The sequence below is a fragment of the Cryptomeria japonica genome, chromosome 4 (genome assembly GCF_030272615.1).
Source record: "Cryptomeria japonica chromosome 4, Sugi_1.0, whole genome shotgun sequence".
NCBI classification, from domain to species: domain Eukaryota; kingdom Viridiplantae; phylum Streptophyta; class Pinopsida; order Cupressales; family Cupressaceae; genus Cryptomeria; species Cryptomeria japonica.
In genome coordinates, this window is record NC_081408.1 from 372,587,486 (window position 1) to 372,659,574 (window position 72,089).

The window sequence follows — 72,089 nt, forward strand, 5'->3', positions numbered from 1 at the left end:
TCTTCCATGTTTTTGTGCATCATGACATAAAAGATTGTAGTTACAGCTCTGTGATAAGTAGCACCCGCATTCTTTAAGTCAAAGGGCATCACATTCCAACAGAAAGTTTCTCATGCATAGGTGAATGTTGTTTTCTCTTGATCCTCAAGTGCAATTTTGATCTGATTGTATCTAGAAAAACCATCTATCAGAGAGTACATTTCATAGCCATCAGTCATGTCCACTATCATGTCTATGTTAGGCAGTGGAAAATCATCTTTTGGACATGCTTTGTTTATGTCTCTGAAATCTGTGCAAACACGTATTGATTTGTCAAGTTTGGAAACAGGTACAATATTAGATATCCACTCGGCATAATCAATTGCTCTGATGAAGCCTGCTTTTAGTAGTTTTTCTAGCTCAACCTTAACAAGTAATGCAACATGAGGATGCATTTTTCGGAGCTTTTGCTTGACAGGTTTAAACCCAGGAGTGATAGAAAGATGATGCATTATGAGGTCAAGATCCAGACCCGGCATATCAGCATATGTCAATGCAAAATTGATCTTTTTCTCTGTGCATAAATTAGCAAATTCTTTCAATTCTTCTATTGATAGGGATTGAGCTACATGTATTATATGTTGAGTTTCTTTTGTTTTGATGTTCACCGGTTGTGTAGGTTTAATCACTGATGATTGCTCTTGAAAGTGATCAGGCAAAAGATCAAGTATCTCACCTTCAGGTGCCTCAGAGAGGCTTTCACCATAAGGTACATCTTTTATTTTTACTATTTTCAATTCTGACACCGCCACAGTGTGGTTTTCGCCATTAGAACACTTATTTTTCTTTTTTTGATTTTTGAGACTAAGATACTTGACATTTGCTTTTGTCATGTTCTCACTTTGTTCACTGGTGGAAGAGTTTGTGTGTTCAACTGCATTAAGATAATGTGCTAATGTATAGTTGTTGGCAAAAGTAGGTATAGCTATGGGTTGATCTTTTAAATTATGGTCAATAAGCTCAGGATGTACCAGGGATAAGGATTCAACGGGTTCAAGGTGATTCACAGTATTGTCATCACCTTGTTCAATAATCACTTGTAGGTGGCATACCTGTTGACATAGCTCTGTTAATCTTTGTCTTCTTTCCCATTCAGCTTCCTCGGGACTGATGACCGGTCATGCTTGTCTACCCTCCAGTTCTTCATTTGTATTCTCATATCTAATTTGCTTTATCTCAGTAGATAGAGATACAGTAGGTGAGGAATTTTCGCGTGCTTTTTCTTCTTTCAGTTGTTGCTCATAATCTTCTTGTCTTTTTACTCTAATTTCCTCTATTTCTCATTGCAGCTTCAAGCATATTATCTCTTGTGCTTCATCTATGATGTCATTAGGTCCTTCAGAAGTTTCTTTGGTAGATGCATCTGATAGAGGCGTTGGACCCCATTCATACTCATTCGAGTTTGTTTATGAATCCTCTTCTTACAATCTTCCTGTATATGTGACAGGAATGTTTAAGGGTACAAACATTTCTTTAAATCCTTCTACCTCTTCTCTCATGTCTTCTAGGATTTCTACTTCTTGTAGTGTTACTGCTAATACATTTGGAACTTGATTACAAGTTGCTTCTTCTCTCTTGATTACATTGCAATATTCAGATTGGGAACGTTCAAGCATGTTGATCACGTTATCATTGTTGGTACAGGTGTAATTGACTTTGGCACCTATGTTAGATTTTGAGGAATCGCCCTGCTCATAAGTAGGTAAGGTATCTTTGAAAGCTTTGTGATCAGCATTAGTTGCATGGTTTCCAACAATAATTTTGCCACCATCGATAAGGTCTTGAATCTCGTGTTTGAGTTTCAAGCAGTTATTTGTTGTATGACCCTTGTTTCGATGATATTCACAGTAATCATTTTCCCTCCACCATTTGGGTTTGACTTCGGGATCATTTGGTTTGGAGTTGTCAGGTAATGTGATCAATTCATTTGCCAATAGAGTCTTAAGAACCGATTCATAGGATTTTCCTAGAGGAGTAAAATCACATTTAGGCTTTGAAATCCAAGGCTTCTCTTTAAACCACTCTTGATTTCTTAGGAGGGTTTTCTATAATACTTTCAACTGCTTTGAGGGCTTGTGTGTTGCTAATCAAATTGAATACTGTTGGTTTTGATTTTGGTTTAATAGTATCAAACACTCCATCATTAACAACATTTTTGTTATTATCTTTGTCGTATTTCCAGTATTTGTTCTTCTCTTTGGAACTAGAGCCTTGTTGTGTTTCTTTATAAAGTGATATATATCCTTTTCTTACAAGCACATCTTCCATTTTGAGAGCATTGTCCACCATCTTGTTGAATGATGGGTATACTTGCATTTGGATATCATATTTCAACTTAAGAATCAGATTATTAACAAAGATGTCCATCATCTCAGAATCAAGAATGGGTCGTGAATATCTAGAGAACATCTTTCTCCAACGTTGAAGGAAAAGGAGAAAAGGTTATCCTGTCTTCTGTTTGGTATTACAGAGCTCGATCATGGTGACTGGATGACGAATGTTATAGGAGTATTGTTGAACAAACAAATTGACCAGCTCCTCAAAATATTTAATTCCCACATACAAACTTGAAAACCACTCCATGGATTGTCCTCCTAGACTTCTTGGAAAGAGATGCATGAGATATGTTTGTTTGTGCATGAACTCCATACATAAAGCACAGAATTCTCGGACATGGTCTTGAGAATCCGAGTTACCGTCATATTTTTCAAACTTGGCAGTTTCCACTCTTGAAGGAAATGGAGGCATGTAAAGGTTCTTGTCAAATGGGAACGGGCAAATCGTGTCCAAAGAATATTGCGTAGATGATTTGTCCTTGTTTTTCATTTCCTTGATTTTAGTTTGCAATGCTTGCAACTGTTTGTTTACCAACATTAATGGAGTATCTTTTTCTTTAGTGATAAGGCTTTCGATGTTGTAATCAATGGGAAGTTTAGCGCCTTGTTTTGCCAACTCTAGAAAATGCTCTTCTTTTTCTCTAGCCATGATCATTTTCATCATTTTTCATAAATCCTTATCCTTTTGACAGCTATTTATAACAACTTCGGTAGGTTCAAAAAATTCAGACTCGCTAGATGAGGAATCACCATCAGTAGCATGGGTGCTAACATTATCATAAGTATTGTGTTTAGTAGCTTCTCTTTCTTGCTTTTCTCCAGACATGGTGGGAGATAAGGGTTGATCGAAAATTGGTACACTTGACGACGAAGGTTTGTCAAAGATGGGATCTTCTATAAAGAATGGATTAGTTTGTAATAAAAAGGATTGTCCCTTACCTTTCTTACGAAAACTTCTAGTTTTAACAGGCATTTATAATTGACGTGACCAAGAGCTAGGAGTGATACAAAAGTCAAGATTAAATCAGAGCTAGTTGTTCCTTTGAGGTGATGATTGAATAAAGTGATTGAGACCAAGTCTGGTTTCGGGAATGATCTATCTTCTATAAGACGTGATCTAAGCAGATTAAGTTGATCATATTGATGTAGGATTGATTGAACTAGCTAAGATATAATCAACAAAATTGTGTAACACAACAGTAGGGGTACACTATCAAGATTGTTTATGCTCAGGATGAAAAAGACCAGATATGCACTCACTGTAGACTGATTAGGCAAGTATGACAAGTCTGAAAAAGCACGCAAAAAGATAGGCTTTTGGACTAATAGAAAACATAGGCTCGTACGACAAAATAATATGACCCAAACGACAGTTTAAGGAGTCTCAGATGACAAAGACAGTTTCTCGTACGAGTAGTTGTTCAAACTCGCACGACAGTTTAGACTTGGTTAGACAGCAAAGTGACATTAGTAATAGAGACTCGTACGACAGTTTAGTGTTGCTCAGATGACAATTTGCGGCAAGTAGTATGACAAACTGGCAATGATGACTCTCTAAAGTTGTGACGCATACGACAATTTACTATTAACCAGACGATAACTTTCAGAGAACAAGACAACAAACTAGAAGGCTCGTACGACACAGGACTGGACAGGGACGAGTTTCTGACAGGGATAGAGTTTTGACCACTGAATTTTTTATGTTTTTTGTTTTTTTCTAGTTTCAAAGTTTCAGTTTCTATTTCCAGGACAAAGACACAGCAAACACAGAGGGTGTAAAGTGACTTCAAGCACAGCACGCTAACCCTAAGGAAGTTGGCTGAGAGAGAAAACCTTTGCTTGCAGACTCAAGTACACACCCAATAGCTAATCAGAATACGGTCGTTGAGTCTCACACAATGGATTCTCAACGCCATATTGACCGACTCCAAACGCTAATGGGGGCACAGTATGGCACGTATCTTGGGAGAGTTACTATCTCTCTTGCACAAAGATTATCTCCCTTTCGGAGGTGAACCGGGTAGCTTCTATCTTAGAGTTCTTAGTAAGGACTTATGTTCGAAATTACCCCTTGAAGTCGTGCAAGCGCGATTGAGGCCTATATCCCAACAAGGTGTCGAAATAAGATGTAGTCATGCAAGCGTGATTGAAACCACAAGGCCCTACAAAATGCCCGATATGAGAGATTTCAAATAATCTCATCCTCCGAGACTCTAATCCCGTAAAGCCTATTTATTATAGTGAGTCGAAATGCTTAGGTCTAGCTATACTCACTTGGGTCGTTCTCACAGGGTGATTACTTTTTTCTCACTATGACAGGCCCGCTAAAGGAACACAAATCTCAAAACTAGAAAAAACTTCAAGGGCCTAGATTTTTTATTGTATGTGCAGACAAGAGCATACTCTCCTACCTTTTAGATTTTTCTCAAACACAAAAAATAGATTTGTTCATTTACCATATTGCAATTTAAGTGTGTAGAAATGAATTAAAAAATACACAATGTTCAGTTGATTCTTCTCAGGCAACCTGCAGAAACAACGAATCAGTAGTCATATTATTTTTGAGCGACAGGCATGTTCTTCGACAAACGTTCTGCAAAAATTGGTTAGGCTGTGAAAAAAAAATCTTTCAGGCAGACAGAAAACAAGCCATGGTTAGCATTAGTACCATCAAATTCAATGAGAAAACCCTAGAAATCACTCTGCCTTTTAATACGAGAAATCAAAATGTCGTACGAGTATTCTCACCAAACAGTATGACTATTCCCCGCAGACCATACAATATTACTTGCAAAGTCGTACGAGAAAACAGATTGAGCTTTCTCACAGAGCCGTACGATATGTTACAAATTATCGTGCTATGCCTAACAAAAACTCATACGAGTTTTAGCAAGAATTGTACGAACAAAATCTGAAAAATAAAAAGAGCTGATCTGCAAGGCCGAAAAATTGTAATCTTCTACCCCACGGTGGGTGCCAAAAATGTGTGTGAAAAATGACAATCTGCAAGTTGTAAGGCACAAACACTTCAATAAATCATTGCATGCATGGTTAGACAAATATAATCATGAATATAAAAAACCATAACAAATCGACCTATTGCCTTGGAAAAGATGCGAGTATAGACTTGCTCTCAGATTTGTCTAAGCAATACCAATGACTAGACTACACCAAGATGAAGTGTTTAATCTATATGAGCACAAAATTGAGCTAAATGGATGCAAGATTAAGCTATAAATGATTAAACTAAATATGCAAAAAGCTAAGATGCAATAATCTCAAAGCACAATATTCTCAATGACTAGAGCAAAAAGTGCATAATAACAATAAATCTTCAGGGTGTCCTGAATGAGAGATGAAAGGTTGAATTTATAGAGAATCCAAAGAGAGACCAACGGTCAAGATTGATTAATGATGAGCGATTGAGATTCCTCAAGAGAAAGCACAATCTAGGTGAATTGAAATAATTGGATTCTTTGATTCAGTTTGAGAGAAGATTAGATTGAGTTAATCTTGAGATAAATTCCAATTAAAGCTTGATTGAATGCATTGAGATTAGAAGTATGAGTTTGCATTGGAATTAAAATTAGTTGATTCCATGCACTTGAGATAAAATTAGTTGATTCCATGCGCATTACTCTTATTTGCTCAAGATCTTTATTTAGAAAAAGCCTCTTCATTGCAACTAAACTTCTTTTCTCAAGATTTGCTTTTGAGTTTTATTTTTAGAGAAAATAATTTATTCAATTTAATTGTTTTTCTTGCTTTTCTGAGATTTCTCAAGTTGTCTCAATTTTAGAAAAAGAGAAATCTCAAGTTGATTTATTTTCTCAATTAATTCCTTTTTGAAAATTAATTCCTTTTGTAAATTAATTCCTTTTTTTGAAGATTTAAATGGCAAATTGATTTATTAATTAAAAGGTGCTAGGATATTTAATTAAATAAATAGCATAATTGATTAAAATGATTTACTTGGAATGATTAATAAATTAAATAAACATTTAATTAATATAGAATGATTTATTTGCCATGTGACATTGATGATTGAGGAATTAATTAATTAGGTGTTCCAAGTTGATTTAATTGTCTTTGGTTAGGACCTTGATGATGTAGTCGAGATTAGGGACCCATGGTTTAGGTGACCATTTTTAGAGCGCAAAATTTATCTCTCAGCTACGTATTTGCATAATAAACTTTTATCGGCAATTAAATTGTTGAGTGCCAAGTATTTGTAAAATGTCAATAACCTATCTCCATTTATGACCACTGTTCGTGATTATTTCTGTAATCAATTTTTATAGATGCTGCTGTTCTAAACCCTTCAAATCAGATTTATCGATTGATTTTATTTCCAAATTGTCAACAAAATTCATTTTTAATGTATTTTAATTTATTTAAACAGTGTAAAAAAACACGCTTTTTACAAAATAGAAATAGATTTTTGTGTTACATTTGGTTTTAAAAAATAGCAGTAGACAAATTTACCTCACATGCTTACACATTTTTTCACTTCATCTCTCCCATGCATCCATCATTATTGAAGAAAGTGGCCAAGTATCTTTTTCCTTACTCCAGGCATTCCTCGTCTGTGATCCTAAACACCCTAGCGTACAAGATTTGAAGGATGTGTTGGGTGATGTAAAAGGTCTGTTAACAAACATGCCCCTTCCGTAACCATGTTGAGCACGCAAACCTCTGTTTTTATCTTCAAATGTTTAAAGAAAACTCCCTCTGACCTCCACTTCCTTAGTAATATTTAATGCTGGCATAAATGGTATTCCTTATCTGAAATACATATGATTATATACGCCATTTAATTCACCGTACCATCCACATATCTATTAATCAATACGGAAAATTGAAGTCGTCAAACTGAATTTTAAACCCACTACCAGCTTATTGTTCATTGGTTTAGATATGTTTTTAACATGAGTTGAAAACAAACAGAATCGATTGGGGTATCACATAATACAATTTGAACGGAACTATAATATCACTTTTAAAAGGTAATTGAGGAATTCTGCTTCACTCTGAACTCGTGTTGAGCTCAGAACAATCTATTTCCTAGTCTGGTGAAAATGCCAAATGGAGGCAAAGAGGAATTATGCTTCACTCCAAATTCATGTTAAGCTCATAACAGTCAATTTTTTATCCAGTCTGGCGCAACTGCCAGAGATCTGAATTTACCATTTTGGAAGGCATTTTAAAATGCCAAGTATTTTATTTTCAAAAGCATTATGGTTGAATTTCCGAACATGACAGAGCATTCATTTTGCCAGACAAAGCACGATGAGAAATCTGAAAGAATGTTAAGAGGCAGCTTCAATTTGGCGAATAAAAAATGCATGTCGCTAAGAGAACATTCAGGCATAACAAGTCCTAGAGCCATTCAAAGATCAAGGCCTATGCTGTTCATTTAAGGTATGAGCTTCTCATCTATCAAATTAACTTGAGCATATTTTCAGGGAATAAGGCACTCTTCTTGTACCCCTTCTATACAACCTTTTTATAATAAGAAACTTTAAATAAGACATTAAGACCCTAAATAAGGCTTGAATTATTACAACCTCCATTGCGTTTTAGACAGATGTGAAGGTCAACAAAGAGAATTTGAGATCCACAAAGCACAAAATCTATGCTAACTACCATATAGATTATAGGTTGATATAAGATTATATCTTTTCCCTATTAGAATATGGAAGGAAATTAATAGACTACAATTCTCGCTTGTAGAAGCAGAAACTTGTAACCAAGAAGCTTATAATATTGCTATCAAGGAAAAAAGCATATTTATTTGGTCAAATCACATGTAATGTATAATAATTCTAGTGCTTGGGAAGAATATCAATCCAAAATGGAACAAAAGGGCGAACTCGGAGACCTATGAATAACAGTAGATGCTGGTAAACAAAATTGAAAAACCGTTGCACATAGCAATTAAAAAAAAGAAGCACCAGTATCAAATAACATTTCCCTCAACATGACACAGTTGGAAGCTGAGGCAACCAAGGCTCTTAAAAATTTGAACTAGTCTTCTGCTGTCTTTTTTGTGGTGTTTGGTTTTTTGCTGGTTTTTTGCTGCTATTACTTCAAATGTTTATATCAGTATACAGCTTTTTGTAATCTGATATGTTAAAGGGTTTCGGGTCCCTTCAAAACCTGTTTGTTCCTTGATCAAAAACATTTCCAAGACAACACCTCATAATGTAAATAATAAAGGGTGGGATGAAAGAAAAAAAAATCGCAAGGAAGCAATTTACAAAATTGCAACACAGAAGGCACAGAAGGCACATAAGCCCCACGTGATCAAAACATTTATTTATAACAGCATCTGAGGTATTCCATTTTGTGAAAGCCTAGTATCATTACTTCTACTTTAGTCATATCACAACTAATGCAACAAAAACCTGCTAAATTATATTATTCAGAAAGAAGCTAAGAATCATGAATCTGAAAACAATATAGAGGCTCAAGAATAGCTTGCAAAGCTTATGACCTCAGTTTATGCTCTGGACTGGTAGCTACCTATCTATGTAAGGAAGCCATTGAATCAATGGGGCTCAGATATAAATCAGAGAAATCTAAGTTATGAGATGACATACCATAAATTTGAACATATATGATATCTTTCTAGCAATGCAAAGATACTGCCTTGTTAATAGCAGAAAACAGGTCAATCCGGCTTCTAGTTCCACACCTAGGAAAAGATCAACTTTCCATTCGACTTTTTCTGTAATATGAAGCATTTAAAACAACAAAAATACTGAACTTTAATATGACAACCCAAAAATATTGCTAAGAATATATCAGGTTAAAATTGACAGCAGAATGTACAGAACTTGGGTTTTAGGCCCATGTGAGAATTCAGCTAAAACCTTACAAAGAAAAAGAAGCATCTGCAGGATAATAAATAAAGTTGAAAAGTTCTAACCAACACGTGGCCCAAATACTATAGTAAATTTGCATTTTTACAGTTAACTTGCTAATCCCTCTTTTTACAGAGTTACTCAATCCAATCACAGTAGGATGTCAAATACACTCTTCCATGACAAACTTGCCTGAAAGAAGACAATTAGGACTGTCTCCAATCATTTTTGAATGAAACAATGCCTTCTACACAACTCTGTTGTGGTTTAAATATGTGAATCGTGTCATCATACAAACTACAGAATGTACAACATGGTACAAGCAGAACTATTTTACTGTAGGCATGTACACTAGCTTGTACCTTCCAGTTTTCAATTGTCAAGACAATGTAAGGACAATAGTACTATAGAAAAACCATGGCCCAGTTAAAAAGACTGGAACAGGTTTATAATTAACCTCCTCATCTGTACAATTCCCCATGTATGTATATTGTTGAATTTATGACAAATATGATGGTTGAGTTCCAATACGCCTCTCTGCAGCATGGCATTACACCAGTTAAGAAAATATCTTGAATTATAACATGGATAAGGTTTAACATATGTCTATCTTGCTTTACCTCCAGCTGCAACAAGCTTCTCAACTCGAGCGACGATATGTTTTCCATATGTATATTTTTTTAATGCATTCAAATGCACCTTGATCCTAGAAAGGATTAATTCCCGCTGTTGATCATCACAAGTCTCTAGAACCTTTTGTACAACATAATTTGCAAACTGATCTTTCATCATTGCCTGCATAAATTTTCTACGTCAGACAAACGGCAATGAATTCTTAAGAAAGATATTTACGAATGTGCAGTTTGATAATGTGTAAAAACTTATGAACACTAGCATAGCATAGAGGGAAGCATTCTAATTGCTGGTAAAAGAAATCCAAATCATGCCTCAATTCTGCATGACACTCTCCTGTGATATGAAAACATTATATAACAATAACACGGGAACAGCACTACCCTCATTTTATACAATGTTGTGTAATTTGTACAATTATAGGTTGATTTAACACTTTACAATATCCAAAAAATATATACAGTATCCGACCTGGGTGGAAAATTAGTGTTTTTTGGGCATGTGTATCTGCCTACGCAGATATATTATGCTCAAAAATACAAATAATAAGAACAGTGATACTCGTAATTGCAAAAAAACGAAATAGAATATTTAAATACCTCATATTTATATTTTGCAAAAATGAAAATACTCTCGTCTCAAAATGTCATTACACAATGAAAATTCAAATTATAATCAATATTTAATATTTCATATTCTTCATCAAATATTGGTAACATTATAAGAACATGCAGGTAAATTGATAAATAGGACTTCCAACTTCTTTTTAGTTATTTTTACCTTTAAAATACTATCAAATATTGCAATTATCAGACTACGATAAAATTGACCAATATTTGGTCATATAGACATATACCACAATAGTGCTAGGATTCTGAGTTAAATCCTTACTAAGGTTATGAAGCTTGTTACTGCCTAACCAAATTCTACTCTGTTTCTCATTACTCGTGCATCAATCATAATACATATTCTCCGTGCATTTCATTGTTGTAACTACGACTTCATTCTACCTAAACACTTGCTCTCAATTAGTAAAAACATAATTAATTCCTTCATAAATTACATTTATGGTAACTAGTGGATGTTAATATCTACAATCTAGTCATTAACGCAAACTAAGAGTCTTGCATCAGCATTCATATTAATGCAATTGTGTGTGGCGTGTCTTCAATGTTTATATATTGAAGCAACAAGTTTTACTGCTACCAAGGAAGTCAATGCAGATTTAGTTTTATTCATATCAGGCCTCTAAAGGTGCTCTTCAATAATACCAAGATGTAGAAGTACAACTACAGCTGAACATATAACAAGAAGTATAAGAAAACCGGACAGAACCACATCATAAGAATAATACTATGCTAGGAATACCGATCTGCAAAGGCTTCCCTGTTCAGGAATAAAGCAAACATTTGGTGCCTGCTTGTAACAGTCCCCACTATATGCTCATTGCCAATCCAATATTTTCATTTCAGAGGCTACAAAAATCTTGTCTCTAGCTCAAGAATCTAGTGGCTCTGAAACCCTAATATTTTTAGATCTACTTTTTGTTTACTATGAATGAATTAAAAAATGGTTTTTTTTGTTTGAAAAAAAATGCTTTTTGGGCAGCCCGGGCTGCAGGTTTTTAAGATCTACTTTCTGTTTACTATGAATGATTTAAAAAATAATTTTTTCTGTTTAAAAAAATGCTTTTTGGGCAGCCCGGGCTGCAGGTATGCCTGGGTACACCCTGAGTTTGCCCAGGGTACAGCCCAGGTACCAGAGCAGTACCCTGGACAAACCCAGGGATGTGCCAGGACCACAACCGAGCCGAACCCACAGAGAACCCAATATGCACCTGGGCAGTACCTCGATGAACCCAGGGAGTACCAGGACCTGACCAGGACAATAACCGAGGCCTGCAGGGAAGAACCCAATAACATAGTTAAATACATGCCCTAAAAATCCCCAAATACCGAAAAATGGACCCTAAGACACAATTGTAGAATGAGAAATGTGACTAGAGACTGAAAAACGTCCATTTTTTTGCCCCAAGTATTTTGCTGAGTTTTCCCCAAGTTTTGCTGAAGCTTTTCCTGAACTTTAATATTTGGGGTCCGCAAGTCCAAGTTTACAAATTATGGTCTTTATGACTACTGGTAGCACAGGTAATAAAAAAGTTCCAGCTAAGATTGTGGGTAGAACTTGTGCTAATCAATCATGAACCCTGTTGTAAACTGTAATAATTATGTTTTTTTTTTAATTTAAGCTGTCAAAACTCAAGGCTCAAACATGCCAAAGATTTCTTGCCAACCAGTTCTTACGTACTAGTCGATATTGCTGCCCTGACCACTAAGGGAGCTACCAAAGGTACACCACAATTTGCCCTGACTACTATATACTTGCACAACAGTCACATTCACATGTGATCTCAATGACTCACAGAATTTTCCAAGTAGCTCAAGTACACTAAATTGATTCACTATGTGCAAGCAAGGCTATGTATATTGTCTAGACTCTATTGACACTAGCAAGCTATTGTTAGATACTAGGTGGTGAATCGTTAGAGGTGTTAACCGGTCTCCCATATGAGGCCTGTGATGGCTATAAACATCCACAAAAATAAAGTCCATTTTGATTGATCACAAATGAGATGAGAAAGAAGCAATTTGTATAGAGCACATTGAGACAATTTCTAAAGGTTTAATTTTTACTAAAGACTATTGAGAAAAAAATCTAATTTAGATCATGTCAGAAACCATTTAAATCTCACTTAGAACTTTGGAACAGCATGTAGGAATTCAAAACATCAAATTAAAATAAGCATGCACATATGATTAACACATAACACTGGATGTACATGGAGAAACCCTTTTGGAAAAAAAAATCCCACCATCATAGAGAGGACAAATCTGTATTTACAATTAATCCAATATATGTGTTAAATCAGTACTTTCAACCTTCTCCCTTCAATCTGATAGCATTCCAGTAGCATAACAGTGCTCAACTTGCAAAAGACCCATGATGCAACTATCGACTGCATCCTGTTTATAAAGGATTGGAGAGATGAAACCACAAGTGGATTTACCAAAAGTAGAACCAATTACCATAAAAACTATAGGCAAAATCCAATGCCCACATGTAGACAAATATTCAATGCAACATAAATAGCAGCAATCATACAAGTATCTCTGACCACTCACAACAGTGGCACCCTTCCTCAAAAATTACGCTCCAAAATAGGGTTCACTATGCATGAATGATCCACCCAGTAATGCAAAAATGACCAGTCTCTCACCTAGCACCTAGGAATGGTAAAGTGCATTAAATGACCTACAAGCATTTCATAAATCATAAATGTCACCATTGAAAGTACACCCACTCTTGATGCCACTACAACTATTATTCCAAGTTACAAAAAGAATTAATAAAATAATGGTATCTCTTGACCACCTAAATGGCCATCCAAGTACCCGTTCCCAAAGATGTCGGATATCCAACATTAGTACATAGGTTTTGCAAGATTAATATCACCTTGATTCCCACATAAGACTGATTTCCTAGTGAACTAATACACTTAATTTTTGCAAAGTAACATAATTTTCAACATTTCATTTCACCATATCCCAAAGTTATTTTGCAAATAATTGATTAATAAATTCAGGCAGTTGGCCAATGTGTACACAAAATTTTGGTAGCAACATTCTAGACATAGCATTGGTGTTAACCAGAATATCCGCTACTTTTCCTCAGTGCAAAAGATCCGATATACGTCTCCATTTATCTTTCATAGGGCAATTTGACCCATGAACATCTTCTCTCCCTCTACTCTTAGAGCTAGTGTTGTACTCATGCAATTTTAAACTATTGATATGTATTTTAACAAGGATGTTGCAAAATAAGAATGATGAGGATTGATCATTTTGTTAAAGATCTAAATATTTTTGGAGACATCCCGGATCTCTCTTTCAAATTTCATCTCAAAGTACTCTGATACCAAAATGGAAAATTCAGCATTTAAACCATTTCTAATTACAATCATATTACAAACTGTGCTAACTGCATTTTATTGTCCTTCATTTGATTAGATATTATCAATTGACAACAACGTAGCGCCAACGCCACAATAGAGTACATCATCATTTAAGTATGTTACTGTGCTTTTGCTTATAACCCATCTCAAAAGAAAATGAGATGACAATTTGTCAAATGAACACATTTTCCACCTCAAACTAATCAATTAATTTTTCCCTTGTCATTATACTACAAGGATAATTTTTTGCTGTAATAAAGATTCTGCCAACCGAAAGCTTAAATTTTATGGACTCTAATTGATCTCATTGGTAAAATAAATGAATAGATCCTCTCATAATGTAAATGAACTTGTATACGAGCCATGATACTAGGTTCAAATTCAAATTCATTTGGGAGATCAAAAAAATGGGTAAAATTTCTATAACAACTCAGAAATCCGAACTGAGTTGAGGAAATCCAACTAATCCAGAAAATCTAGAGCAAAACAGTTTTGAACCAAATCCAGCCAGATTTGGTGACTATGATATTAGCCTATTTCCCTAAACATAATTCATGACAAACTTTGATATATCACACTTATTTTCAACTTTCAATGAATGGATTCAACCATTCATATGCCTATTTACCCAGTCTCATGAAGCATCCACCAAGATTATAAAGCTTCAGATTAGATTCCATGTGTAGATAACTCTATGTTAACTTGAGAAATGAAAATTCTAGTAAGTATCATTAATGTAATCACAAATACAGAAATATCCTCATCATAAGCCTGTTTGTTAAGAAGAAACATTTAATTGTTGTAAAAAATCAAAACTCAAAGCAAACCGTATTTTCAAGAGGACTTCAAATTTGGAGCATAAACAATGGGAAGATAAGAGTAATTGAACCATAAACCTATGCTATCAAAATCAAAATCAAATCTAGTCAAAAAAGGCTAGGAACAAACATATAGAAAAGAAAGGGCCTAGAAAAGTTCACGGTTATAAGAAAGGAATATGAAATTAACATAGACCTGGATTGAACAAAACTAAAACAATACATATCGATAAATATATAGAATGAGCACATACCTGCAGAGGCTCATTTTCATCTGTTGAGCCAAGCATCTCGCTTATCAAAATTTGTCGCTCAATGGGACCTCCAAATACCAAACATTTCTCCACAACATTTGAAGCAAACTTTTGCTGGCTCATTTGAACTATCTGTCCTGCTAGTTTCTTTATTACAGAACCCCGCTCGTTTGGTTTGCCATGTTCAAGTACATGCTAAACATGAAAATACAAACACCCGATCATTACAAAACATACAAGTTGACAATAAATCAACATATGGCTTTAATAGAAACTGTAGCATCCTATGTTTAAGTTTCATTCCCATGTGGGCAAACAAGGGAGCTCTCTCGAAACATTAGGCAAAGAACATTCAAAGAAAATATAGAAGAGCTTTGGAATATAATATTTTTGAGCAAAGAACCTTGAAGAGAGCAGTATTTAGACCAGATAAAGGAAAGGAGCTTGACATTAAAAAGTGGATTGTAATGCCTAGAGTAGGTATGAGGTATTTGGGAATGTCAACTCGCTGATCTTCCCTCATACATGCATGAATCAGAATTATGCAACAAACACTTACCAGTAATGGAAAGAAAGAAATAATCATCCTAAAAAGTTAAATCCCCAAGGGTTACATCCTGCAATCTCTGTCAAAGAATGACTACTTAAAATAATGTGTCACGAGCCTCTAATCAAGGTACCAAAAGGAAGTGGCAAAACAGGCCCCCTTGTCTAACTAAAAACAGTGGTACCTTGCTAAGTCCTCATAGTAGATAGAACTAATTTAAAATAAAATTATCTCCAGTCTCTACCTGGTAGTCAATTTCAACTAGTAACTGGTAAGAACATGCCTTCTGCTCAACGAGGGGATTACTTAAGCTATTTGATAGATGATGTTGGAGATATATTGGTTGAATGATTATCTCATCTATAATCTTTCTTGGGGCTAAGTGGTTATGGAAGAGATGTCCATGTGCCCTGAACGTACTTTGGGTATATATTTGACAATGTATCCATGCTCATGCTCGCACCTCCAAGAGAGGATGAGAAGGGGCATCTAAGGAGTACCTAAATGGAAGATCTCAGTGAACAGAGACAACAATAAATTGAAGGAGAAAAACTAGCTTGAAGATACCAACAGCATCAATGTTAAACGAGCCTCCTCAAAAAATGCCCAAACTATAAAAACATGGTCAATGGTCTTGAAATCTATCTTAAAACCTTCCTACCCCCAAGTCTATGCTCAACACTTCCTACATACTTAGTGAGTTTCATGTTCAGTGCTGGCAAAAATTTAGGCAAATCTATGTCCAATCATAAAAGCCATGAATCAAATTGATTTAACTTACTCGCTTCTGGATGGCATGCAGTGACTAAGGAAGAAAATCTGAGAAAACATTATCATAAATAGATCTACCATAGGGAGGGCACCTACAGCAAATAAATGACAAATGCACAATATATTCACGGAATTCAGCCTGAAACCCCTCACAAATCTATTGTTTTACTGGTATAGAACTTCTAAATAACTCTCTACATGCCACCTACAGAATAAATTCTTGATGACTGTTTGAGATGCAAATGAATGTGAAAACTGTAACCTCCATCCAAAAACCAAGCATTAGAAGAAAGATGGATACCACTTGAATGATTCTAGATACCCATGAAATGAAGTTAATGTTCTCATGTTACCAAATGAGTTCAACAGACCTCAAAAGTACAACCACAAAAATGACAACAGAATGAAATGATGCCACTGACAAAAGAATAAAGGTAGGAACTTAACAAAATTACAAAGTAGGTATGTCAAGAAAATATGAACAGTAGAACTAATTAGGCAGTGAATCCAAAACAGGTGAACTCCATAGATGTCTGAAAAGACACCAATGCATATTACAATCAACCATGTGAGAGAAAGACCCATTGCTAAAAAGAGACAAAGTTGATGGAGACAAAAAATGGCTCTAATAGCCATGCCTGATAAACTTACCTATGGCTATTCAAGTTGCAAATGAAAATCAACAATTATAACCATGCAGAACACAAGCATTGGAAGAAAGATGGGCATTGCATAAATGATTTCAAGCAATCCAGAAACAAAAATAATTTCCCCAGGTGACTAGAATAGGTCAATGAACAAGAAAGTACATCCACCAAAAAATAGTAGAGGGTGAAATCATGCGTTGTACCAATACTGCATGGTCATTAATAAAGAATTTTATAATATGATCAGAAGAGGTGCCTGGGAGCACCCAAGAAACAAAAATAATTTCTCCAGGTGACTAGAATAGGTCAATGAACAAGAAAGCACATCCACCAAAAAATAGTGGAGGGCCAAAATTTGTTGAAAGTGATTCTGCAAATCATGCATTACTGTGTGGTCATCAATAAGAATTTGATAATATGATCAGAAGAAGTGCCTGGGATTATAGGAGCTGCTGTCAAGTAGTTAATAAGAGAAGCCATAGTAGACGACCATGAGTGTTGGAGAAATAATCATATATAAACCAGAGGAGGGAAAATGGCTAAATCTCACTGTAGCAATAAATCATTTCCCAGTGTTAGGAATATTAGTTTGCACAAAACCATATAAAGGAATATTTTATTTATGCACAACTTCAGTACTACTAATGGTATCTTAAGTTACCTCCATTGTTTTACAATAAATTACCTTTGCTGGTTGCTAGTAATAGCATTGCTATTCAGCAAGAAGGTACAAGATAAATATGATGAAACTGAACTAATGGCGATTTTTCAACTACCATTGTCTCATATACAATGAAGTAAACATGCCATGGGTGTATTAATGATGTGATACAGAAAGAAAAATCAAGTATCGAGGCATACTATTTATAAACATGTCTTGCTTGCGACTGTAGACAAGATCAGGAACTACATTAACTGAAAGGGTGAAATGTGATGCAACCCAAGAAAAAGCACTTTATTATACTTTTTGCAAGGCAGAGAAATTCTATAAAACAAATTTTATTATCTTTTTTGAAGTACTAGTATAGGTTTTACAATGTTCAGTCATACAAGATATTTTGTAGAGAAGGGAATTTTCACAGTTTGCATGTACACCATATGCAACATATCTGTTGAAGTTCTAAATGTATGTCAATCACTTCAGAAAAAAAATTAGTCCCTTGTCATATGTATTTCAAATTGAATCTGAAGTATCTTTTAGCTTATACAGTTTATATTTCAAGACCGTAGTCCAGAACTCTTATTCCTTTTCACATTTAAGAACTTTCTATGACCATGCACATTATGCTTATCAATAAAAATATAAATCCTAGGGTTGTTACTCTGCCGAGATTTTCTGGCAGAATACTGAGTATGGAGATACCTAAGATTGAACAAATCAGTCCTCCTTGAACTTCAAGTTTTAAAATAAATATTGTGGCCTTCCAGCGGAATCTTTAGATTATAGTACAAGATTTGTTCCACTCAAAACTAATAAGCAGAGTTTAAAGATTGACAGAGCCATCTTGAAGTAATTTTTTCCCCACGATGATATTTTAATATGTAAGGTGTTACAGACCTGTACAACATAATTTCCATACTGGTCTTGTGCAAGTGTACAGACTGACTGCAAGATTTCATCCATCATAATGCTCTGTGTCTTTGCATCTGTACAATGCTCCAACACCCTCTGCCAAAACATAAAAAGAAAATGAATTTACATGCTTGGAAATGGCCAGAAATGAACTGGCAAAGAAGATTGAATATTAGACTTATATGCTCACCTGTATGACACGACAACCATATGGATGGGTGGACAAAGACAAAACTTGCCCATAAAACGATGAAATAATGAACTGAATTCTATCCTGAGGAATGCATTCAATGCACTTCTGAATAACATGATTCCCATTCTGATCACGAACACAGCGCATGACATGCCCATCCAGTTCCAAGACCATTTTACCTTGCTGATCTTCATCAAGAACCTCAATGGCCTGCAATATGTAGTTCAAAGATACCACATATTTTGTATAAATTGTAGCATCAATAAATAATAAGTATCAAACATATAAAAACAAACAAGAGTGTCAGACTCAATCATTGAGATGCTTAAGCCTGCTACTAGGTAACTATATCAGGGATTGTATCAAGTAAACAAACATAAATGAACATTGATAAAACGTCATTCACATCAGGGGATAAAATTGTATGCTTAATCTAGCTTTTAGAATCAATAGAAACTTGAAGAATTGTATAACTAATTACAAGAATCTAAAAGACGGATAATTCTGTAATATGGAAAGTCGTTTGATTTCTCACACTAAGTACATTACTAAATAAAAATGCATCCCCAATGAAGACACTTCAGGACTTCTGTTTAATGTAAACCATTGGGTTTTTAGTATTTTACCAGTATCATTCAAAGTATTTAAGTAATGTATCAATCAATGTATTCAAAGGAAAACTCATAAGAAATTTTAAAATGCCCTTATACTCTAAATAAATTGTTCAGTCCACCTATGCTCTGTTATTTTGGCCTTTAAGGTAAAAAAGAGCTAAAAGTTTATAAGTCTATATAAACAAATATCAAGATCAACTTTTGAAAACTAGGAAAAACGCAGGAAATGACAACAGCAAATTTGGCAAGTTTACTCAGAATTAATCATGAATTTTTCATGTGTCATGCTACCATGGGTTTTATTATATTGATTATATTTCTTTCTCTGGTTATAAACTGTAAATCACATTCCTCATAAGAAACATATAGAACTTGAGGCTGATCTATACAGAATATGAAATAACATTTTTCGAAAATCTCAGAAGCATCTTAAACACAATCCAATACATAATCTACGGAAATTGCAATATTCACATCAACTAAATGGCCTACATGTTTAGTAGACGAATTCATAAGCTAAAACAATAATCAAGAAATATACTCACCAGATAGAAAATTAAAAACAAACTCCTGGTTTGTAAACAGCAATATCGAAGAATGGCCACAAAGACAAACTGAGTATAAGTCGAAAATTTATAAGTGCATTGAAAATCCTACTGATGGATCCAATGAAACGAATTTACCTTCTGAATTACACGGCAGCCATACATCTGAAGACTCAGAGCTAAAATCTGGCCAGAAAGCTGATTTGCTAGGTCTTTCCTTTGATTTTGTGTGCCATGCTCAAAAAACTGACAAAACATAAACATGTTATGACCATAGCAAATGCATATGTAGAAGGTGTCATACAGAACAAATCATAGAGTACAATAAATACACAAAATGGATATTGAACCGTTGAACCTAACTTACAGCTAAAGGTAGATTATATTTACCTTCTGTATAACATAATTCCCAAAGACATCTGTCATAAGAGTTAATGCCTGTGGAGAGATTTCCTGAAACACCATATTTTTCTCTTCAACTGATGCAGTTTCCAGTTTTTGTTGAATAAATCGGCTGCCATACTGATCAGAACTGAAGAAGCCAAGAAGTTCAGATGCATAAAATTTGATACAAATTATACAACAGCTGTGATAGTTGATAAAAAAAAACAATACCTGAACTCAACTACATGCCCAAAGATCTCTGACAGTTCAATACATCGGGTCTTACTATTCTTGAATTCCTCCAGCAATGAAGACCCATAAGCTTCTTCCATACTTCCCCCATTTTCAGAATGCCAAGGGCCAATAATTCCTCCAGTTGCACTTCTTGTACCAGGAGAAAATCGGTGGCTTCGATCACCATGCCTAACAGGTGGACTAGCAGGTGCCACTGGAGAACTTGGAAGCACAGGACTCAAATTTGGACTAACTGGATATGGCACAGCAAGGCCATAGGCTGAATTAGCATAATAAGCTGGATTGAGAGCGCCACCTTTGCTTAAAAAGGGCATGCCATATTGTGACTTCTGTTGAGAAAACAATGCTCCAAAATAGGCTTTTTGTAATTCAACTAAATCAACATAGGAGCCACCCATGTAATTCCTTGCCATGGAAGGATCACTCAAGCCTGCAGCCATTTGTGCAGCATATTCAGCTGCTGACCTCTGCAAATACTGAAGATATAGTGTGTCAACTGGCATCTGAAGTCCAGCTCCCAATTGCCCACCTAATTTGTATAAATTCTGTATATCCCCAGCCCCTCTGGAACTTCCTCCAGAGAGATTAACTGCTGCATTTCTTGAGTCCAAACCAGAAAGAACATTCTCAAATGTAGGAGGTAGACTACCAGGACCAATGTATCCAGCCATTATGGATGGTAACATTGGATTAATCGGATACCCACTCATGCCATAATTTGGAGCACATACATTTGGAACATTCGCATTATGATAATGTCCATTGGCAGCATCAACATTAGAAACCCCCGCTGTAGATGATGCCTCCACAGCTGCTGATAAATTGGACATATGAGGTATGGATTGTTGTTGGGAGTAAATGCCTTCCCCTTGATATTGAGAAGAAGCAGAGGGCATGTTAGAATCGATCAAACCTCTGTTGCTTTGATTGGGGACAGCAAATGACTGTTCTGCTGTTTGTGTCAAAACTGATGTCTGAACAGAATCCGGCTGAGATATTCCTGGATGTTGATGCTGGTGATTTTGGTTCTGACCATTTTGAAGATGAAAAAGGTAATTTTGGCGCTCTACAATATCTTTCTGTAACTGTGATTTTGCATGTCTCTCGTCTTCAACTACTCCATTAGATGAGAGGCTAATGTTTGATAAACCAGCAGCAATTTCATCAGACTCAATTGAGTTTGAAGAAACCCCATTAAATGAACTGGAGGAACCAATATTTTGTCTATCAGGTATGCCAAATCTTCCTCCCATTGCATTAAGACTTGGACTAGGAGACCTTGTCACAACGTGTTGAGGATCTGGAGTTTGGCTTCTTGAAAGAGAAGCACCCAAAGACCTTGCTACTACATGCTGAGGATCTGGAGTTTGGCTTCTTGAAAGAGAAGCACCTAAAGCTGATGCAAAGGCATGCGAAGACTGGGTGCCAAGACTTTGAACTCTAGCTAGACCAGGCATTGGTGAGCTAGATCGCATGCCTTCAAGACCTGTTATATCATGATGCATTTGTGCAACCTGTGCCTCACTAGCACAAATGTTATCAACTCCATCATCATAAGCATTGCGACTTGCTGGTCTGGAAGGATGCCTAGGTGCTGGAGAAGATCTTCCAAGATCTTCCTGCAAAGAAAATATAGCAAATGTGTGATAATAGTATTAAATGGACTTAAATGAAAAAAACCAACTGATATGAGAAAATTATATTATTAATATTATTATTATTAAATCACATTACAACAGAACAAAGCAAAATCTATCAAATAGTACACTGATGTTTCCAGATGGATATATACTGAAAAATCATACCTAAACAAAATTCATAGACTAAAAAATAAAATTACTCTCAAGTCACCTTGAAACAAAGTAAAATCTATTGGGAAATTTTGCAAGCTGTTGCATTGAGAATATCCTTAACAAATATATTCAAAATATTTTCTATTATCATACCTTGTGAAAGAAGACATGAAATACTCCTATTTCTTAAAACAGTGGTACCAACAAAAACAACTAGGTAACTTCCATCATTAAATTATCAAGCATTGCAGAACAAGCTATGAAATACTCCTACACAGAATAGTGTTGTACTGCAAAAACTAGAAAACTTCCATAGTTGAAGAGAAGCTAACGTGCAGGATGGGGATACCTTCATAAAAAAGATAAAGAATATAAAGAAAAATCCTTCAGAAGAGAAGATTTTTCTCAGGTGAAGGACTGAATGGAAGAATAATGGGTTGCAAGACATAACAATAGTCACAAAGAAATACAGTATGGAGACAAGGACCTCACCCCAGTCCCCATCTCCATCCCCGCATTTCCTCATGACAGTATATCTATATATATTATAGTCATGCCTTTCTTTATTTACTCTTGTTATATTATTTGAAATTGCTTCCCACATTCATACCCCGGTCACCAAGTGACTCTGGATATAAATAATGTATAAGGTCCATTATTAGAGTCAAAACGAGGATAATTTAAAAAAAAAAATTAACAAGGCCATAAATAATGTATATGTTATGTTTTAATTTTAGAGTCAAAAAAAGGATAATTTAACAAAGCCATAAATACTCAGAAAAAGAATCTACAAGATACTTAAATATATTGGTCCAAGGAGGTTCCATAGCATGTTCTTGCATGCAACAAAAAACATAAACAAATGGAAAACTGTAAATCTGAAGAGTTAAAATAATATTAGCATATTCTTGCATACAATGAAGTAAAATCTCAAAGAGAACCCTACAGAACCAAAAATTTGTTGTGGTATTTTTGCCTACTAATGAATTGAATTAGCCAGAACATGGAGAAAAAAGTGGTGCTAATTGATAACCAAAAATGTTAACTAGAAAATACTCAAAGCATGAAGAAAATTCTTTGAAACACCTGACATCAAGTCAGTATATGACTTGAAACCAATAAAATAAAATGGAAAACACCTTTCTGGAAAATCAAAGCTTAAAAACTCAGCAGGTTACTTGTGAGATAAACAAGGTCAAAGAGTTGCTATAAGAATTTTTGGGCAAGAGCTCACAAGGTTTCTAGCCTAAGACTTACTAAGTATCCACTGGTCTAAGAAAAACTCACCAATTGAAATAAAACACCATTCCACAAATAAAACACATCATCATCCCTCATTTTCCTATTTTTCTGTCTTTTGTAATTGTGCTCTTTATCTCATTTTTCAGCTGCCTCGAATAGAACATCGATGATTTCAAATGATTTGCTAAATAAATTTGAAAGGTTTGTGGTGGTTTTTTTCACTGTAGACACCTAAATTTCATTAATTACCTATGTTACCCCAAGTTTCCGGGACGGAGACGGCAGGGGACGGGGGTACGCATTTCCGGGACAGTGATTTTTTTTGCCAATTTTGGGGACGGCTAGAGGATGGCAAAGGGGGCGGCTATATAAAAGTAGGGAAAATTAAAATATATAGGGAAATTTAAAATATCCATATGAAAACATGGATAAAACATGCACATATCCATTATAGAACCTTAACATATAAGAACTAGTAGAGCTCTTATGGCAAATTTGTGTTAAATTGAGAGTCAATGTCAAATTGCTTATAGAATTCATTGTCTATATGCAGAATTTATGGGGACGTCCCCTAGGAGTCCCCTGTCCCTGGGACGGGGACGGCTGAAAAAAATATCGGGGACGCATCCCTGAGTAACATAGTTAATTACATTAATTGAATATTAGTCATCTTAGTCGTATTTATTGATTAAATAATTGCATATTATTTAATTAATTAATGTCGTCCCTCTAGCTAAATTAGTTTAATTAATTAAGATATGATACTATTAATTAACTAATGAATCCCCTTGATCATTTAATTAATTAATTTTCGTTTCTATTAAATAAAACAAATAAATCAATTTGTCTTAATAATTCATTTTGTCCTTTTCTTCCTTGTCCTCCAATTTGAATTAAATAATTCTAGTTTCAGCACATGAGTCATAACCTTAACCTCCCTCTAAATATTCCTCTAACCCCAACCCACTGACTAACCCTTGGTTTCAAGTTCAACCAATCTTATCTCCTTAACCAACACTTAATCAATCTTATCCTAATATGTGCACATTCTTATTTTTTTTAAATAAGGAAAAGAATCTAAATTTGGGTGTCTTTCTCCCAAATTCGCACTTGGCTTCCCTTCCACATGTCATCCTTTGCATTGCCACTTGTCCTCAAAAAGACAAGTGTTGCATTTTTCAAACACCCTCACTTCCCCTACATTTCTATTTAATGCATCAATTTTCCTTCACAAACCATCACTCTCATTCCATAGCAAAGTTATCATGCCATTTTGCATCCACAAATCACATCCATTTTAAGCTTAAATCTTGCATTTCCATCACCATGAAGCTATATTGAGCACTCTAGGAAGTATCAAAGTGAGCACACATTGAACCGAATCGAAGGACAAATCCTGATCAAAAGAGGCTTGAAGTTTGCATTCTCTTGCTTATTTCTTGTTTACTTAACTTCTTTTTAAACCTCCTTATCTTGAGTGTTTGCTTGATATTTGTGTTGTTTAGGTTGCTAAGATTGCATTTCAATCTTTTTATTTTACTCACATTTATCTGCACACACTTAAAGGCAGAGTTCCCTAGGGACGTGTACCTGGAACCAAGCCTCCCATGTCAAGATGTGCCAATAGGGCAATTGGCTACCCATAAAAAGGCAAGGATGCAAGTTCCAGTTCAAGATCCTAAGACATACCATCAAAGAGGTTGATCATCAAAATGTAGTGGAGGTGGTTACTGATATGGCATACGTCTAAAGAGCAACTGATAAATTGGTTGAGTCCATAGTTGAAAAACTCAGACACAGCATTTACTTGGCAGGCCCGAAAAATTGAAAAAATCGAAACTTAGCAAAAAACGCGGGGAAAAACTCAACAATAACTCGACAAATTTATCGAACATTTGAAAATACATTAAGTTTTAAAATGTTCTTCAAAAAAACACATATTATCGAATTTGTAGAACATATTAATGATTTCCATCATAACTAAATCAAAATTATATACCATTTACATATATATATTAGTGATGATTATATACCATAGAACTTATTAAGTAAAATAGTTTAAAAGATATTAATCTAACAATTATTTTCATTGTTTCAACAATTATAAAGTTATAAAGCGTCTATTTGCTATTTAACAAAAAAAAATATCATATAATATTTCAAATAATAAATTTAAAGATATTTTAATTATTTTATTTTAAATTAAAAATAAAATAAACAAATTAAATTACACAATTAAATAAAACAATTAAAAAACTAAAGATTATCCCTCTTAATTTTATATATATTATATATTTTACAAATTCAAGAAAAAAGCTAATGCTTCCTACAATTTCCTATTTCTATATTTTTAAGATGCACCAAACAAATTCATTCTCCATAGTATAAATTTAGAGTAATCTATCGTCATGTGCCCTAATCACCTGTCGTGTTGCAAACAAAGGACAAAATGAAGTTAAAACAATGTCTTAATCTGCTCGTCATGTGCCCTAATGCCTCTCGTGTACCAAAGAGAGGCCAAAATGAAACCAAAACAGTTTTTTTTTAACTACAGGGCAAAAAATGTCTATCTAAGGATTTACACAAGTTTTTCACCAAAAAAATGTGATCTTTTCAAGTTAGTAACAGGTTTTTCATGGTATATTCACCACAAGTTTTTGAAAAAACAATCATCGACTAATCTACATAGTAACTCATCAATCTTGTTGGCTCGCAATTACTCGCGAATTTAGCAAGCTATCTATGAGTTTTGCATCCTTGGTTGAGTCCACCTACAAGCAAACTTACTAGAGCCTCCGTTGTGTACAAACCATGAATAACGCATTGATGGGTATTAAATCAAGTGGATCAAGACAATTGTGATGGCTACAAGGGAGGAGTGGATGTTCATTTCCAACCACTATACCTTGGAATTGTTTCAATCATTTTCAAAGAAATTCAATCGAGAACCAATTTACTCCATACTTCATTCTATTGCAAAGAATACTTTAGTTGTAGGAGCCCTTGCAACTTAAATCGTATCAAGGAGTGGACTAAATAATGGTAATCTATGACAAAGTAGGGAGAGAGGGTGAAGGCACATTGCAGTCATTGATGTGTTCTAGTCATATATGTGAGGCACATCAAATCTTTTGTATCCCTAGTTTTGAATCATTAAATATGGGGATTCTAGCAGTCCCAGCCTTGGAGAGATGCATGACAGTGGGAAATGATAAACACCACATTACACATTACCCCATATGTCGTGAATCCAATATGGATTGTGATGGCATTGGGTAGAGTTGTCCCCATAATTGATGGCAAGGTGAAGAAGGGTGCCTCACGAAGGCCTTTAAAAAGAAAAGGGCTAATGAGGTATCAAAGATAAGAATAAAGTGGATCAAATTTACTAAACTCAACAGCTACAAGCATTCAGCATGGATAGGCAAGGCAACTTTAGCACAAGAGATCCAATTTGCAAGTAGCAACCAAGTGGGCCTCTAGGATATTTGCATCCAAGCCATTTTCCTCCTCTCACAAATTTATGGGTCCTCTATTACTGCAAAAATTTAGTGAACATATAGCTTCATAGTTCATTTACTCTATTAAGAGAAATTGAGTTAGCTCTAGGATGGCGATGAAGCTTGTTTTTATAGAGTCTTTTGTCTCATTGATTGCAAGACATCTTAGTAAACAAAAACCCTAGCAACACAATGGAATGTAGACCTTGAGGAACTAACACAAATTGATGAGGACCAAGTTGTGCAGCCAATTGGGGTATTGTTGCAATACACAATTGAGTCTGATAATATTACTGATGACAAATAAATTCAGCATGGATAGGCAAGGCCGCTTTAGCACAAGAGAGCCAACTTGCAAGTAGCAATCACCTGGGGCTCTAGGATTTTTGCATCCAAACCATTTTCCTCTCAAAAATTTATAGGTTCTCTATTACTGCAAAAATTTGGTGAACATATAGCTTCATAGTTCATCCACTCCTATGTCACAAAGTTCAAGTTCGAGTTCATGTTCGACAACAATAAAATTTGAACTAAGTTCGGCCAGGGGGAAAAATTCGAAAAAAAAAATCGTCATTAAATTCACCTTATATAAATTTGATTTTTTCAAATATAAGTAATATATTCACAAAATTATTAAATAACACTGCTACATTTTAGTTAATAAAATAAATAATATATATAAAGATAAAAATAATAAATTATATAAATGATGATATGAAAATATATAGAAAGATAATATAAAGAAATAATATTAAAAATATACAACTATTATATATTTTCTACATTATTAATATGTAATTTTATTTATATATAATTGTATTAATAAAATATAAATAACTAATATATAAATAAATAAATAAAATATCTTACATACAAAATAGTATTAAAAATGTATGAAAACATACTATAAATTAATATTAATCATATTTAAAAACATACTAACATAAATGATATAAAAAACACATTTAAAAAAAAATCGAGGGGTCGAAGATTATCGGTATCGGACGCCTGGAAGGAGTCATTAATCTTGAAGTTGTGCAAACCCAACGATGTCGTAGAAGAACCAAACTGAACAAGAGCCAAAGGATCTCGCCTCCACTCGGATTTGACAAGCCCCTCATGGCAGAGTGCCCAATGTGAGTGAAAGCATCCACACTTGGGGCTAGAACCTTGCGCCAAATAATACATCATGGAGTCCTGCAAACCGTAGTCGAAACAACCCACGAAAGATAAAATGCAGAAAAAAGCCTTATATATTTTTTTAATATATTTTAAAAAACATTGTGTTCGAATATCTAACGAATTTTAATGATTTTTTGGTAATCCTTTGAGGTTCGCCGAATTTCAAAATTAATGGCCGAAATTTTGCAAACGTTGTGAACTTACATCCACTCTATTAAGTAAAATTGAGTTAGCTCTAGGATGGTGAAGAAGCTTATTTTTATAGTGTCCTTTGTATCAATGATTACAAGACATTTTAGTAAACAAAAACCCGAGTAACACAATGGAATGTAGATCTTGAGGAACTAACACAAATTGATGAGGACCAAGTTGTGCAGCCAATTGGGGTACTATTGCAATACACAATTGAGTCCAACAATAATAGTGATGACAAATAATAGACATGTCCATCAAATAATGAGTTTGATTTATGAGGTTCTTACTCAATGTACCTACTACATAATCCTATGTGCTTCAATTTTTGAGATCGATCAATATTATCAATTCAATGGATAGTCAATGTAAATTTAAAAAATTGAATTTCAATGTCTTTTGGTTTGTTTAAGTTATATTTAGGTGTTTTTAACAAATATATATTTTAAAACTTCAAAGGTTATTTTTATATATTATTTTAAAAGTCAACACCCCACTATCCATAAAATCAATAAACCAAAATTCAAAAAAAGTAAACCATACTAGAAACCCATACTTCTTTCACTTCAATTTTAATTTTGTTCTAGATTTGAATATTTTGGTTTTTTTTTTCCCATTTTCTTCTTTCTTTCAAAGCTAAGACTTCAAATTTTTCTCCTTTTGCTAAGGTTTTGAAAGTTGCAATGATATAAAAATTACTTCCTCATTTGGCCACAGTACTAGCTAGTCTAGTACCATACTTTGAAGTAATGCAATCCAAGTTCAAAGTTGAGAATGCTGGTATGCAACTATTGTGATTTTCATATATGAGGAGTCATCAATCACCTCAAATATCATCTTACATAGATCTTTGGCCGGGATGTGTAGTTGTGTATTGTTGTGAAACCTAGCGTTACACAAGAGATGAAGGTTCTCCTTGCTAGCTACAAGGATAAAAACAAAAAAGAAGATAACAATTGAGGCAATTGCAGCTATTATGGATTCTCCCCCTAACTCCAAGGATAAACTATAAGGCATACAAAATTGAAACTAATTCACTACAGAGAGCTCTAATAGTTGCATCATAGTACTTTATTCCTCATAATACTCCTCAAGCATAGCCTTTTCTTGATGTACTGCTTGGAACCAAGAGAAGCAATGTAAAGCAAGGACGGCTACCACAATTTTTGGGCATAATAACTACAGATTCCATCTTACCAAAAGCCAATATTAAGATTTATCGCAACTATTGCTAGGAACAGATTCAAAGCACCTCTACTCATGACTTGTGTGAGACCTTGTTGAAGTCGAGAAAAAAAAATGAGGTGATATTAAAAGATAAAATAATTGGTGCAAAGAAAATTGCAATATTTTGTTCAAAGGATGGAGGGATGACAAGAGCTGCACACTGATCAAATTGCAAGTGGCTTCAAGGGAGATTGGTGTTCTTGGAGTCCACCTATGCCTCCTGCTAATTGAAAAATGCAAGGACTTTCTACAATATGATGGAGGAAATGATAATGAAAGTGGGTCTTGAAAACTTCATCCAAGTCATGACTAACAATATTGAAGCACACATAGAAGAGGGAAGACTCCTTGAGAAAAGCAGCCTTTATCTCAACAATTGCATTGATCTCCAACTTGAGAACATTGGCAAAATTCCATAGGTAAAAAATAGGGTTGAAGAAGCTAGAAACATTACCAAAACATCTACAACCACCTTGGGTACTTAATTTGGATGAAAGAGAACACGAAAAAAAGAAGGTTATGTGATCAAGAGTCACACAATTTGCTACCAACTTCATCTCATTATAGAGTATTGCAGCCTCTATAGTGTCTATTAATCAGATAGTTGAACAATTGCTGGTTGGAGTCTCCAAATTCAAAGAAGGTTGAATGGAAAAAGGTCATGAAAATTGCGTTTTATGACATGTTTGCCAAGGGTATAAGTGAAATCTTCAAGGTATCTTTAAAAAACTAAAACGAAGAATTACAAATTTACAAAGTAATCAACTCTATTAATTTATTATGTTAAGGTGTTATTTGTATGAGGCCATAATCAAGGCCAAGGATTGAACCATAATTTTTTCTTTTCATTTCTATAAAACCAATGAGGTTATGAATGGCCTCTACACATGCACAACAAGATGATGCCCTACGAAACACTTGGAGACAACATTCTTACCAAGTTGCATATTTATAAGGATGTGGAGAATAAGTTTTTTTCATCTTCATGCATTCAAAAAAGAATGACCCAACAGCCAAGTACAAAAAATTGAGTCCTTCAAAAGTTCAATGGTTGTCTCATGGTTGTCTCATAATATCGTACATCTTTAATAAGTACAATTCTAATTTGCTTATAAATTTACAAAAGTCCTCTTTGGGGATTTGTCGTAAGAAGATAAGTGGTGCAAAAACACCAAATGTTCAAAGCCTTTCCCCACTACATTTTGTGCCTACCCTATCGTGCTTTTATGTGTGAGCACAACTATAACATGTTTGAGGCCATTCACATGATGAGTGCAACCTATTAACCCAAAAGCACCTCAATGACCTTGCTTTTATGTTGTGTTACCAGGTCCTTCCCTGAAACCTCCTATAGTGTTGTAAATTGCATCCCTATGCAATTTCTTGCTCAGCTAGGCCCCTATTTAGCATGTATGGCCTACCACATCCAGTTCTGCTCATCCTAACCCAATTCAGCATACCATTCTGACATCTCCCCCTCATTTAGGACCTCATGTCCCATTACCAGGTCCTTCCCTGAAACCTCCTATAGTGTTGTAAATTGCATCCCTATGCAATTTCTTGCTCAGCTAGGCCCCTATTTAGCATGTATGGCCTACCACATCCAGTTCTGCTCATCCTAACCCAATTCAGCATACCATTCTGACATCTCCCCCTCATTTAGGACCTCATGTCCCATTACCAGGTCCTTCCCTGAAACCTCCTATAGTGTTGTAAATTGCATCCCTATGCAATTTCTTGCTCAGCTAGGCCCCTATTTAGCATGTATGGCCTACCACATCCAGTTCTGCTCATCCTAACCCAATTCAGCATACCATTCTGACATCTCCCCCTCATTTAGGACCTCATGTCCCAACTTGGGCCTGCTTTGGACCCCCCTTAGTTTGGCCCCACATTGAAATCACATAACGGTCAAGTAGATTGGGCGGGAAATCTTTTCCCGTGTCAGCTTACTCCGTGTTTTACACCCCGAAATGCTTGAGAGAGGTATATGAGCAAGGTAGCCTCCTCATTTTGGGTAAGTCCACATCAATCAATAAGGCGAACTTGAGATCAAGTAATCAACAATCAAGGCATTTCATCCCACCATATTCTTCATTGTGGCAACCTTCAACAACCTTCATGCAAGCATGTCTTTTGTGAAGCCCTTTTAGATCTTTTGTGTGGAGTCATGCTATTGCATCAACATTCATGATCATCTTCAAAGAAGCATTTGCATTATCAAGGTATAAGATACTTCGTTTTCAGATCTAGCCTATGCTACCTAACAACACGCTTTCCTTTCAAGTTCATTTCAATTCAATTTCAAGGTTAATCCAAAACCGAGGTGCAAAACCCTTTCTCCCCGACAATTTCCTCACTTTTTTGTGTGCAAGAATAGGTGAAGCTACAAGAAGAGGTGCAAAATCATCAAACAGAGATCTGCACTCAATGATTTGTTGGACCGAAACTAACGTGAGTGGGGCACCCTAGGCGACTGAGTCTCGAGAGCGGGGTGCCCTGTCTGACTGAGTCTCAAGAGCAGGGCGCCCTGGCTGACTGAGTCTCGAGAGCAGGGCGAGCTGGCGACTAAGTCCCTACACTTTTGCCTGAAATTTGGACTGCAAGTTAGCCTTAAGCCTGTATTATTGCATACTTTTCCAGAATTGGACTATCAGTCTATTACACACAAGAAAGGGTCAGTTCCTCATCCTAATCCTAATTTGCATAGTCACTTTCAACTCACAACAAAGGACCATTGCATCCACTTTGTGCTTGAACTTTTTAAGCATAACAAGGGGTTATAATGCTATTTTTTTCAATTATAGTGTTGTTAATTTGTAATATTTTTCATTTCAGGCTTATACAGAATGGCTGGAAGTTCTAGTTCTTTGCCTGAAATGAAGAGAGTTCTTTTAAATTTGATGCAAAATCGCCTCTTTGGCGACATATAACAATGATTTAACAAAGTCCTAATAGAGGGAGTTTTCTTTCGTGATGTAACTACTATCAAAAAGAGTATTCAACACCCATTGGCTCTTGCTGACCCTCTTCATTAATCATGCTATGAGAAGTAGAGCTCATAATGACACTACAAGAAATGAAATCTATGGTTAACATAAATATGTTATAAAGTTGTTAAATTATTCACAAGCTCAATACACAAGCATACATAAAAATAGGAATCCTTGCTCTTCAACCTCCATCAAACAAGGATTTTGTTTTTGTTTTTGTTTTTATTGCTTCAAGTCACACAAAGCACGAAAGCAAAGGATGCACACAAAACCAGAGTCCTAATTTGACCAATATTATAAAACTAAAAAAGTTAAATCTTAATCAACAATTTAATAATCTATGCACATTTGCAAATAAACATTTCAAAATTAAATAATTCTAATTTCATAAATAAATTAATAAAAATCCTAAATCATTACTATTATAATTGTAAAGTTAATACTTAAACCTTTAAATGTTGTTTTTAGGGTTGTCTAACTATTTAGTTGATAAAAACAACTGTTCAACAAACCTAAAAACAGCATTTTATAAATTTATAACCATATCGCATATATGATTCTATGAACAATTTATAATTTTATTACATTTTAAAATTGAAAACAAAACAAAAAAACTATTACATAATCATGGAATTTCAGGTTTAACCATTTAGGAATGAACAATTTAAAAAAAAATCAAATTTGCAATTAAAAGAAGAAAAAAATGGCAAGCACAAGGAGCGAGGAAATAAAGCGGGCAGGCGACCTCAAAGGGAAGTTATGGAGCGAAGGGGAGGAAGCAGAATTACTGGGCAACAACCATGTCAGGAAAGAAGAACATAGTCTGCAATAGGTCTACGAAAATGGCAAGTAGGTGGATAAATGCCTCAATTGCAATCAGGAAGGACCTAAATTTGATAAACAAGATGAATGGCAGGAGAAGGAAAGGTATGGATTCACTAGACCCTCAAATCGGGGTTGGAATTATCAGAACAGAAGCCATACTCAGAAAAAATGAGGTGGCACTTCAGATTCAAGTCATTATCCAGGTAGATAGCAGGGGTTGCCATGGCTACAGCCACAGAGGCGAGTGCCTCCAAGAAACATCCCCAAAGGAAATCGGCGACCAGAGAATCAGGAGTATAGGAGGAACTATCAGCTTTCTAAATTTCTGAGCTACAAAAGTTTCAAGAAAGGTAGGAGTGGGTGGTCCAAGCAAACATAAATCCCAAAGGTGGATTTATCCGACAATTGGCGAAGCAAGGATAACGCAATGATATGTCTGGAGGCACAGGCACACACTAGCAAACCATGGAAAGGGAAAAGGATCATGATAAGAGATGGGGGACCATCACACCAGTATTCGGATCGGACTAGTAAGTCATCCAATCCATGTTTGTTAAGTCACTTTGTTTCAATTGATGGGAATAAAATTAGGAATGCAAGGGGGAGATTAAATAAATTGGGAATGTTTATCAAATAGGGAGGCGGACCTACGGAGGTTGGAATCACAGAAACCTGGTGTCACAAAAAATGGGGAGCCTATAATCTTGTGAGAGCTCTGCCCAATGGTTATTTTCTGGTAGAATTCCCCAAACTATCAAAAAAAGAGAAAGCACATTATTTGTACAATACAGGAATGCACCTTATTGGTCAGTACCCTCACTTCAATCCTTGGGAGCACAATGTAGGGGAAGGTCCGGTATGGATCCATTTATACAACATTCTGACAGACTACTGGGGGGAAGAGATTCTCCAAGAAATTGGTTGGGGATTGGGAACCTTTATATCTCTTGACAAAATTCTTGAGGATAGGGTTTGGGGAGCTTATGCAAGAATGTGTATAGGATTAACCCCCCAGCAAACCCTGTCGTCGGAAATAGAGATTCACACAGAAGGGGGAGTGCGGAAACCGAAAGTAGACTTGGAAGATTTGATGGTGTTATGCCCTAAGTGTACCTCCAAAGAGCATGGAATGTTGACCTGCAATGGGCCTGTTGAAGTCAATAGAGCAGATGAATACGACCAGAATCTGTTTCATCACAACGAAAGGGTAGGGGATCCATCATTGGGAGATGCTTAGCGAACCAAGGAACAATAGTCTAAGGATCCAATGGTTGACATCAAGAATTTGAGTGGACAAGCTTGGGAGGTGGGTTGTGTTGATGTGTTTTTATGCACTTCATACACAGAATAAAATACCAAGGTATCTTACCCTCTCTTGAACAAAATCTCCTCAAGTGGTGAACTAAGTGATCATTTGAGGTGACTCTAAGGTTTCAAATGTCAATTCTTGATGTGTGAATAAGCTCAATGGTTTGATGTGATATTGCTGAAATCACAAGCTGGACTTACATTTTACTTGAACTTTTGCTTCAATGTTGTTGGAACATGGAAACTTACTTGATTTGAAAAAAGGAAAAAAGAGATAGAAGGGTTTAGAGAAATCTAATCTATTCTTCAGATCAATGACAATAATGGATCATGCTTGGATGGACACATTTCTTCAACCGAGCTTTGCTTCACCATGTTACCAACAGCTACACAAACCTAACGCAATCTTCCGAGGGAAATGAAAGGTTTTCATATCATGAATCATTCATCCACATACCCAATACACTGGCACAACTTGAATAAACACATCCACAATTGAAGTTAGCACATTTTGATGTTCAGTCTAAATATGCATTGCAATTGAAAATCATCCTACTACAAATAGTATGAACTAAGGAATTATCAACATCTGCACATTACTCCATCACAATCAGTGAACTTCATCTAAGATGAGGATACAAGAAGATATCATGCAATATGTAGAAAAAACAACACATTCCACCATATCTTCAATGAAAACAATGTTTATTTAGAAGCTTGGCAACAATTGCTGCCTTCTCCTCCTACACTACTCTACTTCTAACTACTTCTAACTACTATTACTGAACTATTAACTTTTAGAAATGAAAGAGTGGAGCCTTGTATAGTGCTCCCAATACAATTGAGTGGCCAGGATCAAATCCACATCAATGGCCAAGATTGAAAGATAGAAACCCTAATTAGGGTTTGTTACACCCATTACATAGTATTTGATGCTTGACCAATGATAAAATTACATTTTAGGACACCTGTCCATCATTGAATTCCAACCAATGAATGATGAGGTTAGGTACATCTAACTTTGTGCCCACATGTGGTAGCTATCCTCCTTGTTGGATGAGTCAAGTGCATTGAATATGGACGTCCTTTACTTGGAATGATGTGATTGGCTTGAAGATGACTGGGCACCACCTCAGCTTAATCCTTGTAACTCATCACAAGTGTAGGTGAATGAGGCATATCTCTTGATACCCAACATTTCCAAGCTCCTGATGTGATGGTGGGAGATATTCCCAAATTTGCATCATCCTTGAGGATCAAGCCTTCTAACTTTGATTAACTCTTCTGAAACTATCTCCTTGATCCCCTTACACAATTTCACCTCCTAACTTGGGAATTCCTTCTTAGTGTAGTGCATTCACTCTTCATAGTTGTAATGATTCTAGATTCCTTCACTTGAAACCTCTGTATTGGATTACTTTCTTGCTATATCGGCAATGATTCTTGGATTTTTGGAGGAAATTCAAGATATTTGTAAAATTCCTTCCTTTAGCACCTTCACTCTCATGCTTGCTCTATCATGACATTGATCTTTACTTTGTGATGATAAGTCCTTAAGCTTCCCTTTGCAATGTTGATGAATCTTGGGAGTGTTCTTCACGTGGAGCAATCAGCTTCCCTTTCTTAGCTTGATATCTTTCCTTTGTAGAATCCTCTCTCTTGCATTGTTGTCTTTGTGTTTGATTCCTCGAGCCTGCTTCTTGCATCGGACCTTGATGCTGCTTGCAGCCAACTACTTCATCTGATCATCTGCAACAGCAAACAAGATAGCATAAAACATGACTGATATATACTAATTTTACCTATTTTCAAACTCTCTAAACTGAAATGCCTCCGCAATGGAGTGAAATAATGTTCCAACATCTGATCTCAAGTCTATTTTTTTATTGATTTCAGGTCTGATCTGGAGCTTTCAGCCTGAGATGATTTTCATATCAGCGGGTCTGATTTTCCACCTGTACTGCCGTGGATTTTGATGTGAAGTGGAAGACTTCTTCATGCTGGCTGGGCTTTTTGATGGTAACTGGAAGTTGAGTCATGATGGCTGAACTTTTTGGGGGGGGGGACTAGAAGTTTGATGATTTGAGGGGTAACTGGAAGTGCTCTCGAGCTAGTCGGGGATTTGGAGGGTCATTGGAAGTGCTCTCAAGCTGGCCGGGGATTTGGGCATGAAGTGGAAGTGGAAGTGGAAGTGGAAGTGGAAGGAAGTGGAAATGGAAGGAAGTGGAAGCGGAAGGAAGTGGAAGCGGAAGCGGAAGGAAGTGGAAGTAGAAGTGGAAGGAAGTAACTCACTCATTGCTACCTCCATTCAACATCACCATCAAGACCTTGGTTGCTACTCATCAAACACTTCTTCTCAGTTGATTGCTCATTACTTCTTGATCGCTTCTCCCCTCCATGCTCCAACCTAAAGATGTCCACTTGCCTGCTTGACCACTCATCACACTTCTACTCAATTGATTGCTCATTAATTCTTGATCGCTTCTCCCCTCCATGCTCATTACTTCTTGATTGCGGAAGCGGAAGGAAGTGGAAGTAGAAGTGGAAGGAAGTAACTCACTCATTGCTACCTCCATTCAACATCACCATCAAGACCTTGGTTGCTACTCATCAAACACTTCTTCTCAGTTGATTGCTCATTACTTCTTGATCGCTTCTCCCCTCCATGCTCCAACCTAAAGATGTCCACTTGCCGCTTGACCACTCATCACACTTAAAACTCATACCTTGACCTGACCTAGAAGTCGCATTGCATCCCCTCTCAAGCAAGAGGTTAATGGCCAAAGAAACTACTGCCAAGCTAGACAACTAAACTAAGACAACTAACATATAAGCAAAAAGTGGGGGTCCCCATTTGCAATGGGGCGATGTGTGAAAACGTCACAATAGGTAGGATGAGTGCTATGCACGCACTTACAGCATAGTAAATGTGTGGCATAGGATTGATAAAGGATCAAGCAGAATATCCCCCATGCAGCAAGGAGGACAATCACAGTAAAGAGGAGAACATTGAGGGTCTTGAATTAGTAGACAAAGAGAAGGCAAATGCTCAGGAAACCTCATATGAGGGTATGACAGAGGTAGAAGATGTAGATGAATCCAATAAGCCCGACATTGTAGAGATCCAGATGATGATTATTAACTCAGAAGAAAAGGAATTTCACGAGCTCATGTCAAACAAGGGGGGTTTAGCTGAGGAAGCAATAGAACTGACTAGCAAGTTAATAGAAGAGGCTGCAGCAGAAGCCATTCTTGGGGAATATGAGGCAGAAATTGGGCATGAAGTGGCAGAATTAGAGTGTTGATATTGATTCTGAGCTTGATGAAAGCTATAAGGAAGATCAAACAGACATCTTGGTAGAACAAAGCATAGAGAAAACACATTCCAAGTTGAAGAAACCGAATATTGAAGGAAAGAAGCAGAGAGGGCGCAAATCTAACATAGCAAAGCTGACAATAGCAGGTAGTGCAAAGGGTTTGAAAAAATTGAGAAACGAGAAGGAGATATTCCTTCCCGAGGAGGCATGAAGCTTATTACTTGGAATGCTAGGGGCATCAATGCCCCTAGCAAATGGCACTTAATCAAGCATCAAATAGATACAAGCAAAGCTGATATGGTACTACTACAGGAAGCTAAGTGGCATAAGGATTGTCAAAAAAGAATGAAAACCTAGAGACAATGGGAGGGGCTTTTTGTGGAATCAGATGGTGCCTCTGGCAAGCTAGGTATGATCTAGAACCCACTATGTATCAGATGTGTAATAATCTTAGAAAGTTAGAACTGGATGGTAGTAAGATGCAAATCTCTCAATCAAAACAAAACATTTGTAGTAATAAATGTGTACGGTCCTATCTCAACTATAGCTAAAAGAGAATTATGGAGTGATATCACGTAATGGTTGAAGTAGCAGATTGGTGAAAAAGTCATCATAGGAGGTGACTTCAATGCAACACTGGACAATTCAGAAAAGCAAGGTGGAATGCAACATTTATCAAGGGTGAAGCTTGATTTCCAAGCCTTTGTAAATGAAAACAATCTAAGGGATGTTCCATTGAAGAACGGGAGATACACTTGAACTAATCGTAGAATGGGATTTACTAGTATAGTAGAAAAAATGGATCAATTTTTCTTAGCTGGGGATTGGGAGATCACCACAGACACCTATGAGGCGGCCATTTTGCCATATATCGGATCAGAACACTATCTAGTGCAACTGATTATAGATCTGGAATGCCACAAGGGAGGATCCCCCTTCAAGTTTGAAAACATGTGGCTCAAGAGATCCCACTTTATATGACTTGGTTAAGGTTTGGTGGAATGAGTTATGGATTGGGAACCATTCCAAGTTGTATCCGTTCAGCAAAAAACTATCACACATCAAAAGCAGGTTGAAGGAGTGGAATCAGGAGCACTTCAAAAACATCTTTGAGGGGAAAAATAGAGTGGGCAGGGATTTGGAAGACTATGAGAAAAAAAAAGGACTAGAAGCCGAGCTAGCAAAAATCATGGCAAGAAAAGAATGCTATTGGAGACAAAAGTCAAGAGAAGATGGCTAAAGGAGATGGCTAAAGGAGGGGGACAGAAATACCAAATTCTTTCATAGAACCGCAATTGCCAATCAAAGTAAGAAGAGGTTTGTAGAAATAGAGAAGGAAGAAGGAACCATGACTCAATCCATGGAAGAAGCTAACCAAGAAGCAGTAAGATATTTTCAATCCATTATGCACCGAGAGACATAGGATCACAGAGAGGAGAGAGACAAATTTTGAAGTAGAATTTCTTCATTGATCAAGGAGGCAGATAACTTGGAACTTATATAAGCCCATCGCTATGGAAGAAGTCAGAATTGCCACTTTTCAACTTAGCCCAAACAAAGCTTCAAGGCCAAAAGGCTTGTCTACTCAATTCTATCAATTTTTTTGGAACATCCTGAAGGAAGATCTTCTCAAGGCGGTGGAAGAGTCTAGGAAAAAGGCGTCTATGCTTGGGGTTCTTAATCACACTTTCATAGCACTAGTCCCCAAGAAAAACGAAGCATAGAGTATGTGCGATTATCAACCAATAGCTTTATGCAACACAATCAACAAGATAATAACCAGTGTTCCACAGGGACGCGTCCCCCCCCTTTTTGGGCGCGTCCCCCCGTCAGAAACGTCTCGGGGACGGGGGGACGGGGACGCGACGTCCCCCGCCGTCCCGCCACCGCCACCCAAGCGCCGCCGGGACGCGGAGACGTCCCCGCGTCTCCCAGGGAGACGTGGAGACGTCTCCTTGGGAGACATCTGGGCGTCTCCCAAAGAGACATGGAGACGCCTCCACGTCTCCTTGGGAGACGTTTGGGCGTCTCCCCGTCCTTCAAGAGACGTGCAGACGTCTCTCCAAGGACGGGGAGACGCCCAGACGTCTCCTGTCGCCCCCACTTATATGCAATGTTTAAAATTAAAATTTTAAAAAAAAGTGAGTTTTTAAGTTTTTTGAGGGTTAAGGGGTAACTCTAATTGGACGTGGGCCAATAGAAAAATAACACTCGACGCCTTTAGAAAATAATAAAAGTATTTTTGGCCTCGCGGGGCGCTGCCCCTCGACCCCGCAAGGGGCGATGCCCCTTGACCCCAACTCAAGGGCGCTGCCCCCAAACCCCCGTTGAAAAATATAGGGGGAAACCGCGCCGATAGAAGTAGGGAAAATCTAACCTCCGAGTTTGATTAGGCTCCATATAACAACACAACTTAGAAATCTTGGTATTTAGATTTAGTATTTCAAATTTCCTATAGTCTCATTTGAAATGTAATTCTTACACTGTAATATTGTCATACATCTTTTCAAAACTAGTTTTTCAAGTACTATATGTATATGTACAAGTATATGAGCACCACCACCCCGCCACCGTCCCCCCGCCGTCCCCAAATTTAGGCCCTTGGTTCCCCCGTCCCGGAAACGCGTCCCCCCCGTCCCCCCGTCCCCAACGCCCGTGGAACACTGATAATAACCAAGATAATTGCTAACGGATTAAAAAAAGTGACTAGTATGGTGGTCTTAGAAGAGAAAAGTGAGTTTTCTCCAAGAAGGTCAATAGTAGAAGGTATCATTGTTGCCCATGAAGCAATACATTCAGCTAGGAAATCAAGAACCCCCAGTATGATCATTAAGTTGGATTTACTAAAGGCATATGATCTTGTGGATAGGCAAATTCTACTCAACGTCTTGGGCAAATTTGGGATTAGAGACAAATGGATTGAGTGGATTGGTAGCTGCATCAGGTCTCCCAAGTTCTCATTATTGGTCAATGGAGTATCACAAGGTTTTTTGAAACCTCAAGAGGTATTCGATAAGATGACCCCCTGTCACTCTTTGTCTTTATTATCATGGCAAGAACTCTTGGTAGGAGCATTATGCAGACAAGGGCAAATGGGCAATGGAAAGGTATTGACATCGCCCCCGGTATTGACTCAATCACCCATCAACAATTTGCAGATGACACAATACTATTTGGGAGTGCCACTCAGAACTATTAAGAAATTGTTGGATGACTACAATAAGGCCTCTGGGCAAAGTGTCAATTGGAGGAAGTCTGAAGTTTTCATCCTCAATGTTCAAACTAGCCTTCAAAGGGAGATTGCCAAGATTTTGAGCTTAAGAGTGGCTAATTTCCCAAGGAGATTCTCAGGGATGTTGTTAATTGTCGGATCAAATAAAAAGTGCTATTGGGAAAATCTTATTAACAATTGTAAGATGAAGATGGAACTTTGGAAAGGGAAATGGTTGACTTCGGCAGGCAGAATTTTGATGATAAAGGTCGTGCTTTCTGCTATTCCAGTATACTCAACGTCCTATATGAAGATTCTTGGAGCAGCGTAAGATATCCTTATTCAGATCATGAGGAAGTTCTTTTGGATTGGGGCCAATGACACACAATAATTCCCACTTATTTCGTAGGATAAGATTTGCAAACCCCAAGGTGCTAAAGGTGTTAGGATTAAACAACTCAATATTATCAACTATTTGGAATGGGGCCAATGACACACAAAAATTCCCACTAATTTCATAGGATAAGATTTGCAAACCCCAAGGTGCTAAAGGTGTTAGGATTAAACAACTCGATATTATCAACTATTTGGAATGGGGCCAATGACGCACAGAAATCCCCACTAATTTCATAGGATAAGATTTGCATACCTAGTGCTAGAAGTGTTGGGATTAAACAACTCAGTATTATGAACTATGCTATGGGAGCTAATTTAGTATGGAATATGTATAAGGGCAACCAAAAATGGGTTCAAAATACTAAGGAGGAAAGATCTTGATACTAATGATCCAATCTGAATATTCTACACAAGGAACCCTCTGAAAGGCTCTACAATTTAGAATTTTACCCTTGAGAGTCGGGAAGTAATAACAAAGCACATCACCTAGGAAATAAAAAATGGCCAGCGTGCCTCCTTTTGGGAAGACTCTTAGGATGGCTATTCATAACTATGAAATTTGCCGCACTTGGTGGATCTCAAGAGGGAGATTGTCAATGCATGGGGAAGCAAGGTTTGCAGCTATGGGACCATCACTATGATCAACAATATTCCAAAGTGGGAATGGAAGTCCTTTAATGATCTAAATGCTCCTCAAGATCAAAAAGACCACCTAACAAAAATTCTAAAGAATAGATGCCTCTCCATTTCAAAAGAGGATGATGAGATTAGATGGTGTGCCTCTGCAGATGGGGAATGCAAGGTCAAAATTGGGCACAAATTGAGGGAGGTTGTGATGGACGACAATCAATGGCCAAAGGAACTCTTATGGGGCAAGCATTGCTTACCCAAAGCTGGAGTATTCTCGTGGATGGCCATATAGAACAAGATTCTCACTCAAGATAGGCTGGCTAAGCTTGGCATTCTTGGCTCGGGATGATGCCCTCTATGCAAGAGCAATGATGAAAATGCAGACCACCTCCTTCTCGCATGCACTTACACAAAAGCTTGTTGGAAACATTTTATTGCCAAATTGAATTTATAGGGCTCATATCCACAGAGTTTAAAAGATTAGTTTGGCATGTGGCCGAAATGGTACAAAAATGGAGTATTTGGAAGCCTTTGGCAAGTTATTCCATCCTCAATTGTTTGGGAATTGTGGAAGGAGCACAACAAAAGGATCTTCAAGGAACAGTCAATGCCTAGAGAAGTCCTAATTACGAAAAATGGAGGCGTTGATTGTTGAACTGGCAAATTCGGCAGCCGGAAACAAATCTATAAAAGTAAATACCTGTACAAATCAGGACGAGGAGATGATCAAGTTATTCCAAGGACTAGTCATTCCTCCAACAATGGGAGATAACAAGTCTAACCAAGCCTCAAAATTTCAAAAGAATGTCAAGTGGTGTGCTCCAGAGGTTAATTGGGTCCAAATTAATTTTGATGGTGCTTCGGAAGGTAATCTAGGCCCTAGCAGAATAGGTTGTGTGGCATGTAATGAGTTTGGAACTATGATTGCAGAAAAATCAGAATTTATTGGCAATACAACTAACAATGTAGCAAAATTCAAAGCTGCTCTTAAGGGATTAGAGTTAGGCATGGAAATTGGAGCCGCAAAAATTCATTTGGAATGGGACTCTTTAAAAACCCTTAACACCATTAGGCAAAACCATGCGCCTAATTGGAAATTGAGTAGGTGGCTTGTCCCAATTAAGAAGTTGATCGATAGCTTTCAAGAATTCAAGATCAGCCATGTGTATAGGGAAGGAAATGGGATGGCGGATGAGTTAGCAAAAAGGGCCACCTAAGACATTGTGAGCAGATGATTTGGCATAGGTCGGTACTCCACATTGGATGCAACCAATCACACATGCGTCTTCGATTACTTTCAAAAAATACATCATATCTCTTACTCCTTGGCAAAGAGTTGTACCACACATGTTCATTCAAGGGAGGATTTCATAGGCAATCTTTAGCAGATAGGACCATTGATTATGAATGGTTGATTCCACTTGTGGCAGCAGGTGCTACTTGCCACCGATACCATAGGTGATGACATGAGCGTCACCTTAATTTGCAATCGATAAGGAGGAAAGGCATCAATGCATTGAGATACGGTGAATATTTGGCCTTGAAGTGGATGTAAATCTCATGATGAAGACAGATGGGAGAGGTTTATTCAAGGCAACATTGGCATGCGAAAAAGCATTCTGGCAAATTTCCTAAAATTGTGAATTGAGATTGTCAACAAAAGAATGGACACGCCATTGCTACTAGAATCATGCAAGAGACTTGGCATTCTTAGGCGAAATTACAGACAAGAGGCTAGTCACTATCATGGCGTCTGGGCACTCGATTGTGTTGCATGCGGTAAAAGCAGTTCTAGGGAAGGAATCTCTAAAGACATTTCACCACTATAGGGTGAATATAGACATCTCAACGATGTTTTTGGCACTATTGTTATATGGTGGAATGAAGATAGGGAAGGCTAAAAAAATGTGTCAAATTCTCTTTAAGCATAGCTTTCTAGGAGAGATTGATGTTGCTCTGGACAATGTGGCCCAGGATTTAACGATTCCCCTTACATAGAACTATTACATGGCAAGCGGCAGGGACAACGAAATCAAAAAGTTCCCAATTGTGAGGGCTCTGGGGCCGAATGTGCTAGAGGAGCATTGGGAGGCTATGGGTTGCAGTATCCTCTTCTTGCAAAGGCTTTTAGGAGTGGTAGACTACAATGAGGACAGTTGGATTAGCACCTACATGAACGAGAGTTTGGTGGTTATTGAAGAAGAGACCCAGGAGGATAGTAGTAATCTTGGACTGTCTGCAACAGGTGATGAATGGATGGAGAATGACATGCGGGACTTCATGGAGATGGTTGTTGGCAACAACAATGAGAGAAAACTGAGAGGGGATGAATCAGTTTTCTACCGGATCTACAAGCTCAACCACATAAAAATCTGATAACCCACAGCAACAACAAAGATAAGCAAATTGATAGCACAACACACAACACCAATATTTTGACGTGGAAAACCCGGTTAAGGGAAAAACTACGGTGGGAACCTACCCACAATAAGATGATACTATGCAGTAGTATGTGAAAATATTACAATGGGGAATGCACCGGCATTCAGGCACACTGCCTAGAGCTCAGTGCTCAAATATAATAACCCGAAAGGCTACAACCCTTAGGGAAGTCTCACTGACTTACAACAAGATTCAAACTATAATCCGGAAGCATTGAACTGCAATAATAGCATCTACAAATGCCTAATGACAGTTCCGGTCAAGCACACCTGTCTGCTCTGCAACACCAATCTCTACTCAATCATAATGCCGAAGGATGAATCACTTGTTCGCACATATACCAATCTCTGATAATGCAGACACAACCTCGACACCTAAATTACATGATTATATCACCTATTTATACAATTCATCAACCTTGACAACAAGGTTGGCTAAACCCTCAACTCACAATTACAAAATTACATCACACAATACAAAGATCGACCACTGGACCAATATAATGATATACATGACATAACATGGACCTAAATCAAATTTCCAAAGCTCATCACCACTGGTAATCACGCCAAGATCAACCCGCAACACGCTACACCACTAGGAAAACCACATAACACGAAGAACATCACCGGTTCAGCAAAATCACCAAGAACTAGCACAACTATCAATGCAGATCATCAAAACAAATAAGACACAATTAGGAAACACCAGCAAGCACGTTAAAATCATTTGTAACAGTTGTACCAACACCACTTATCAAATCTTCATCGATCAATATCTAAAACTTAGGAGTACTCAAACAACAGCAACTATCACGAAGAGAGATAACTTGTGAAGCACCAAATCACAAACCATCTGAATTGAAGATACACAAGACCATCCCAAACAATCTCCCAAAATCTCAACTCAAGATCTGATCATACCGGAATATACTGGAGGAAATACTGAACTCTACAAGGCACAGATCAGAAAAACAAACTGCAAACCAGATCATATAATATGATCAGTAGTTAGGCTTTCTGGATCACCAAAACCAATACAGAAGAATATAATGATACTAGAAATATTCCATACACCAAACAAAGATCCCAATAAACCAATCTGCAATCACCGGAGCAATAAATCACAGGAATATGTTGACATCAATGACAACAACATATCATAGTAGCAGCAATGTCCAACAATGGCCCAAAGTTCGACTAACCATGCATGTGGTCCAGAGTGCCCTGTGGTTGCTCGAGCCGTTGTAGCTCAGTAGACCCTTGCAGACGAGGATGAGGAAGTGGAAACTAAAGAAGATGAGTAACTTGATTGTTGTTTTGGGATGATATTTTATAGATAGTATTATCTATAGTTTTGGTAATAGTATAGTGTCTGCGTTACTGATGGACTTACTATAGATTGCCCACATTTTGTATCTGTTTGTGGGTTTTTGGATAATTTGCAATCTGAGGGTTGTTTTGGCTGATCAAACCCCCATTTTGTTAGATTCTTTTATGTCGGGCTTGGAATAGGGTAGTTGGTATACCTGTATCTTTTGGACATATGGATACAATGATCACACAGTAACACTCTCTTATTATCAATATAATGGGAGCGGGCCCTTACTAGTTATTTACTGACCAAAAAAAAAAAATTGCAAAGGATGAAGGGCCATGGCTTACCTTGAAGGATTGACAGTTTTCAGCTTGATCAATGTGCTGAAACTTGAACACTTGGCACTTGCTTTCACTCATGCCAATGCTCACACTCTTACAACCTTGCTTGCTCTCTCTTGTTATGCAACTTGAAACCTTGCTTGATGCTTCCAACCTCTGTAAAGATTTGGAGTGAGAATGTGAAGTGTTTTTATAGTTTTTTTGAAGTGCTTAAGGTGTAAGTAGGACCCATAAACTTTTATAGGGCTAGGGTGGGGAGCACAAACATCAAGAAAAATGTGATCTCCTAAAAAATTTGCTTTCTAGAGGTGTTTGCTGGAAGGAAAAGCTAACAATTTCAAAGATAGTTGGGAGTTTCCCTTAAGTCCCCCCACATCACCGACAAGGGAGACATATTGAAGATGTCCCAAGGATGTCTCTTGCCTAGTGGTGGTGAAGGGGTGACAATGGCAAGATGTTTTCCACCCATCCACAAGTCTCAAGGACATCCCTATCTCCATTTTCGCCATTTTTCCTAGCAAGATACATCCTTGCGAAACACTACCTTCATCTTGTTGTATTTAGAAAAACAATGTCACTATTTTCTTCGTTTGTCTTAGAATCTTAATGATATGATCTTTTAAAAGACTATGAGCCTTTTGAAGTTTTAGTAAATTGTGTGCGACAGATCATTATAATTAGGGGCAAATAAAAAATGAATGTCTAATTTACAAGAGATGTGCATCATTTTAAAATTGTCATTTTAAAAAATGAATGTTTTTGCATCATTTTAAAATTGTCATTTGTCCTCCTCAACTTTCCCACTCCCATTCAAATGTTCTTTGTTGATAATTTTTAAAATCACAAAATGTAAAGAAGTCAACCCTCAATCCAAGTTGCAATTTTACATGAGGACCATTTTAACCCACATCAATCCCAACTACCTCTTCAATAGCTTTTCCATTATGAACAACTATAACCCATGGACAAAAAGCTTATTCAATAAGCTTTGATTCTTGTGATAGGTCAATCAATCTACTACAAGAAGACACTCCATTTCAAATTGGGTTTCTATACATATGACTACCTTGTGAAAGCAATACAAAGTTGAAAGTGATCTACAATAGAGAGACTATAGTTTCTCCCCTCCCTAAGAAGAGATCAACATAAAACTTGGCAACACAACCTTTCCCCACATCCAACCTACTTTGCACGCAAGGCTGTTGCAAACATAACTCCAAAGCATGATTGTCTAGAATCCCTAACCCTCTCACACAAGCAATAACAAACCAACATCTGCACCTAATCGTCTAGCATAAAAGAATAACTCCCAAGCAAAGGAGAAAAACCAAAGCATTCTCTCGCACAACCAAACACCCCAATGCCAAACAAGGGCAAGACAAAACATGGGGAGAAACAACGCTAGATCCATAGGACCAACACCACAACAAATCCAAGTGCCATACCCAAAAGTGTTTGATCATGCAATCCATATCAAGTTCTATGCCAAGAGGACATTAATACAAATGTTGCCTATCTAACCACCAATCTCCACCACTAATACAAAGAGAGCATGTGTTTTCACATGTGCTGACCAAAATCACAACCTATCAATTTCATCGTTAATTCAGGAGTTAAGAGAAAATCATCATGCAAAATGCAATTAAGTGTCAACATCTTGCAACCAAATCATGCCCTCACCCATATCCTCTTGATGGTTCCAACAAAGTAAGGGTATCTAAAAATTTAGTGCCAATGAACATTTGAATATGTAATCAAGCCATGCATGGTATAGACACCCACAATGAAGGACCATTAGAGTTTTTCAAAGTACTATAGAACAAGCTATATGACAAGTTATCTATCATCATGCAAATTGTCAAACAATGGCAAAATTATATCCTAAGGAGGCTATAATTCACACTAACCATAAGTCGCCTCATTTCTTGCATACATCCAATAGATGAAATACTTGGACTAGTTCCATTTAATGATCAAGACAAGAAGGGAAAGCTCGAGAAGGCCACAAATTGACTCAACCATCATGTTGTTCAAGTCCTCATCACAATATGTGACACCCAAGATCCCAACTTTTCTAAATAGGTTATTCTTTACTCAATATATACAAATTTCTCGCATATATATAGCACTCTTGCACATGTTGAATAGGTCTCCAAGTTCTACTTGCAAAATTGACTTCTCTACAAACTCAAACAGCTCTTCATTTTAGCCAAGAACCTAGCCATCAACTCATCTAGGAGGCACAACACTCCAAGACAAATGGACACTTTGGAGTAAGAAAAACTCTTTCCCCACTCCAACAACACTTCTTTTGGCCTCATATGCACAAAAACATAGAATTCCATGATAAATCATGCATTCTTTATTGCATTGCCAAGCTGACAACTAAGAGGGTTACGTTTGGTACACATTTCTCAATTCCATCTTCCATCCAAGCTTTGGGAAACATTGCAAGGCACAAAGTGCCCATCCTTCAACCATGTTTGGGTTTATTTTGGACTTTCCTCATACCTTCTCTCCAACCATGATCCAAGATTTGTCAAACATTTCTGACGTGCCTTGTGGAAGAATTTGAATACTCAATCAATACAATCCACTACATTCCATCCTCTGACCAATGGGCCAATTGAAGCGATCAACCAGATTCTTGACCATTTTTCACTCATATAAAAAAATGCATATCCATGCACACAAGATAACAATCTTTCCTTCATCCAACATGCCAAAAATAGAGCTCTTTATATTTCTATGGAGCATAGTCTATTTCAGACATCTTGGGTTATATGCTTTTGACATTACCCACCACACACCTATCAATACACAGTCACACGGCAGAAAAACGTGTACAAGACAAACAAGTTTTGTATCACATCTTTTGAATGCATCAACAACAACAATACAGTGAACAGCATGACATGAACCACATGTCACGTGAATTTAAATTAGGTGATAAAGTTTGGCTAAAACGTACTTCAAGGATCCACGCCAAAAGATCAAGCATCAATACTATGTTCTCTGCATGCTACACCAGCACAACCAATTAAATGCAAAACTCCTTAAACCATACTTTCCACCTTTTCTTGAGCCAAAAACAACTCAAATCCTCCAAAGTCAAATCTTAAATATTTGCAAACAACACCAAAGGATCGTATCATTAGGGCTAACACAATACATACCCAACACGACACACATTAGTTGCTCCAAGTTGTCAAGGCAAAGGGAACATGCTAATCAAGCTAAGTTCAATTTCCACTGTTATGCAAAGGCATGTTGACAGCCAATGCTGTACAAGAAAAGGGCAATTGATCCAAGCTGGACCTCAATTCATGCACTCACATTGGTTATGCAGAAGGACCTGCACACTGAACTCTAGCACCATGCTTCCAACAAACTGGCAATCTCCCATTCACCACCTCCCTTGGCATTCCAAGTAATTAAATGTTGTAGTGATGACCCAATAGAGGAAGGTGCCTCACGTTCACAAAGGGATGTTCATAACCCTGTTACTAAAGATGCTGGCTGAATGAAACAATAGTGTGTGCTTAATAATCCCTAACATCTTTCAAGAGCCAGGAAGATAATCTTTAGGAACTGAATTGCAATACCCTGGAAGAGACATATTGCAAAAGATGATTGATTAGTTCCAGATATTGAGGAAGGAGCCTAGACTCCAACATGTACAATGTTTTAAATGTCCATAGGATTTTAATTTCCTATAATACTAAAATATTTGCACTGTACTTCTTTCCAGCATTAGGAAAGGACTGATTTGGTTTGACTTCATGTTTGTAAACCAGAACATCTGTGATTGTTACGGACTAATTTGGGCCTTTCTAAAGCATTAACTCTAAACTTTTATGTTTATAAGATGAAGGTACATACGGCTTCAAGCATGTTATGTGTTGTTCCAGAGACATTATAATTAGATTACATTTATCTGAATGTTTTTAGTTTTTACCACTAATCTAAGTGGTTGGCAACTGTGTAACCCTCCATATTTCTATTGCCAGTAACTACACGTACCCATATGTATTGCTAAAAATGGGAGAATAGAAAAGCCATCATTTAAGCAATATAGTAAAGCCATAGCAAAATAGTTTAGCATGTACGCTTGAATTTTACAGTCACAAAACTAGGGTCAAACGGTTAACCATATAAAATTGGATCAGAGACAAGTGGAAGCAGGTCATCTTGCCTTCTGATGTTTTAGAAAACTAGTTACCACAATCAGTAACCTTCCTAGCCGGAACAAATTACTTTGAAAAAAAAGAACAGCAGACATGACAGAGAAAAGAATTCAAGACACGGACAAATAGTAATAATGCAAAAAAGTGTACATCCCCATTCCCAAGTTACATATCTAGAGAGACATTTTATTTTTTTGATTTAGCTATCTTCATAAGAAATGTTTCTGTCAGATTCTCACTTAACTTCCTTCCCCACAATTTAGGCCAAGAAGTAAGAAATTTAAAGGTCTATGCAAATTCTAGGTTATATTCATTTCACCCTAGGTAGTGCATATTGTATAATTAATAAATTGTGATGGAGAGAATCTATTGCACAAACCCACAGCGTAATATAACCACACTAAAATGAATACAATTGTGAAGACTGCCTTTTGCCTTTGAGGAACTTACATTAAGATATGAAAAATGAGAAATAATGAAACTAAAAAAATTATTAACATCCACGCAAGAACATTTAGGAGAGGAAAAGAAAGAGGATACACCATTTCAAATCAGCGAATCGGAGGCAGATGTGGATACGGGAGCTGTGCCTCTATATCACATATAACTGCCGGTAATGAGGGAAAGACATAATTTGAGCCAATAGGTTTGCAGAATAACCGTTTCAACTTCAGTGTTACTTCAAATCTGAAAACTATATACTAATAGAGGATGCTACGTATTTGGAAGAATCATACATACGCCACAAAATGTACGTAGAAAAGAAAAAGAAAAATTAGAGCAACAGAATAATAAAAAAAAATGCACCTGAAGCATATCTGCTAGACTTTTCCTCCGAGCTCCTAGCCCTGACAGACCAATCAGTCCATCCGTTCCGTGCTCAAACCACTCTGCAGAAGGTTGCCGACCCAGGTTCCCCTCCCTTAATTTGTCTACTCCTTCGTTCTCTTCTCTGTGAGTGGGAAGTACGGGCTGCATAGAGAAGAGAGATTTGCTGTTGCCGTCGTCAAAAGACCTAAACTTTCTTCGGTCGCCTATTCCGCCGTGCGGGGACGTCCCCGCTTGCAAGCGCTGTGCAAAGCGCCAGTCCTCTTTGGACAGTATTGGAGGCGGAAGCCTAGGGTTCAGATTCACATGAGAATAATAGTAAGATAAATACGCAGGATCAGACCTCACCTTCTCTTCTTCCGTTAGAAGTCCCTGACTGTGATTATTTTTATTAACAGTATTAGTGTTAGTGTTAGTATTAGTAGCAGCTCTAGGAAGCGTAGATCCATTTGCGGAGTTATGATTGAAAAAACCCCCAACGGCAGCCAGAGAGCCGTCAACTGTGGGAGGAGCACTACCACTTCTGTACAGGTTTAATTCTCTTTCCCTTTCACTAATCTCATACCGGCGCTGCTCCCTCAGCATCATCCCAAGTTCTTTCCCTAATTCTTCACTGTCTTGCATACTCGGCGGACTTGTGCCACTATTGTTACTGCTACCCCCTAATGTTCCTCTCATTCCAAGACCGGGAAACATCTTTACAGGACTCTCTGTCACCATCATAACCTCACAAAATCTATACACTTGCCCGTCCACATATTACAAGCTGAGTACATTTATAGCGAGATCGGACACCTCACAATCTCCTTACTTGTTTACAAACTAAACTTTGCAGTAAATCATCCGAACCGATCTGTCGGCGAAATAAGCTAGAACCTCCGTTCAGTGTCCCCAAAACTACCTCAGATTCCTCCGAATCTCACATCTCTACACTCACGCCGCTCTCAATTTCATCAAAAACCGCGCACACGTACACAGAAACATTTTTACTCACAATCAGAGGCTGATTTGCAGCGTATTATCGGAAAATTTACGTCGCATTAAGCATTTGGGAGGCGGAGAAAGAAAGTATGGGGGTACACGCGTCCAAGATAAGCTCCAAAATCGGCGCATCGAGAACCGTTCGATCTTCAATCGGACGGCCCGGGATCCCCATGCGCACCTGTTGCAGGTTTTGATCACTTGGCCCCTAGGGTTTTTGTCTCCCGATTTGTTTATCACGCTTATTAGCACCTATTTTGTTTTTCTTTATTTCTGTTAATTACAGCATTGAATTCTGTATATATCGTTTCGCATTTTCTCTAGTGTCGGGAATATCCGAGCCGAGCCCCCGCCGGGCCAGCTGGACGGTTGGATTCAACTTTTCTTTCCATCCGACGGCTCAAAATAGCCCCGGCGTACACTTCTGCTTTTACGTCAACGTACGGGTGCCTCTTTATATTTTTACACGTCAGCGAATCATCTCAAGGGAAACGGGGCCCACGTGTAGCCTCTGGTTTCATTTCAACTCTCCCAAATTCCCTTTACTACCTAATGTCGTTTTTTTACGCTTCCTTAAATTATAATAAAGATATTTTTCACACATAGCGGTGGGTCACGTGGGAGCGGACGCATGGCAAGTGTCCCAATTTCTTTCCTTTTAACTTGTTTTTTTTAATATAAATGTTTATCGTTGGTATACCGTCCCCCTCTAAATCAGATTTTCTTCTTATTATTATTATGGACACATTTTTAAAGGTTTGGCGATCGCTTGTTTTTAATTTTTTTGTTGCTTGATTGAGTCTGAAAAACGTTAAGATCAAAATCTTGACTTTTGTATGAGCACATAATTGGAGTTAATTTTACAAATTTTAAGGATCTATATTTTAATTTGTAATTTATTTGTTTTTTGATTTATGTCAAATTAGTAGGTGAAAAAAATATTGTGCCATGGAATTGATCATTAGATATGATTGAGTTTGACAAATGTTAAGTGTTCTAGACTTAATCTTGACTTTTGTATAGGTAGTATGTTCTTTCAAATAATTTGAATTTAATCTGTAATTTATTTTTATTTTATTTAGGTCAAATCATTAGGTGAAAATTTATTTGTGTCATGGAATTGATTATTAAATTTGATTGGGTTTGAGAATTGTTAAGATGTGTGGGATCTAATCTTAACTCTTTCATCTTAAATAAAATTACAAGTGTAAAGTAGTATGTTTTTAATAAAAAGTTGGTAAAGTAGCTTGAATTTAATTTCATACATGTAAAAAATTGAATTTATTTAGTAATTAATCTATTCTTGTATTTAGGGATGTAAAAATGAATTTATTTAGATCTATGTAATGGAATTGACCACTAAATTATTTAATTCAAATTTAATCTTGAGTCCAAGTCAACCACTTACTAGTCATTGCTAAAAAATCGTGTTCGAGAATTGATCATTAAATTTGATTAAGTTTGATAATTATTAAGGTGTGTTTGACAAATATAAAGTAATATATTTTTAATAAAATTTGGTAAAGTGACTTGAACTTAATCTATAAATTTTAAAAATATTAATTTAATCAATAAGTAATATGCTCTTTTATTTAGGGGTGTAAAAATGAATTTATTTAGATCTATGTTGTGGAATTGATCACTAATTTTTTTTAATTTAGATTTATAGACAACCCCTTTCCTACAAGTGACTATTTGTCAATTTGAGCATAAAATATTCAAATTTGGACACTATAATGTTGTATAAAAGGATTGTTTTCATTTTATCCATCCATTAGCTCTTGTTCAGCTACTCATAATGCCACTTAGAAAGCATTATAGAATATAATTACATCATTAATGTATATCAACTTGTACATCATTGGCAAGAAACTAGGCACGCTACAAATTGCTTGCCATGTCTTCCCGCTCTTTGTCAAAATTGTTGAATTAAATCCAAGAGTTTCACCAAGAAGAATATAATTGCTCAACAACCTTCAAAAGGTGTTCATTAACATCACTATTTCTTCCTTACAGATTCAAGTACCAAGGCATACAAATTTTAGGTGATCAAAGAGTGTAAAGGTCACTTCCCCAAACAACGCTTGATTTTGTAGAGAGGTCACATCTGCATGCATGGAATTGAACCAAAGTAAAGAATGTAGCATTCAATAATCTATTGAAATACACCAATTCCAAGTCTAATATCAAGGCTCTTAATTGGAACAAAAGCATAGTCTTCAACAAAAGCACCACATTGCCATCTCTAAAGTGAATTCATTAATCACTTCTTTGTCAAATTGAAAAGTGTGTTTTCAATTGTTAGTGCATACACTAAAAATTTCACCTGGAGAGAATTAATTAAATACGAAATTATTTAATTAATAAGCCTTAATTCTTCTACTTATTAATAAATTGAAAATTTTATTTATATAGTTCGTTTCCTTAATTCTTCTTATCATAATTCATTTCTTCCATTTTCCTAATTAAGTAAACAAATTTAATTAATTTATTTTATTTTATTATCTCTTGCTAATTAATTTGAATTTTTAATTCAAATTGTCACATGACTCCTAATCCTTAACTGCCTAACCTAACCACTTTCTAGCCTAACCCATCCAATCTAACCTTGGGTTTAACTAACCCTATCCCCTCCAACTTCCTCATCCTAACCTCCTTTGGATTGTCCATTCTCTCTTGAGGACACATGGCATCTTTGCCACATGTCCTTCATCTCTGTGCCACTTGCCTTCTTGTTGGCATTTGTTGAAGATTCTTTGCCACTTGTCCCTCTAGGGATGACAAGTGTCCTATCTCTCGACCTCCTCTCCAACTTCTTCATCTTCAACCATCAATCTCTTCAAGCTAAATCTCCATTGTCGAATCTTGTCACCTCAACCTTCGCATTGGAAAATCTATAAATAGTCTCAATTTTCATTCATGAGGGCTCCTCACTTAGCTTTTGATCTTGCATCCATGATCTTTAATTCTGCAATTCAACACTCTCGTTTAGCATACTAGTATAGTAGCATTGCATTTAGCACAATCTTAGCATAGTTTTCATATCATGGCAATCATGCATTTCATCTAGATCATGTAGCTACTCATTCTTCAAGTAGTCATCTTGTAGATCATGCAACTGTTGAGAACCAATCCATAGATCCACATGGTCCTTGAAGATAGAGGACAATGGGACGACATCAACGATGGGTTTAATAATTTTATTTATTAATTGTTTCCTTGATATAATGTTCCATTGAATGTGTGTTTCTAAATGACTGATTCGCATATTTTTGCACACATTTTTTTCTAGCACCCACCATGTGTCTGCTGCCCCATTTTTAATGTTGTTCTTGCAGGCTTTTCTTGACAGGTTATCTCGGAAACCAGTTTAGTGCATTGAGCTTAAAGATCAGTGCATAGAATCTTTGTTTAACACAAACGTCGCCCATAATAGTGCATCCCTATCATGTTTATGTGCATTTGTAGGATTCAACTCTGTTTTATGTTTTTTCTATTTTTAGCGCATATAGGCAACAAAATAGCGCATTAAGAGAGTCTTTTAGCGCATTGGTTTTTTTAATTAGCGAATAGGATAAACAGAATAGTGCATTTGTTTCTGATTACATAATTTTGATTTCTGAGACAAATTTGAGTCTTTATGTCTTGTAGGTACGTTAATACATTGTCAAAGACCAAAATCTAACACTATTAACAGTGTCTGCAGGGGATGGAGTTATTTCAAATTCACTAAATTAGGAATCTAGCTTTAAGTAGGCAGTTAAAGAACACCATGTCTTATGTGTTTGAGATGATAGGTGAGTATGTTCTCCCCTTTATTGGGTGATCAGAAAACCAGACTTGTTGAATCTTTCATTTTCAAGTAGTGCATTACCTTTAGAAGGCCTGCCCTCCCAAGTAGCCCATAAGGTTGGGTGAGAGGCGAATGACCTAAGTTGGAATGACTGAAGCCAAGTTCATCCAACCCACTATACAATAAAGGTGGTCTTGATGAAAATCAAGGTCAACGAAAGTGCTTGCAAATAGTTCTCCTTCGTACCTTCGGGTACATCAAACCTTGGTTCTCAAGATTGGGAGACCTCCTAAAGGAGCTTATATCTTGAAGCTCTAAACATATGCCCTTACCAGTACCATTAGAATAGAAGCCACCTTTTAAGCCTTGGTATGATAATTTTCGTGCAAGGGGATAGCAGGTTTTCCCCCCAAGATAGTCACCATTTGGCTCCTTGGAGGAGAGGCAAAAATCCTCGGCTTTGTATAGACTACTTGTAGTCTTTTGAGGAGAGGGTGATTGATTTATCCTTCCAGTCCTAGACGCCCCTATCTGCCACCTCTTGACAATGACAAAAGTGTGTATCCCCTCTTAGGGTGCTTACACTTGTGTCATGGAGATTCCAGACTGTGGGTTGAGTTATTGTATTGCATCCACTCCTTAGGCTAGAATTGCTTGAACTGTCTTCTATGTGTTATACCTGTGAAAACTTGGGCTTCCTTTGATCCTTGAACATACACTCGGTGTTTAGAATCTAGGACAAAACAAATGCTCGAATATTGGCTTTTGTGTTTTTAAATCATTAATCAAAACATCATCCATTAAAACACATAAAAATTTAATCTAAAATAAACATCAAAATGTCAAACTGTTTAACACTAAAAATCACTAAGCATTTTAGCACGTCCTTATCATAGAACAAGGCATTAACAAAAAACATTATCGCATTAGAGTCATAGAGTAATGCATCAACTGAAAACAATAGCGCATAGCAGTCAAAGAACAACGCATAATTGGCAATAATTAGCAGATCCTTATCACATATTAGTGCATTGACAATGCACATTAGCGCACAAGAGTCACAGATTAGCGCATAGATACCCCAAATTAGCGCATAGGCTAAAAATATTAGCACATTACATAAACAAAATAACACATCACATAAACAGAATAACACATTACAGAAACCCAGATTAGCGCATTTATAAGACAAAGTGGTGCATTGATAGGATAGCATAGCGCATAGATAGTACAGACTAGCACATTAATTGAATAGTGTAGCACATCCATACTTTGTTTCAGCGCATTAACATTTTCGCAAACCGGACAGAGAGCAGAATCTGACATTTCACATAAAATAAAACACTAAATCAGATACCCTTTTTAGAGTACCTTTCAATTTCATCATCCTCAGATCAATTCAAGCTAGGAAAAACAAGTCTTACAAGTGAATCCTTTTTAACAAAGCTTATGATCAAACATCCTAAGTGCATAGTTAACATCTTTGATCTCTAATTTTTCAATACGGTATCTTTATCAGGATCTATCATCCTTTATCATGAAACAAAGGCTTTTAAATCAGATCAACCTAGTCTCATCAATAGGACCATTCCTATTGGACTTGGTTAAATCATATCAAACTTGCACTCAAGACACCGATCAAAATCTTAAAAATCTTAATCACTTGTATGTCGGTTTTGACTAAATATCAAAGGAAAAAACTTAAACAACAAAAGCAAAAACAAAAAGATACAATGGAAGAGGAAATTCCTTTTAGATCACGTAATCAAGATGATGATGAAGAAGAAATATCTAATTAAACAATCAAAGAAGCACAACAAGATCCCGGATTTGGAAAATTCATGGAAAAGATATTAGAATCTGATAAACAGAAATACTTTATAATTTTAGCAAACCTAGTTGTGAAATTGCTCGCGACTTTGATGTGACTTGATTAAGACAAATGAAAAAAAGTGAAGCCCAAAACAATACAAATCAAATCAATAACACTTGAACTCACGATGACAAAAAAAAACACTAGAAACAATGAAACAACGAATAATGTAGATAATCCTCTCCCAACACTCACACAACAAATATATCTAATGAGATTATTTCCAAGGAGCTTAGGTGGACAAGATATGGAGTGGTTTTCAAAACTTCCACTTGCTATTGTTGGCAATAACAATGAAGGAAAACTAAGAGGGGAGGGGGGGTGAATCAGTTTTCATCGGATTCTCCAACTTAACCACAAATACAAATCTGATAAACTGCAACAACAACAAAGATAAGAAAATAGATAGCACAACACACAACACCAAGATTTTGACGTGGAAAACCCGGTTAAGGGTTTAACCACAGTGGGAACCTACCCACAATAAGATGATACTTTGTAGTAGTGTGTGAAAATAGTTACAATGGGGAATGCACCAGCATTCAGGCACACTGCCTAGAGCTTACAACTCAAGATACAATAACCCAGAAGGCTACAACCCTCGAGGAAATCTCACGGACTTACAAAGTGTCCAGACAACAATCCGAAAGGAATGAACTGCAATAATAGCATCTGCAAATGCCTGATGACAGTTTTGGTTAAGCACATTTATCTACTCTGCAACACCACACCGAGAGATGAATCTCTTGTTTGCACATACATCACTCTCTGATAATGTAGACACAACCTCGATACCTAAATTGCATGACTTTATCACCTATTTATACAAAACATCAACCTTGACAACAAGGTTGGCTAAACCCTCAACTCACAATTACAAAATTACATCATATGATACAAAAATTGACCACCAAACTAATATAATGATATAAATGATATAACATGGACCTAAATCAAATTTCCAAATGCTCATCACCACCGATGATCATGCCAAAATCAACTGTAACACGCTACACCACCAGGAATACCGCATAACACAAAGAACATCATCTGTTCAACAGAAACACCAAGATCTTGCACAATGATCAATGTGGATCATCAAAATAAATAGGACACAATTAGGAAACACCAAAAATCACGTTAAAATCATCAGTAATAGTTGTACCAACACCACTTATCAAATCTTCATCGATCAACATCTGAAACTCAAGAATACTCAAACAACAAAAACTATCACAAAGAAAAATAACTTGCAAAGCACCAAATCACAAACCATCTGACATGAAGATACACAAGACCATCCCAAACAATCTCCCAAGAACTTAGCTCAAGATCTTATCACACCGGAATATACCAGAGGAAATACTAAACTCTGTAAAGCACTGATTAAAAAAACCAAACTGCAAACCGGATCATATGATATGATCAATTAAGCTTTTTGGATTACCAAAACCAGTACAAAAGAATATAATGATACTAGAAGTATTCCATACACCAAACCATGATCCCAATAAATCAATCTGCAATCACCAGAGCAATAAATCACTAAAATATATTGACATTAATGACAACAACATATCTTAGCAACACCAATGTCCAACAATCTCCCCCTTTGGCATTGATGACAACATATGAATGTGAAAAACAATCAATGCAAAGAAAGAAGACATCTCCAACACACTCCCCCTAAGATCAAATAGATAAATAGTTTTTCACATGCTTCTCTCCCCCTTTGACAACAATGCCAAAGATTCTCGAAACAGAAAACCAAACTTACTTTCCCTCTAAAACAGATAACCAATCCAACAAACTAGTCCACCAGAGGAGCAACACCAACTCATCAATCCGAACAAAAGATAAGATTGTGAAGTCCACCAGATTGATGCAACTCAATGCATCTAGTTCTCATTAGGAGGGGTAGATACCCCTAACTTGTCTCTCAAATAGACAAATGTATCTGCAGACAAAGGCTTAGTAAAAATATCAGCAATTTGTTCCTGTGTAGACACATACTCTAGCTTCACTTCCTCTTGACTAACTCTTCTCTCTCAAGAAATGATACTTGATTGATACATGTTTAGTCTTTGAATATTGCACTGGGTTCTTTGACATATTAATAGCACTGGAATTATTACAATATATGACAGTAGGCTCATCATAGATAACTCTGATATCCTTCAACATTTGCTTCATCCAAACTACCTGAGTGTAGTTACTAGTAGCAACAATGTACTCTGCTTCAGCAGTAGATAAGGACACTGAATCCTATTTCTTACTTGCCCATGAAACCAATTTCTTACCCAAAAATAAAGCACCACCAGAGGTACTCTTCTAGTCATTAACATCACCAGCCCAATCAACATCATTGTAAACACATAACATGAAATCATCATTCCTCGGATACCACAAACCATAATCCACAGTTCCTTTGAAGTATCTAAATATCTTCTTTACAATAGTGACATGACTCTCTTTCGGATCAACTTGATATCTAGCAGCCATGCACACAACATGCATAATGTCTGATCCAATCTTAGTCAAATATAGCAATCCACCAAACATAGATCTGTATAAAGCTTGATTAGCTTTCGAAGATTCATCATTTTTAGACAATTTGCACCCAGTCACCATAGGAGTTCCAACTGGTGTGGAGTAATCTAACCCAAACTTCTTCAATAATTCCTTCACATATTTATTTTGAGATTTAAAAATACCTTTTTCCAGTCTATGAAATCTACAATCCTAAGAAAAAAATCATCTCACCTATCATAGACATCTCAAATTCTTTCTGCATATCACCAGAAAACTTCATGCTCAAGTTATCATCTCCTCCAAAGATAATATCATCAATAAAAACTTCAACAATTAAGATGTTATCATTCTCAATTTTAAAATACAGATTACTATCAACAATACCTTTATTAAATGTTATCATTCTCAATTTTAAAATACAAATTACTATCAAGCATTTCGGAAGCCAGAATCCCGAAGGACACCCTTTGTAAGTTTGCATCTGCTTCTGGCCAGCTTATCAACTGGGTTAAAAGTGAAGTGTTTTTCATCAACACTACTGAGAGAAGACAACAAAGAATCAACAGAATTCTGGAATGTCAGATTGTTGATCTCCCTGCGACATACCTAGGTCTCCCCCTGGGCATTGCTCCACCTCATTCCTTTTGGAGTTCTTTGGTCGATAAATTTCAAAGAAAGCTTGTTGGTTGGAAAGGTGCTCTCTTAATTCAAGCTAGCAAGCTACAACTTCTTAAAGCATCCCTTCAAAGCATTCTTATTTATGCCCTCAACCTCTTTAGAATTCTAGTTAAGTATGTTGATGCTATTGAAAAAATTCCGCAGATCAAAAAGTAAAGGTGGTTTGGGCCTGAGGAGAATCCGAACCCTCAATGAAGCTCTTTTGTCTAAACAGGTTTGGAGACTATTCCACTCTGATAGTGAGTGGTGTAAAATTTGGAGAAGTAAGTATCCTCTTTTGTCTTCTTCTCTTTTCTCTTTCATCAAATCTGATTTCAGTATTAATGGGTCCCACATTTGGAATCATGCCTCTAAGTGTAAAGACAACATTGCTAAAGGGGTGAAATAGAGAGTTGGTAATGGTAGGAAAGTTAGATTTTGGGAGGATCCCTAGTTGCTTGATAAGCCTCTGATGAAATCCCTAATTGGGCCCCTTTGTTTCCCCCTATATTAGAGTCTTCGACTCCTTGGTTGAGGGGTATTAGATAGGTGATAAATGGCAGAACATTGAAGGTATTCACCCTAACCTTATCAATCTCAAGAAACACCTATCTTCTGCTTGGTTGAACAATGAGGAAGATACTCTTATTTGGAAATTTGAACCCAAAGGCAACATTACTGTTTCTTCAATGTATGGAGTTCTTTCCCCACCCCCCCTCAGAGAACCCCTTCTGGTCTAAAACCTGGATAAAGGGTCTTATCCCAAAGATCAATATTTTCTACTGGACCTTACTACAAAACAAATTTTTGACCTTAGACAATCTAAAGGTTAGAGGTTTTATCTTCCCAAATAGGTGTGCTTTATGTCTTGAGGAGGAAGAGTTTGTGAACCAGTTGGCTATCCACTGTTGCTTCACTGCTTCAATTTGGGAAAGATTTCTTAAGAATTTTTGTATAGATTGGGTGTTTCCTAACTTGATCCAAGATTTGTTCCATTCTTGGAGTTATCATTGGTCTAACCCCACTTTGAGATCTTTGTGGCAGCTCTCACTCCCTCACATCCTGTGGGGGATCTAGAAAGAAAGAAACAAGCACATCTTCAGGGATACTTCTCTCACCCAGGCTGTTGTTTTCCAGAAAATTCAAAGGGCTATTGTTGAGAACATTAGGATCATTGGAGAACCATGCAATTCTGTCAACCCCATGGAAACTCACATTTTCAACTCCTGGAATCTGAAGAGTGTTGTTAGTACTGATTCTAAACAAAGCAAGAGACTTGAAGCCAAATGGCACTCTCCCCCTCATGGTTGGCTCAAAATCAACTTTGACGGAGCTGCCAAAGGCAATCCTGGTCCAACGGGATGTGGTGCAATTCTCAGAGGTGAAAATGGCAGTTGTAAGGAAATTATTATTGTTCTTATAGGTTGCCAAACTAACCACATGGTGGAAGCTATGGCTACTCTCCAAAGCATTCTCCTGGCTAAAAGATGGAACTGCCCCTATCTATGGATTGAGGGGGACTCTAACAACATCATCAAATGCCTAAAAGGAACTTCTAAGCATTCATGGCCTATCAATGACATTATAAAGGCTGCTAGAGATCTCATCAACACATTTGATAAATGTTTTATTTCCCACATTTATCATGAAGCTAATGGTCCATCTGACTGGGCAGCCAATGTGGCGGTCAATCATAACAATAGGGTTACTTGGAAGAGTGAGGAGGGTCTCTCCAATGACGTCAGATCGATCATTTTCATGGATCGATATAACTGCACCCCAAATATCACAAATGGACAAAATAATGATTAAAATGATTAATAGGATGGCTATGACTAATAATCATTGTGTCTGTACCATTAATGACAAGACAAATGCCACCTTTTCCCAGGCTTTCTGGGTATATGGGGTCGCTTCGAGAAATTTCTTTCTTGTAGCTTTCTGCAACTCTCGGCCTTCTGTTTTGAATAGCGAAACAATGGGAGGAAATAGGCGTCGCTATGGGCCCAACAACTGTAAGGAGTGGAAACAAAAGGAGTTTATTTGGAGCATCTTGCAAAAGGGAGGATTTACGAAGTTTATGGAGAGACTCCATGGGAGGGATGCCACAATCACTAATTTTTTCTGCAAAAATTGGAGGAAGGGCACCCTGAAGATGGTAGATCAAATTATCTCCATTGATGAAGACCTCATTGCTCAAGTCATGGGTCTTCACAGGGAAGGAAGCAATTACTACAGAGACAAAAAACTTAGCAAGGAGGCAATTGAGCGATCCCCTGAAATGACAAAGGAGAAGAAGCACCTCGTAAAGCTAAGCAAGACCTACTACCCACCTAGTGCATTTGTTAAGCCATGGAGGGAGGTTTTTTTTGCTATTATGCGATACATTACCTTGGATGGCAGATTCACCAAAGTGTATGGCTATCATTTTGTATTGCTCAACCATTTCAGGTATGATGAAAAAGTTAATATACCATATTTCCTGACTTGTTCAATGAATGCTACCATTAAAGCCCATAGAGAGAACCCTAAGGGTGATACAACCATGCACCAAGGTCTTATGGTTTTAATTTATGACCATTTAAAAGCTAACCAAATTGCTCGTCCCCATCCTTCTATCTCTGAGTTTGAGGAGGAAGGGTTGGATTCTGGTTTTTCTATGGGTGATGAGTCTGAAAGTGATTCGATAAGTGAGTTAGAGGAGAGTCTGGAAGAATCTGAAGCCGAACTTAGTAAGAAAAGAAAACAGGTGAGTACTAAGCCTTCTTCTTCTAGGGGTAAGAAAAAAACTAAAGAAAAGGTTTTCCAGATTCATTCCTCCTCCTCGAAAGAGGTCTCTGAGGATTCTGAGAAGGATGAACCCCAGTCCCCTCGGAAAAAGAAAACTAAAACTTCCATTCAGATAAGGAACAAACAGAAAAGGTAGGACAATTGTGAAATGGAATTGGAGATAAAGTGCAGAGAAAGGATCCTGACATTGACCAAAAAGTGGAGGATGAGATCACAGGGGGAGGTTTGGATTAGAGGGTTGGTGGAAATGTCGATCAGATCACTAGTGGCGATGTTCCCAATAATGAACAGGACAATCCTGGTGAGAAAAGCCCCCTTTCAAATCCTCCTATTGAGGGTTTGAAAGGGTTTGTGGACACCCTTGATTGGTTAATTAACAATCACAAGAAAGTTGTGGAGGATAATAAGAACCTAAGCCATAGGGTCCAAATTCTAGAGACAATCAGTATTGGTAAAGGCAAATCTATGGCGGAATATGTTGAGGATTTGAGTAAAACTGTTGCTAGAGCCGAAGAGATTAGAGGTTCCTTCAACCCTAGGTTTGAGCAAATTGAGAAGGCCCTGGCAGAGATAAAAACTAATGACAATGCTACGTACCAGAGAATGGCGGAAACTAACAACAATTTCAACAAAATTGAAAAATGCCTCAAAAGTATTGTTGAACAAAGCTATGGAATTTTGAAGGCCTCGGCTAACAATACCAAAATTCTCATCAGCAAACTGGAGAGCTAGAAGGATTCCCTGGAGCTAGAACCTGACACTGAAGACATGGGAGAGGTGCAATGATGGGATGGGGTTTGGGATAAACTAGCCTAGTTTATGCTCTTGGGTCCTTTCCTGGATCACTTGGTGTTCCCCTCACACCCTAGGGTCTCTAGGACTACCTTTGCTTGAGGAATCCCTTGACCTTGCCCAATCCACCCACCAATGAGTTGCTTTGCTGCTCCTAAGGTCTCACCTACTCATGAGACTCAAACCCCTTACTATGGCTAATAAGGGCTAAGGTTTGCTTCACACTTTCCAAGGTCTTAGAAAGGTTAAATCAGGTCTCAAACCATGTTTTATATCCCTCCATGTGCCCCCAAGAAGTTGCTACCTTCATCTTTTCTACCGATTTCACTGTTTTGTGTTTTTGCTTACAAAACAGAGCTACAAGGATTAGGACCAATTAGGCCTCCTAACCGGTCTTCTAGGGCTCCCTCTCACAAACGATGCACAAACAACCCTAACACCCAAAATGGACTACCATTCAATTGGCAAGGGCTCAAGGATTTTCTAGGTTTTGGGCCTCCAAGTGGCCGTACAGTGCCTAGGGCGAATTTTGGGGTTTTTAAGGGTTTTGTCGTCTGCTTGGGTCACTGTGAAGGTTTTGTGTGTTAGCCACCTTGTTTGGATTGGTGGAGGCTCCTCCTTCACACCAATGATGCTTCTAACACTCCTCTACACCTCCTCCAAATGATGTACTCTCCTCTGTCCAACCTTGCTCTCCAAGACCTCTACAATCTAACCTCTCCTAACCGGGCACTATCCAGTCTCACCTGGGAGTAGGTCTTTGCTTGGCCTTCCTGCATTTTCAAGGGCCCTTCTTGTTTTTCAGTATGGTACAAGGTCTGTACTCTCATTCCCCATGGTTTCATGGTGGTTCCACAATGGGGAATGGAGTTAAGACTTCATTTACACAATCCTGTCCAAAACTGGACAGTAAGAAGACAGTTTACAAACTATTTACAAACACACTCACTTTGCAAGTAAAAACCTAAACTAATTGCTTAAAATGAAAGTATTTGCACCATGAAAAACAACCCACATAGATTTGGACGTTTCTCAATCCATTAACTTTCTTGTTTTCTTCATTCAAACTAACTGGTAACAGTTTTACAGTCTCAATTTGTTTTCTTTGCTAGGGTCGTACAATGTCTGACATCCAACCCATGAATTTAGGGTTTGCAAGTAATTATACTACCTTTGCCTTGGTCTGTGTGCCCAAACTAGGGTTTTCCACGCTAACCTAAAGAACTTGACATCATGGTGGAAAAGTTGCTTGACAACTTTTAAAAGTTGTCATGCAACTTTTGAGCAACTTTCCCAATGTTGCTTTTTATGACTCCTAGACCCACAATGGGCCAACCCAAGGACACCACCATGTTAGAAAGGACCCCTAAACACTTCAAGGACACACATACCCTCCATTTTCAAGAAAATCAAAAACTTGACTCATGACCCCTGAGATCTCCACTAGAACCCTAACTAGGACCTAGTCTAGCACACATGAGCTCATAGCTCTTATTCATGTACAATGGCTTCATAAGAAGCATAACACCAACAAAACAAAGATAGAGAAAGAGTTTGGAAGGGTTCTCCTGCACCATACTCCCCCTCTGCACAAAACTTAAGAAATAGAAGAAGAGATGAGAGCCGAGTCTATTCCAAGTGCCTTGAACCTGCTCTCCTCCACCCATGTAGCTTCAAATACTGGTTGATCTACCCATTCCACTAAGTGCTCCATGTAGACCTGATGTATAGTTGTCTTCTTCACCCTTGATTCCAAGATCTCCTCTGATTTAGGCTTCTTCACCTGTGGTAAGACATTAACATCAAGGTCCTGCAGTACCTTGGCTTGGTTCTCAGTTTGCCCTGCTATCTCACCCTTGTACATGATCAGGTCAGCTACATTAAAGACTGGTGATATAGCTAAATCTGAAGGCAGGTCAACTTTGTAGGCATTCTTACCATATTGCGACAGGATTCTACAAGGTCCTACCCTTCTCATCTGCAGTTTGGTAGGCTTACCACCTTGCATCCTAGCTTTGCTCAAATGTACCATCACATAGTCACCCACCTTAAACTGAACTTCTCTCCTTTTCTCATCCACTTTGGCTTTCAGTTTTTGAGTGGATTCAAGGATGGGCTTCTTAACTTGCTCCTGAACTTCCTTGACGGTTTGAGTGAAGTCTTTTGCTTGCCCACTCTTCATTTCCAAACTACCAAGGTCTCTCAACTCACATACTCCTCTTGGATGTCTGGCATAGACAACCTCAAAAGGACTTCTACCGGTGGTTCTATTCACACTGTCATTATATGCATACTTTGCTTGAGAAATGATTAGGTCCCATGTTTGGCCATACTCCTTAGTTAAACACCTCAACACGTTACCTAACACCCTATTGATGACTTCAGTCTGCCCATCTGTTTGTGGATGGTAAGCTGAGCTAAATGACAAGTTAGTTCCTAGTCTCCTCCATAATGTTTGCCAAAAATGACCCATGAACTTGTTGTCCCTGTTTGAAACAATGCTTAAAGGGAGTCCATGAATCCGAACAATCTCTTTGAAGAAGAGATGTGCAACATAGCTTGCATCATGTGTAGTCTTACATGGGATAAAATGACTCATCTTGGAAAATCTATCTACTACCACATAGATGATGTCCATACCTATTTTTGTCTTGGGAAGTCCTACTACAAAGTCCATGCTTAGACATTCCCAAGGTCTATTAGGGACTGGTAATGGTTGATACAAACTGGCATTGCTTGATCCACCTTTGGCTCTTTGGCATACACCACACTGTTCTACATATCTTTTCACATCCCTTGGCAACTTTGGCCAATAGTAGTACCTTTGTACTAAATCCAACATTTTGTTAACTCCAAAGTGTCCACTTAAACAACCATTATGTTTTTCTTGGATGAGGTTCTCCCTCGTGGATCCCCTTGGTACACACAACTGGTTACCCTTGAACAAGAGACCATTTTGGAGAGTGTACTCTGCATACTCACCATGGAAATGGCTCTCAAACTCTTTGCAAACCTTGTAAGCTGTTGAGAATTCTTCATCTCCTTCATAGAGGTCTTTGAAACCTTCTATTCCTATGCTCTGCAATTGTAACTCTTGAACTGTCAACAACTTCCTGCTTAATGCATCGGCCACCCTGTTAAGCTGCCCCTTCTTATGCTTGATGGTGAAGGTGAAGGATTGGAGGTATTCCATCCATTTCAGATGCCTATTGCTTAGCTTCTCTTGAGTGTTTATGTAACTCAATGCCTGATTGTCTGTGAACACTACAAATTCTTTTGGAAGTAGGTAATGCCTCCATTTCCTTAGAGACTGCACTAATGCATACAACTCTAGGTCATAGGCTGAGTACTTCTTCTTTGCTTCATTAAGCTTCTCATTGAAAAATGCCACAGGTCTACCCTCTTGACTCAATACACCGCCTACTGCAACTCCACCTGCATCACACTCCAAGGTGAATAGCTTATCAAACGTAGGTAGGAGAAGGATAGGTTTTGTGGCTACTTCCTGTTTCAACAATTGAAATGCTTTGTCTACCTGCTCAGTCCATTCAAACTTAGTTTTAAGACCTCCTTTAATGGTGTCAAGGACTGGTGCACATATACCACTGAAATTCCTCATAAATTTCCTATAGAATTGAGCTAATCCATGGAAACTTCTAACTTCAGTCCTTGTTTTAGGTGCAGGCCAATTCAAGATTGCCTCCACTTTGCTTGGATCCATCTTCAAGGTTCCCTTAGACACCACAAATCCTAGGTAAACCAGCTCTTACTTCAAGAAGTCACACTTCTCAAGGTTGATGGATAATTTCTCCTCATACAACCTCTCTAAAACTAACCTCAAATGCTCAAGGTGCTCTTCCTTGGTTCTGCTATAGATGAGAATATCATCTAGGTACACTACCACAAATCTGCCTATGAAATCCTTCAACACCTCATTCATCAACCTCATGAAGGTGCTTGGAGCATTAGTAAGCCCAAATGGCAACACAAGCCACTCATACAATCCATCTGTGGTTTTAAAAGCGGTCTTCCACTCATCACCCTCCTTAATTCTTATCTAGTGATAACCACTTTTAAGGTCTAGCTTGGTAAAATACATAGCCCCTCCTAAACAGTCCATTAGATCCTCTATTCTAGGAATAGGAAACCTATACCTTATGGTAATCCTATTGATTTCTCTTGAGTCAGTGCAAAGTCTCCACTTACCTCCTTTTTTTGATGCTAGCACTACCAAGACTGCACATGGGCTGATGCTCTTCTTAATCGGTCCTTGTTCCAATAACTCCTGCACTTGCCTTGCTACTTCCTTATTCTAATCAGGTGTGAGCTTATATACAACCTTGTTAGGTAAGGATGCACCAGGAATAAAGTCTATTTGATGACTTATGGACCTTCTTGGTGGGAGTGTTGCAAGTGCTCCATCACTCACTATGTCCTTATACTCTTGCAACATTTGCTTTACCTCCTTGGGTACTTCTGCCTGCAACTTGTCTGCTTTCTCACTTGGCTTCACAAAGATGGCACACTTCACTATCTCCTCCTCATGTAGCAAATTTAGGAACTCTTTACCAGTAGCCATTAAAACACTAGGTGTTTTTGAAGTGCCCTCTTCATCCTCTGTCAAAGACTAAATCTTGAAGGTCTTGCTGTCCTTCTTAAAGGATATGGAGTTCTCCTCTCCATCATAAATCACCTTCCTGTCAAATTGCCAGGGTCTTCCTAGCAACAAGTGACATGCATCCATAGGTAACACATCACAAAGGATCTTATCCTTATATCCTCCAATAGAAAACTCTACCCAAGTTTGCTCATTGACTAGCACATTCTGTCCTTTGTTCAACCAAGTCACTTTGTAAGGATTGGTGTGGGGTATTCTTGTGAGTTTCAACTTCCTAACTGCCTCTTCTGAGATGATGTTGTTAGTTGAGCCTGTATCAACTATCACCTTGCACACTTTACCAAGAACTTTGCACCTCACCCTAAACAATGCTCTCCTATGTTTGGGTTCCTCCTTAATCGTCTGTCTGATCAAAATCCTATTAAACATCAGATTCTCACCAACTTCTGATTCAATTTGGTCCACATCCGGTGTCTTGCTGCTTGAAGAGTCTTCTTGTGCATAAGCAACCCTCTTCCCACTATTTGATGATGTAGGTTTGTCAGGGCATCTATATGTCGGGTGTCCCAATTGTCCACAATTGTAACACTTCATAGTTGCAAAATAGGAGTTACCTCTACCAGTACCTCTACCCCTATTTGGACCCTCTTGTGCACCTCTTCCTCTAGAGTGTCCTCCTCTGATATTGGTTTCACTACCATGCTCAGTCAACTTGGCTTCTCCTTGGTTCCTTGGCTCATTTGTCTTGCTTTGGTAACCACCTCAGTGATTCACTTGATCTCTACCTCTGCCTCTACCCCTGTTATTGGAGTCTCCTTTCCTTTTGTTCCTCTCTTCTACCTTGACAGCAAGCTGATGACATTTCTGAATAGTAGTAGGAGTCCATAGGCTTATCTCCTCCTGAATGTTCCACTTTAGGCCGCTTAGATACCTAGCCACCTTAATAGATTCATCTTCTTGAACCTTTGATCTAAGACAAAGTTTTTGGAACTCTTCGGTGTAGGAAGTTACATCAAGATCTTTCTATTTCAATCCTTGTCTCTTCTTATGAAGCTAGATTTCATAATCCTCTGGTAAGTAGTTCTCCTTAATCTTACTCACCATAGCTTTCCAATTTGCAATAGGTAGCTTCCCCATGCTAACCCTTTCTTCTTGCAGGTACTTCCACCATGTCAAAGTTGCTCCCCTTAATCTTGATTTGGCAACTTTAGCCTTCTGAGCCTTTGTCACTCCTTCACACTCAAAGTGGTTTTCCATGCCCTCAATCCATTCCATAATAGTGTCTATGTCCATTCTTCCACTGAAATGTGGCAATCCTTCAAAGGCTTTGGTGTTCAAGGCCTTAATAGCCTTCACAAAAGGTTCTTCATTGAACAAGGGATCTGGTTCAGGAATTATGTCATCTATGTCTATAGTTCTCTTGCTTTTACCCTTGGTGTCTTCATCCCAAGGTTCATGTGTTCTCTGATCCACCACTTCTCGCAGTTTATCCCTTATCTCACTCATTGCTGCTTCAAGGAGTCTATTCTTCTCCTTCTGCTCTTCTACTTCTCTAGCCAGCTCTGCATTAGTAACCATTTTGCTCTCCCCTACTGATTCACCAGTATATAGAGACATACACAGTCCAACAAGTCTTTAACTTGCTCTGATACCAATTTGATGGGATGGGGTTTGGGATAGACTAGCCTAGTCTATGCTCTTGGATCCTTTCCTGGATCATTTGGTGTTCCCCTCACACCCTAGGGTCTCTAGGACTTCCTTTGCTTGAGGAATCCCCTGACCTTGCCCAATCCACCCACCAATGAGTTGCTTTGCTGCTCCTAAGGTCTCGCCTACTCATGAGACTCAAACCCCTTGCTATGGCTAATAAGGGCTAAGGTTTGCTTCACACTTTCCAAGGTCTTAGAAATGTTAAATCAGGTCTCAAACCATGTTTTACATCCCTCCATGTGCCCCCAAGAAGTTGCTACCTTCATCCTTTCTACCGATTTTACTGTTTTGTGTTTTTGCTTACAAAACAGGGCTACAAGGATTAAGACCAATTAGGCCTCCTAACCGGTTTTCTAGGGCTCCCTCTCACAAATGATGCACAAACAACCCTAACACCCAAAATGGACTTCCATTCAATTGGTAAGGGCTCAAGGATTTTCTAGGTTTTGGGCCTCCAAGTGGCCGTACAGTGCTTAGGGCGAATTTTGGGGTTTTTAAGGGTTTTGTGAGGGTTTTGTGGTCTACCTAGGTCACTGTGAAGGTTTTGTGTGTTAGCCACCTTGTTTATATTGGTGGAGGCTCCTCCTTCACACCAATGATGCTTCTAACACTCCTCTACACCTCCTCCAAAGGATGTACTCTCCTCTATCCAACCTTGCTCTCCAAGACCTCTGCAATCTAACCTCTCCTAATCGGGCACTGTCCAATCTCGCCTAGGAGTAGGTCTTTGCTTGGCCTTCCTGCATTTTCAAGGGCCCTGCTTGTTTTGTAGTATGGTACAAGGTCTGCACTCTCATTCCCTATGTTTTCATGGTGGGTCCACAATGGGGAATGGAGTTAAGACTTCATTTACACAATCCTGTCCAAAACTGGACAGTAAGAAGACAGTTTACAAACTATTTACAAACACACTCACTCTACAAGT

At 37.5% G+C, this 72,089-nt stretch overlaps 1 protein-coding gene across 1 annotated transcript; it reads right to left on the reverse strand.

The window, feature by feature from the left end:
* Positions 1-9,286: 9,286 nt before the first annotated feature.
* On the reverse strand, positions 9,287-52,669 carry LOC131047402 (pumilio homolog 1). Its single transcript, XM_057981292.2, has 9 exons — positions 51,398-52,669; positions 20,464-22,106; positions 20,239-20,380; positions 19,987-20,094; positions 18,687-18,899; positions 18,482-18,592; positions 14,959-15,153; positions 9,862-10,036; positions 9,287-9,778 (listed from the first exon to the last, which is right to left on the reverse strand). The coding sequence occupies exons 1-9, from the start codon at positions 52,139-52,141 to the stop codon at positions 9,741-9,743; spliced, it is 3,369 nt and encodes a 1,122-aa protein (XP_057837275.2). The 5' UTR covers positions 52,142-52,669; the 3' UTR covers positions 9,287-9,740.
* Between the last annotated feature and the right edge of the window lie 19,420 nt (positions 52,670-72,089).

Excerpts from the sequence above, each read along its gene's own strand:
- LOC131047402 (XM_057981292.2), bottom strand. The coding sequence starts at position 52,141 with ATGATGGTGACAGAGAGTCCTGTAAAGATGTTTCCCGGTCTTGGAATG. Across the intron at positions 20,381-20,463 it reads GGGCATGTAGTTGAGTTCAG|TTCTGATCAGTATGGCAGCC; the intron begins GTATTGTTTTTT and ends TGGCTTCTTCAG. Across the intron at positions 20,095-20,238 it reads GGAATTATGTTATACAGAAG|TTTTTTGAGCATGGCACACA; the intron begins GTAAATATAATC and ends ATGTTTTGTCAG.